Consider the following 72,089-nt stretch of genomic DNA (forward strand, 5'->3'; position numbering starts at 1 on the left):
AAAGCAACTGACAAGGGATTAATCTCCAAAATAAACAATAGTTCATACAGCTCAATATCAAAAAACAAACAATTCAATTGAAAAATGGGCAGAAGACCTAAATAGACATTTCTCCAAAGAAGAAATACAGGTAGCCAATAGGCACACAAAAAGGTGCTCAACATCACTAATTATTAAAGAAATGCAAATCAAAACTACTTTGAGGCACCACCTCATACTAGTCAGAATAGCCATCATTAAAAACAAATAACAAATGCTGGAGAGGGTGTGGAGAAAATGGAACCCTCTTACATTGATGGTGGGAATGTAAGTTGGTGTAGCCACTGTGGAAAACAGCTTGGAGTTTCCTCAGAAAACTAAAAATAGAATTACCATATGATTTAGCAATCCCATTCTTGGGCAAATATCCAAACAAAACTATTATTTAAAAATATACACGCACTCCTATGTTCATAGCAGTGCTATTCACAATAGACATGTCACAAGACATGGAAACATCCTAAATGTCTGTCAACAGATGAATGGATAAAGATGTGGTACATACATACAATGGAATGCTACTCAGTCATTAAAAAGAAGAAAATATAAGATAATTAAAAATACAAAATACAAAAAGAATGAAATAATGCCATTTGTAGCAACATGGATGGGTCCAGAGATCATCAAACTACATGAAGTAAACCATACAGAAATACAAATACCATATGATATCACTCATATGTGGAATATAAAATATGACACAAATGTACCTATCTATGAAACAGAGACAATCATGGCATAGAGAAGAGACTGGCGGTGGCAGGAGGAAGGGGTTTTGGGGAGGGATGGAGTGGGAGATAGCAGATGTAAGCTTTTATATACAGAATGGATAAACAACAGGTCCTACTGTATAACACAGAGAACTATACTCAATATCCTATGATAAACCATAATAGAAAAGAATACTTTAAAAAAGAATGTGTATGTGTGTGTATATATATATATGTGTGTGTGTGTGTGTGTATAATTGAACCACTTTGTTATACAGCAGTAATTAACATAACACTGTAAATCAGCTATATTTGAATTAAAGAAAAAGAATGATTTGGCCTCAAATGTCAATAGTGCCAGGTTGAGAAACCCTGATATTGATGCAACTCAGAAGTGTGTGTATGTGTGTTAATGTTCTAGGGGCAGCCCAATAGGTAAAAACCAGGCTCCCTGTCCTCTGGTTAGATAACTCTGAGGTGTGTTCTATATAGTTTCTTGTAGGGTCCCCAGAAGGATTCAACCTCAGTTGCCCACAAAGGCAAATTGCCCACTATGGCATCCTTCACTGGCTTTTACAAGAGTCTTTCCATCTCATTCTCCCCACTCCCTTGTTCCTGTTCCTAAGGATTGCTTCTTAGGTTTCTCTACCTTGAGTGCATCCACCCCCTTTGTAATAGCTTTGTATTTAATATCAGTCTCCTTCACAGGCTGTGAACTCTGTATGCATGGGTTCTATGCGTGTTTCATGTATTTTCATGGCTTAGTGCAGTTTGAGGTGCGTGGTAGATGCTCAAAAATATTTGCTGTTAGGCTGAAGGAATACATGAGTGAATTTAGGCTTTCTTCCTTTGGACTAGGAGCCTCTTTCATATGTTATTTTCTCCTTACTTTGAATGACTTAATGAGACAGCTGTGAAAACCTCCAGGAAGGGTGGGAGGTCAGGCTGTGGGTCACTTGATGGCAATATTTCTAAGGTTAATATGGAGCTATTTTGTCTGATTCTTCAGACCTGGGATTAGGATCTTAAACAGTATGAGAATATTCTCAATAGTTTTAATAAATCAAAAACTCATGGTCTACAAAGTAATAAAGAGGATTATCTCAAGACTTGCAGAAAATAAACAAGTTGGAAATGATGGGAGAGTTAATCACAGGAAAAGAAAAAAATACCATTGGTGCATCACCTACTACGTGCTCTATTTCCACTAGCTCACTTAATTTTGCAGATGAAGAAATTAAAATTCCAAGAGGGAAATGACAGAGCCCAAATTTGAACCTCAACTGGCCGCTTTCCAAAGTATTACTATTTCCTGTTACAGCACAAGGGGCGGAGGGTGTGGGTCCAGAGACTGCATAGATACGGAGCAAGTGTGGTGGTGGGGCAGCCGTTGGGCAGAGTTTGGACATGACGCCCTTTTGGGTTCCTTACAGCATTAGGAATGTCTTACTGCAGTGATTGCTGGCTCTCCATCTGGCCGTCTTTGTTTGCTGATCAGTTTCATCTCAGTGATAGTAGGCATTTCCCCATTATTTCCTTTCTTCTCGTTACTTCTCATTAGCTAAGGCTCCACTGAGTAGATATTGAGTCCTTGACATTTACTATATTTCATCTAATAAGCTACTGGTTGGATGACAGACACATGGTTATCTTACATACTCAAGAAAGGAAAAGCCCTGCTAATAAACATCATTATAAGATGCCATAAATTTTAACAAGTGCCAATTTAGAGATGTTAAAATGTGAAAGAAGTGCATCTTAGAATCCATGAACTCAAATTCCCAAGAACACAGACTCAGTTATCCTCAAAACAGGAGCAATCTTCCTAGCTTTCCCCTCTATGATCATTAACACACACTTAGTGAGTATCTGCTAGGGAGAAGGCTTCGGGTCAGGTGGTTTGAAGGAAATACAAGATATCTGGAACCAGAGCCCCCAGTTATAATCACAGTGAGGCAGTTTTAAAGTACGACCTGAAATGTTGTGACAGTCCTCCCATGCAGAGACAGAGGTCCATGCCTCCTTCCCCTGATCTGTACGAGGTTGTGACTGCTTCAGCCAGTAGCACAGCAGGAGTGAGGCTATGTGACTTCCAAAGTTAGGTAATAAAAGGCCATGCAGCTTCTGTCCTTTTCCCTGGATTACCTGCTCTTGGAACCCTGAACCTCCAGGTTAAGAAGCCAACTAACCTGACGCTATCATCCTGTGGAGGCTACATGTAGATATTCTGGTTGACAGTCCCAGCTAAGCCAGCCTTCCAGCCATCCCTGACAAAGGGCATCCAAGTGGGTCCCTTGGCCCCAGATGGTCCAACTTCTAGAACGAGGGCAATTATTTCTATTAAGAATCAAACAATCCTAAGTTATGTGTCACGAACATGTCTACATTTCTGTAGCTTTACATAGTAAATATTTCTCTCTCACTCATGTCATAATCTGGTGTGCATCTGGTGATCCTTTTTCATCCTATAGCGATGACATCTAGGACCAGTGGCTTCTAAGGTTGCTATGGAGGAGGAAGAAACCTTCCTCGATGGCATAAGATGTTTTAAAGGGCGAGGCCTGGAATGGCTCACAGCAGTGCTTCTCAAACTATCCAAGGACCAAGTTTTTAAAAAAAGTTTAAGCCATCATGGACCAATACTTTCACAAAAATGAATGACTAGAAAAAGGAAATGCTGCTTGGATGCAGGGGCAATATCAAATTGCTGTCAAAGTCCCTAATTGCTTACTTTTAAATTTCTGTTTTCACACACTGCAAACTGGTAACATACAGTTTGCAAATGGGCACTGCTGCATGGACCACCATTTGAGGAGCACTGATTTATAGTAATTGGGCCCACATCCTACTGGCCAGAACGTGGCTGCATGACCCCAGTGCAACTGTGAGCAAGCCTGGACAATATCATGCGCTGTGTGCCAGGAAGAGGAGACACTGGCTGAACTCACAGCATTGCCTCTGTGACCTGCTTTAAGTTAGAGTTTTACTCTCTTTCCCTCTAGGAGGATCCAAATGTTTACAAATTTATTGTCTCATTTATGTTTATGGTTCTCATTTTAAAAGCAAAAGCTTTGCAGGGCAGGAGGGGAAGGAGCTAGGAAATTGTCCTGCATAGTATGTGGTATCACTGTGATTCTCCCCAGTTTTACAGATCCTGACCACGGGTAAAATTCGAGCTGGGTAAAAATTGTGTTCAAGGGCACACAGGCAGCAATGATGTTTCTGTAACATTCCAGGTCTCTGGTACACATGCCAGGTGGCTATTGTTTCTGCTTCAGACTCTAGAGGAGGACCGTCCCCCCTCTACTATATGTCACCAAAGGGACATACAGAGTTACCTCATTTTTTAAAAAAAGCCAGCTTATAGGGGTTTTGTATGACAATGCAGGAAAATGTTAAGTCTAAATACTTCTGTAAACTGCCAAAACCCTGCAAAAATAGTCAATTTCAACACTCATTAGAAAATGACTAACAAGAAACAGAAGTGCTCAACATTGCAATCATATAACTTTATAAGATTGTTCCAAATAAAATTAGGCTTTTTAGAGACAAGATGCCAATGTAGTTCAGAACAACTTTGATGAGGCCTATGCTTCATAATGGGGCTTCCTTCATAGCTCAGTTGGTAAAGAATCTGCCTGCAGTACAGGAAACCCAGGTTCGATCCCTGGGTTGGGAAGATCCCCTGGAGAAGGAAATGGCAACCTACTCCAGTATTCTTGCCTGGAGAATCCCATAGACAGAGGAGCCTGGCAGGCTGCAGTCCATGGGGTTGAGAGAGTCGGACATGACTTAGCTACTAAACCACCACAAACCGTGTTCCATAATGGAGTGCCGGGTTGGGGCAGATAATAACCAAGCTCAGCCCAGACGCCCTCTGGTCCTCTTTCCCAATTTGTTACCTGCTCTTGGCTTCAGTGGGCATTTGCTTCCATCATCCTAGCTCTGTTTTGGAGGCCTGCCCTAGGGCATCTGAAGCAGCTGGTGAGGAGAGCCAGGGGCTTCCCCGATGGCTCAGTGGTAAGAATTTGCCTGCAATTCAGGGGACATAGGAGACATGAGTTCGATCCCTGGTTTGGGAAGATCCCCTGGAGAAGGACGTGGCAACCCACTCCAGTATTCTTGCCTGAAGAATCCCATGGACAGAGGAGCCTGGTGTGCTACAGTCCATGGAGTCGCAAGGAGTGGGACATGACTGAGCACACACACACACACACACACACACACACAAGGAGAGCCAGAGTCCCTGGGAATTTGTGTGTCCGGGCAGCCCTTCCCCAATGATGGACAGGTACAAGAATATGACAGCCCCACTCCTTCTCCCGGATTAGAGCAAAGCTTTATGGTGAAACTTATACTCCAGACCCCCCTGAAGGATCAGACAGAAGACACCTTCTGTGGGGCTTGAGATCGCTCCTCTGTTCCCCAGTTTTCCTGGGAACACTTTTTCTTTTTTAAAGATTTTTTTTAATGTGGACAATTTTTAGTCTTTATTGAATTTGTTCTAATACTCTTCCTGTTTCTATGTTTCAGTCTTTTGGCCATGAGGCATATGGGATCTTAGCTCCCTGATTAGGGATGGAACCCGTGCCATTGCATTGGGCAGCAAAGTCTTAACCACCAGACTGCCAGGGAAGTCCTGAAACACTTAGTCAATAAATCACTTGTACACAAACCCTGATTTCAAGATCTGCTTCTGGGGGAAGACCAACGGGAGATGTGTGTTCTTTAGTACAGTCACCATGTTGATGGATGGCTATCTCTGAGGCAGTGAGGTTTCCAAACCCAACTGGACCCTGCGCACTGCTAAGCAGTACTTTCAGCTTTTTGTTCATTACACCTGGCTTCTATCCTCTGTAAGACCTTTGGAAAGTTGAGGCTGTTAGCAGGTGGCCTCGCTTCTCTCCATTCCTCCTCCTCCAAGTGCACAGACCCTCTTACAAACTTCTCAGGCTCAGCCTTCCCCTTTAGTGCCTCCTCAGTGGGAAGAACATCTGCTCCCACCTCTAGAGGCAAGATTTCATCCTTTTGCTTGTCAATGACCTCCTCTTGACCTTTGTCAACCTCTGCACCTTGGCTTCTAAACATGTTTAAATATTGCTCAGACTGAAATAAGATACAGCTGAAAAAATTCTCTCCATATTGGAAATCTCCAAACTCAGCCACTCTTCTTTTTCTCCGTTCTTCCTCAAGGGTCTAGAAGAGATGAGTCCACTTGCTGCCTCAACCCTTCATGCTACAACCTGCAGTGATCTGGTTTTTGAAGCAGCCCCCTCAATCTGTTGAAGCACTTCTCTCTGAGGCAAGAATGGCTTTCAATTCTTCATGCCCCATCTTAAGAGCTTGCTATGTGCCAGGCCCTGTGTCGAGCTCTTTAGATGTGGACCTCATTATTGAGGCCACTACCTCCACTCGTCACCCACTGACCACATTCCTTCACACCTCATGATCCAAGTCTGAAACCTGGATTCCTCTTCTCCATTCTCCCACATCCAATCCATAAGCAAGGACACATTTGACTCTACTACTAAAATACACTTTGAACCTCTCTGCTTGTCTTTATCTCCATCACCAACACCTTTGCGCAGGCCACCATCATCTCTAGCCTTTTAAATATTCTCCCCTCTTCCTTGCTTATTCTATTACAGTTTATTTTCCACATAGCAGTGATATGAGCTCATCAAAGCTCAAACCAAACAACTCCACTGCTTAAAACCTTCCAGTGGGGCTTCCCTTGCCGTCCAGTGGTTAAGAATCCCCCTTCCAGTGCAGGGGATGTGGATTTGATTCTTGGTTGGGGAACTAAGGGCCCACATGCCGCAGGGCAACTAAGCCTGCACACCATAATTTGAGAGCCCGTGCAACGCAATAAGAAAAACCAGCATACTGCAATGAAGACCCAGTGCAGCCAAAACAAAAACAAAAACAAAAACAACCTTCCAAGGATTCCTACTACACTAAGAAAAGCAGCACCTCTTGCCAAAATGGCCTACAAAGGCCTTGCCGGCCTCTGCCTCTTTCTCACCTCATGTCATGCCACCTTCTCCATGTTTAGGCGGCATTGTTTTACTGCGAGTTCTGGAAACATACTTTCCCACCTCAGGGCCTTTGCACCTTCAGTTCCTCTGCCTAAAGTGTTCTTTTCTCACCCTATCAATCTCAGTTCTTATTACAGAGATGCCACTCACCCTCTGCCCCAGTTTCTCTTCTTCAGTCTTCTGTTTGTTTTCATATTACTTAACGGGGGTTATCTTGTTGACTCAGCTTTGTCCACCACCCACTCCCTCTTGTAAGCTCTGCGGGCAGGAACATATGCATATTCAGTTTTCTCCCCAGGGGTGGTGGGGATAGGACAGGGCTGGTGTTTAGCAGAAGCATAGGACATCCAGCACAAACATTCCTCGTCTGTTATTTCTGAGGCCCACCCTCACCTCATGCCTTTCCCACATGCCGTGGTGCAACTAAGCGTGAGCACCAAGGAAGCACTTTGCACTTCCTGTCACAATATGAAGCTTTCCCAGTGAACCCCCTTGTCTTGGTTTGGGTTGCCTCAAATGTAGACGTGGAGACAAAGACTTGGACTTGTCTATTTGGTGGTCTGTTTGGGTGGTGATCCCAGAGAACCTAAGTGAGGGATTGAAGTGAGACGGGGAAAGGAAAAAGCCAATAAGAGCAAAATAATGAGCGAGTCACTTGCTGCTGAGGGCAACGGGGGCTCAGTCCTGCTGGGGACCTCTGGAAACTAGACCACATTTCACCATCATTCCACCAGAGGATGGGGAGGTGGGGCATTTATCACCGACTGGCGTCTCCATTGGCTGAGGTTAGTCCCTAGCGGTGTCTGCTCCCCGGCAATTCTGGGTCACGGCTGTAGCACACCCAGGCACCCTGCTGTGGAGATGGAGAGAGCTCCAATGCAGAGAAGCAGGGAGATTCCGGCTTTTGAGGTGTGAAGCTGACAGTGTACTGAGGAATGTCTACAGCCGCAGAGCTCATGTGGGTAGAGCAATACTGAGAAAGATATCAACGGTGTCTGCCACGCCTCCTCATGGCTTAAACTAGTTCACTTTGCGTTTCTGTCACTTCTGAGTAAAGAAGCCCTGATTATGCAGCTTACCTCAGTTCTTTCCACAGAGGCAGCCGCGTCCGTGTTGGGTCAGCCTTGCGTACAAGGCACTGCTGCCAGGAGCACTTTCCTTCACATAAACAACAGGAGGAGCTCCTGAAGGGTCACTGGGGGCAAAATTTATGGGATGACTGCAGGGCAAGGTGTCAAAAATGGCTCGTTGTTGTTCATTCATGGAGTGATGCCACCTAGTGTCTGGGGAAGAGCTCTGAACACAGAGGAACATCCAAACATCTGGGAAATATTAAGGTGCCTACCCTAATCTTAGGAAGTATGAGCTTCCCTGAAAGCTCAGTTGGTAAAGAATCCGCCGGCAATGCAGGATACCCCAGTTTGATTCCTGGGTCAGGAAGATCCCCTGGAGAAGGGATAGGCTACCCATTCTAGGATTCTTGGGCTTCCCTTGTGGCTCACCTGGTAAAGAATCAGCCTGCAATGTGAGAGACCTGGGTTTGACCCCTGGGATGGGAAGAACCCCTGGAGAAAGGAAATGCTACCCACTCCAGTATTCTGGCCTGGAGAATTCCAGGGACTATATAGTCTATGGGGTCACAAAGAGTTGGACATGACTGACTGACTTTCACTTTCACCCTAATCTCTTTCCCACTGTATAAAGAATTCATTTTTGGTGCCACAAAACCTCAAAATACGATGTCTAAACTGACTTTTGAAGACACAGTTCTTTTAAACAGCACATGAATAGAAGTTAATTGGTGAGCCCCAAACTGAGGTGCTCCACAATGACCTGCTGACTTCCTTAGCTACTGGAAAGTTGATTTTCTCTTTGCTGACCTGAAATCAAGTATTGGGAATACATTCAGCTGCAGGGAACAGACGTGCAACTTTAGGGGCTCATACAGACTGGAGCTTCTTCATCTTATGTAACGAGAGGACAGGTAGTAGATGGCTGCGGGTTGACTGCTGTCATGGACTCAGACATCCCTCACTTATAACTGGATGGATGATAAGTGAGTCCACTGTTTAATCCTTCTACTGAAGGGGAGTTCTGTATAAAGGTAATTTTATTTTTTATTATTATGTTTAAAAATTTTTGGCTGCACCCTGTGGCCTGTGGGACCTTAGTTTTCTAACCAGGGATTGAACTCGCTCCCCCTGCATTGGAAGGTGGAGTCTTAACCACTGGACTGCCAGAGAAGTTCCAGGGTAATTTTAGAGACTAGAGAAGTAAACAAAGAAAAGAAAAGTAGTGCTAAAAATAATGAACATATTTTGTAGGATTTGGCAGTGTTCTCTTTAAAGAGTGTTTTGTCTGACACCTGATCCTGGCCTTTGTCATACGTAAAATAGATATTTTCTCTTTTGTTCTGTTGCCTCACATGTTGTAGGGCTACAGTCATTGCCAGGAGTAGAGGCAGCTGAGCAGAGAGAGACTCGGCCTTGGAAGCACACGAGTTGGTCAATCTGTGACCATTTTTGACCTACAAAAAGGACGATGTTTTATAGTTCATTGTAATCAGACTGAGAGCTGATTTGGAAGTAACTTTCTCAGCTCCTCGGTGACCAAGTGAGGACTCAAACACTGCTTGGCGCTTGTGCTGCCTCTCTCCAATTTTTTGTTCAACACGCTCGGTCTTCTGGCCTCTGGGTAATCAAGCTAAAGATAGAAACTTTTCCTACTTTTCAAACTTGCCTGTGCCCCCTCAGAATTTGTGAGAAAACGCAGCCAGCATCTTCTGGAAGATGAGGAGGGCAGTAAGATTCCAGAGCCACCTTCCGGCTGACATTTGAGCCCTGCTTTCAGCACGGTCAAGCCTTTTGGAGGCAGCGTATGGCTTGTATCAAACTCTATATTTAGGAAGAACAACTGTGAACTATGACAGGAATTCTCTTTAACACTTATCCTTAAACTGAGTTCCCCTCCAGCCCCGAGCCGGGAGCAGCTCTCAGTACCGGGTGAAGCACAGATCGCTTGAGCTATTTCAGCCACATGAAAAGCATCGGAACCGAGATCACAGCTCAGAGGACACCCGGCGTCCCTTCCACTCACTGAGGAGCCTTGTATCCTTGTACCTGGCTGCCTGGGACTTTCCTCAGGCAGGAAGCAAGTACATAAAGCAGGTAAGCAGGAGGACTCACCTTGGGCAACTGGGTTTTCTGAAAGAAATTCCCTGGCTACCTAACTTGAAGTGGCTACTTCTAACTTTGTAGGCTTGTAACTAGAGAGTGTAGCTTCCTTGTAAATTCACTCTTCATTGGTTATGTTGCTGCTTCTGTTTTCTAAATTGTTCGGAGGGTGGGGAGGTTGAAAGAATATTGAACTAAAAGTAGTTTTCATTGATAGTGACTTGAAAATTTCCACAGTCCAGCTAAGATGACTCTGACCCCGAACATTATGTCATTTTGATTCTTATGGCCAGGGTTGCAGTTGATCAGCTGCAGACCTGACTCAAGCTATAAGCCTAGAAATAATTAGGAGAACTGAGGGCAGAGAAAAGCTATGATGCTAGCTCTTTGGTTTACCTGAACACAAATCATTGCCAGAGCTGTTAACACATTACAAGTTTAAAACGCTTTTCTCTTCTCCCTAAGTGCCAGGCTTGACCTCAGTGATAAAGTTGTATCAACTTATAGAACTGTTAATACTCCAGACCTGTCTTTTCGAAAGCCCCCCTCTTCGATCACAGTGTTCTCCAGACCCAGCAGAGGAGAGGGCGGCAACCCTGTCTCCCTGTGTGGGCACCAGAGGCTGATGCGTGGCACGCGGACTGCCTCTTCCCTCTCGGCACATCTCATGCAGAGTTGAATAAAGAGTTAGTTTGGACAGCTGAACATCTTTCTGCACCCTTCTTGGGAATTATTTTTAGCTGCAGGACAGAAGATAATTCCCTGTGAAACTGAGCTGTAGCCACTTAATTGATCTTTAAAAAGAACAAACAAAGCCCCCTCTCTCTGTATATTGATTTATTTTCCTCTGACTCCCTTCTTCTTAAATTAGTGCTATTAATGTTGACAAAATGTTTAGTACGTGAAAGAGTCTTATTTAGAAGTCAGATATAGATGCTGTCCAATCAAATACCAGCTGAGGAATATTGTTCATGACTCAGCGTATAGACCATTAAAGATCCCCACAGACTTGCACAAGTGCCAGGAAAATTCAACCGTGCGAAACTGGCAAGCATTTCCATTATAATAGGCTTTGTAAAAGTCCATACACTCCTGGTCAAACTAACTGTCTTCTCCAACTGAAGCCAGAACTAGGAGACGCAGTAATAGAGGTACTCTAAAGAGTATCTCCTTGGATGCAAAGCTGTGGTCCCGATGTGAGTGGAGTTAGTACATCTAAGGCATAGCTTTCTTTTTGGGGGCCCAGGATGAAGCAGGCAGAAACAGAAGGAAGGTGTATTCTACACCCTGCATCCCTAATGGAGGTGAATGCAGGGTCATGAAAGAGCCAGGGAACACTGTCTATTTTTATTCACCAGTGTGCTTTGCCCTGATTTCTCTGAGAATAATGAGGACAGCAGGATGGGCTGCAGAACTGATGAACACGAACGTCATCTAGCCTGTTTGCAAGGAATGAGAGCTGGGATCTGACCAACTTTCTAGAGATGTCTCTCTCACAGACTGACATATATGTTGAGAAGGAATCTGTATGCAAATAAGGTTATACCAAAGCTATATTGGAGACAAGGCCCGAGGAATATCCATCCGTTAGGCTGAGGGGTCCACGACATACCACGAATCCAGTTTAGCAAAAAACAAAATCAGTCTAATTAAAAAAAAAAAATCCATGCAGTACAAATGCAATCATTCATTGCCTTATTTTTTTCACATTTTAACTTGCTATTGTAACAACATAAATAAATTCTTAATCCCCACATTTCAAATTGACTTACATTTTTTAAAGTTGTGAAGTGTTAATAGTTAAACTTTAATTGTACACCTATGGAGAATGCTATAGGATGAGATAGTTAAAGTCCTGTGAGAATTATTGCTTTGCATGTCTCCTAATAGCTTTTGAGGAATAGAAACATTAAATATTAAACTACGAAGATTTTCTTTTTGAAATTGAGCTTTGTGTCCTAGATCCAAAGATTTAAAATCCTTCATTGACTTTTTTACACTGCAGAAAAGACAGCAATCTATCTGAAACATATCACAGAGCAAAATGCATTCCTGATTGTTCGACTTGTGAGAGCTTTTTAATTTTTTTAACCATATTGAAAATAATTCTACCTAGACCCTTATGCATGGTGGCTATATCTGTATATTACCAAAACATTCAGGTAGAATTTAAAAAAAAAACCCATTGTTTTCAGGTATGTGATTCCAAAGACCATATAGTTACATGTACTATTTATGAGAGTTTAAAAAATTATGTAATGATTTAACTTCATATAATAGAGCCTAACACTTTGAAGACTTTCAGAGTTCTCAGATCTTTTATTTCTAAAGTGTTGTGGGGCATCACTATCACAATTCTTACTCTGTATTAAAACTGTATAGCAGTAAAGAACTAAAAGTCTCCAGCTAAAAGCAATGGCAATAAAACAATAAATACTTGCATCATGCTTTATATACTTCACAAGGCATTTTCAGGGCCCTTATGTCATTTTGATTCTTACCACAACCTGTGAAGCAGGTAAAATTTAAAGAAGAGGAAATGGGCCTCGAGATGTTGACTGACATAGTCCAGGTGACATTGGACTTGTGGCAAATGCAGACCCTGCTGTGTTCAATTACTCACCAGTAACCCACACGCTTACATCAGTCGATAGAGGAAACACTAATCAACCCAGTTTACAGTTTGGGGATTAAAAAGCAGCATGTTTTTAATTCACTGAATTTCAAACTTTACCACTTCACCCTGTCATATTTAATTGACCAAGCTAAAACAACACATGTACAGAGCTGGGCTGTTCCCTGCTCCCTGAGCCCCAGTAGACCACGACCACTAGTCACTGGGCTCGAAGTCAGGTCTTCAACTGAAAGAAAGCAAAGGTCCTTTCAGAAGGAAGCACTGCTACACCTTGGGGATCTGACACTGTCACGTAAGTCCTGTGTGCTTCCAGAGAGTGTTTCATTAAAAGCAAAGAAGACAGAGGTGAAGCTTGCTTGGGAGCTGCCGGGTTTACAGAGTCCAGGCTTTGGACACACAGAGCAGGGAGATGCGCCCCCCAGGTCTCTGGTTGGAACAGACGTGTGCCCAGCGAGCAGAGAGCATCACAGTAAGAGGAAGGAAGTACGGGCCATTTCTCCTTGGGTGTTTGACGGAGGGGAGGCGCTCCCCATGGACTGATTGCACAGCCCTGGCAACAACTCAGTTCAGATCAAAAGTTCAGTTTCAAGCAGAAAGCTTCCGAGGCCCCAAACAAAGGTGTTTTATTCCCACAACCTCTTTGCTTTGCCGTTCTGGGCAGGAGGGCAGGAGGGCAGGGAAGGAGATGATAGCGCCTTTCGAGTTTCTGATTGCCTATCAGGAGCATCGGGGCGAGGCATCTCAGCATTTCTCCTCCTGAATGATTTATCCAGTGCTCTAGTGTTCCCTGTCCCTGAGGCCTGAGGAAGGAGAGTCTCTAAGTAACCGGAAACTGAGACTGAAAGAATATATGGCCAGTGAAAGGGGTGATCGCCCAGTTGAATCATGAGTTAAATTCAAATTTATCACTCCTGAGAATCTGAATGCCACCACCTCTAACAGTTTCTTACTTGTTTTTTTAGGGATAAGACTGCGTCAATATGTCGAAACAGCCAGTTTCCAATGTCAGAGCCATCCAGGTGAGTAGACACGTTTGTGTCTTCGCATCAGCAACTTCCAGCCTGTTTGCTTAATAAATCAGACTTTCTGTGATCGTTCACCCACCTGATGATTAACTTCACAGAGAGAAGAAAGACTTGTATAAGGTACAATTCAGGAAGAAAAAAGGCTGGTAATGTACAGCCGAGAAGGGAGAAGCTGTTTCTGTGTAAATATGCATAATTGTAAGGGACTCAAAGTTTATGAATGAGAATTAAATGGCCTTCTACAAAAATGTAGTGCACATGTTTTTGATATGTTTTTTGATGTGAAAGTTTTTGATATGTTTTTTGATGTGAAAGTTTTTGATATGCTCATTGATAGAAATTTAAAAATTCCATTTTCATTTTTAGATCCAATTGAGTTTGTCAACTCATCTGTTTAGAATACATGGTTCTTGAAAAACGTCCTTTTCTTGTCAAATGTTCTTCCCAAGGCTTGGGTGTTTATCTTTTAAAGTCTATATTCTATTATGTCTCCTCATGCCCTCCCAGCAAACAAATTCTTTGGTTCTTTCAACAGACTTAAGTGTTACCTACAATAAGGGGAAGGGGAAGCAGGCATTTTGGAGCCCAAACACAGTTACAGAGAAAGCTTTTAGTATTTGTTTTGACTCAATACTAAATTTGTTATTTCTCTTAAGAGCTCAGTGTTTAACTCTCAAATGGCTCCCACCCTGAGATGCTGGGCACAATGCTTTATTGTAAAATTCCATCTTTCTTTTCCATCAAAATGGAGTTATCTGTACTTTCTCTAATGGAACTTTTAAACTTTTTTTTTTTTCCGGGACTTTCATGAATACTGCAGAACATATGGGAGCTCCTGAATACTTGGGGCCTGATGCACAATCACACATACACCTATTCATAAGCAACACACTGTATGACCACATGTATGTGGTCAGGCTGGGAGGTGAAGGATCCTAGCACACACAGGTGGTAGAAGTGGGTGGAGGGATGTCTATTTACCTGTCATGATAATGCATAGCCTCAAGTGGAGGGGTTCCTTCAGTGGCAAGATGCATAATAACCTCAGAAAACCTGTCACAGAACAAACCACCTCGGAAGGGCCTATCGGCCAGGAATCAACTTTGTGTCGGCCCGTTTGCCCTCTGGTGCGCCCCTGATGAGTCTCTGGGGTATCCGACACTGGCAGTGGACCTCATTTTGCCTCCCAGGCCTATAGGCATCCTTGAGCCTTTGAGCCGTCTCTGTTGCCCAGTGTGTATAGCGGTTGGTGGTCCAGGCTGTGAAGCCAGAGATTACCGGAGCTTGACTCCTTAATCCGTTTTGTACTGTTTCCACATCTGTAAAAAGGCGACAGCACTCACCTTCTAGGGCTGCACACAGAAGATGCTTGAAACAGTACAGTAAGCCCTCCTTAAGGGTCAAACTGTTATTATAATAATCATTCAGGAATGCTCTATGCTCTGTATTAAAGTGACAAAAAATAATACCATTTAATCACTGCACTTGAAGCTCTTGAAGTGCTACACAGAAAATTTCCTTTTTATTTTGCAGAACAGAAAAACATAGTCTCTCAGTCTGCCTTTTCTTTTCTTCCTTTTACAGCTGAAAATGTGTTGATTTTTCTTCCTTAGTGCTTCCTGGCCTCCCTCAAATCTACAATGAAAACTCATCAGTATTCTATTAATTTTGACCTTGATATGTTTTTAGGTCTGTCATATTTTAAAAAACCTCTCATTGACTGTTCATAATAGCTGTTATACTGCATTTAAAAAAAATCCATCTAGGATACATGTATATGTATGGCTGAGTCCCTTCACTGTTTACCTGAAACTATCACAACACTGTTAATCAGCTATACTCCAATACAAAATGTTCTTTGTGTTAAAAAAATAAAAATTAAAAATTAAAAAAATCCATCTACTCTACCAACAAAGGCAATACAGTACTTCCTTATAGATGTGGTATCACCTCTTTCAATGTATTTTATGCCAGACAGAAAGCCTAATTTAATGCCCCTTCAAATAAAATTTTATTTCTTGTGGTTAAATAGGATCTGCACTATCTGATATTTTCCTATCATCTCACATTAACCTAAAGTAGGGTCTATTAAATAAAATATGAAAATGGTTACACAGTACAAAATGCTTTATTGTAGGAACATTATCTAGGGTATGGTCTTATGCAGAACAAATAGAAACCTCAACTGATGAGGGAGTGCCCTCGTTGTATAAATACTAAAGATCTTAAATATTCTATTCAACACACTCTAGCCACTTCTCTTTATTAGGATCTTATCTCTAACCCAGTTCAGCTGTCATATTCTGGGCGCATGCTTTGTTCCAGTCACCATACTAAGTGTCAGCTATGCAAAGATGAATTGAAACCTGATCCTGGAGTTTGAGGACTATGTGACTGGGCAACTTATTTCATCCTTTTTGTGCCTCGGTTTCCTCATCTGTCAAGTGGGGAATTCATCACATGTGAGCTCATAGGGTTGTTGTGAGGGTTAAATGAATCCATATGTGTAAATGCCTAGGTCAATCCATGGCTTATTGCAACTGCTCAATAAATATTAGCCATTATTATCAATCATCATCATTGTAATCATGTGGTTCCCAAAGTGTGTCTCTTGGAAGAGTTGTTTTATGGGATGCTGTTAATTAAAGAGTTCCATGAAAAAGTGTTTGGAAACACTGCATTAAGCAAAGTTGAATAGGATCCTTACTGCAGGATTTCTCAGAGTCCATAACTTGCTAGTAACTTCATAACTTCCAAGAAGGCAGTGGTATATGCAATACTTTTTTAACATATTGGACCTTTGAAATGAGCATCTTGTAGGATAGTATTTTTCAGTGCAAACTTCTAGAAGTAAAGGCTAGATCTCTATTTTGTCTGGATTGAGCAAATTGAAGCCACTGTCAACCATACTTCTAGCAGCCAGGCATAGGTAATTGAATTACTGTACCTATGTGCTTTAGACAACATGAAGCCAAATGGTTACAGATCTCCACCTGGCCATTCACTCACTCTGTGACCTTAGTTTATCCTTCTGTAAAATAAGGACAATCATACTGCTGAACGGGATTGTTATAATGAATACACAAAATAATGTACGGCAAGTGCCTGGTTTACTGCACACAAAGTCCTTAAGAGACGGTTCTTCTAATTATCCAAGTAATGCATGGAATGGCTTTGCTTTCTCTTCAGCTGCTTCCATCTCCTCCCTGCCCCAGAGTAAGAGGAAGGCCAGAATGAGACCCACCCTTAGAGGACATGGACAGTTGTCTTTCACATTCACATTGAAGAAGAGACTGCATTTGAATTATAAGAAGATTCTATCTAAGTCCACATTTCTTTCAATTGTATTAATGAAATCTCATTTATGCCAGGGGCATAAAAATATCCTGAATAAATCAGTTAATCCTTCCATAGCCTGGAGAGGGCCTTAGTCTTCCAAGCAGCTGATAAGGTTCTGGACTGGATGTAAAGGACCAAATAGTGAATACTTCAAGATTTACAGATCACTGGGTCTCTGTAGCACTACTCAACTCTACTGTGACAGCACGAAAGCAGCAATATACAAGTGAATGGGGGTGGCTATGTGTCAGCGAAATTTTCTTTGCAAAAACAGGTGGCAGGATGGATTTGGCCCATGGGCTGTCGTTGGCTGACCCTGGTTCTGTACTCTGTAGTCTGCTTCTTAAATCCCACTGTTGATAGGAATGGAGTTGCAACCAAGGTAACCTCAGCACACTAGGCAAAGTGGATATGATACTTTCAGATGAAAGAATCTGACGTGACAGGTGGTGGGGCAAGCTAGAGCTGCCGGGAAATCTGACCCCATCAGCGATCTGTTCACTAAGTCTAATGAGACCAAGTGACAATGACCACTGGCAGCACCTGCCTGTCCCTCCCCTGCCTCCTGAACACACCCCTTTTGGAAGGTATCATGGGGCCTCCTCGGAGCCTCAGCCCACTGAGAGCCAATGTTCTCCGGGTCATCAATGGCCCTTTTTCTCCATTGATGATCAAAGTGAGTGGAGTATTATTGTCCTTTCCCACGAGATCTGAGAGTTTCATGGTTGAACGGAAAAGAGTCCTGTATCCTAGTCATAGCTGTGCTCTGTGACTTCACGCCCCCGTGGGCCTTGTGAGCTGTAAAGGGCATGGGAGCTGGTGGGAGTGATGCTGCATTAAATGACCTGTAAGCCTCTGTCCAGCCTCCAACAGTCTACGAACTTTTTACTTTGGTCGAATATACTTATTTCCCTTTGTTGTATGCCAGTCTGCCTTAAATCAGTTTGGAAGTCACACTTACAGGTTACTCATTACTACATAAAAACACTGAAAAACCTATTAGCTTAAAATAGTAATAACTATTACCTTTCACAATTTGATCTTGACCATTACAGACACCATAAAGGACAACATTACAGATATTTCAACATTACAGATAGTTATTAAAAGGACAGTATGGAGGTTCCTCAAAAAACTAAAAATAGAACTACCATATGATCTATCAACTTCTTGAGACTAATTTCTAAGGTTTATTATTAGGATGATAATAATAGTCACAGTTTCTTCTGGGTTTACTATGTACTTGGCACAATGCAATGGGATTTCCATAGATTATAATGAAAGGTTTGGAGAAGCAAAAGCACTCACTCAGGATCACACATCATGTGAGTAGAAGAGTCAGGAGCTGAACCCAGCTTGCTTGATCGCAAAGCCCATGTGAGGAACCACCCTACAAAACTGTCCAGTCTCATTGCTTACCATCTCCACCTCGGCACACAGAGTAAGGATGGAGGAGTGGGAGCATCTGCAGGGTAATCATACTGACAAGGCTACTTGAGAGAGAATTACCATTTTATAGATGCTGAATCCTCCCTTTTAAAGCCCTCAACCTGACATGCAGAACAGCTATCAGCATTTCAGCAGAAGCAGCTAACAGTTTACACTGATTAAAGTCACCTTACGTGTAAGTCGGCTAGGAGTGAAAAGTACAAAGTACAGTGACTCAGTGACAAACGTGCTCTTGAAATACAAATGCCCGTGGCCACTGCATCCCACCGCTCTGCTTAACTGATTTAATCAAGCTGCTTGTGAAACTAGATCTAACTTCTTTATCATACATTTTAGAGGAATGATGATATGAGCCTTGCATCATTAGTTAGGGTGTGGCCTCTTACCATGGGACGTTTCCATTGTCGCCCAATCCATGTGTAGAACAGAATATCCTGATGCCCCTGGTTTTAGTACTTCTTTTCTTTCCCCATCCATTACCATTGCTCTTCCACTCACCATCGCCCAGGGCACAAGGGCCCCATGGAAGAAGAAAGCCCGACAAAAATAATTACAGACAGGTGTTAGGGCCTCTAATCCCATTTACAATTTTCAGTTTAAAAAAAAAGATTTCAGGTATATGACAGTCCTTGGTACAAAGGAAGAGACTATCACCACCCATGGTTTGTCAGTTAATCAAATACATTTATGAAAGCTAAACATAATAATGATGATACATACCTTTCTTTACTATTTTATTTAAATTTGTAAAAGAGAAAAAAAACTGAACTTTCATTTACCACGTTTTTCTTTTGACCTTGGATCTACTGTTCCTTTCTTAGGTAAACCACTGTAATCCATTGTTTATGATTTCCAATGCTGGTTTCTTTGAAGTGCAGCCAGGACTTAAAATGGAGCAATTTGACTCTAGAGCTACTTCCAGCTGGTGATCTTTGCTGCTCTGCCCAGGGCTCCATATTGGTGACATGAGGCAAACAGCCATATACTGACTAAAAGATGTCATTTTTTGAGGCTGACATTCACAAGCACATCAGAAACATAACCTACCTCCAACCAATTGTACACATTATCTTAATAGCTGTACAGTACATTCTTGAAATCTGCTTTTCCCTGGATGACAAGACTATGGTTGAGTCACTCAGGAAATTATTGAAGAGAACAAAAAGTGTTGAGAACAGACAGGGGAAAAAAACCTTTCAATATAAAACATCATGAGTGAAGAACTGGGGCTGAGTGGGAGTTTCTCAAAATGGTGTTGAGTGGGAAAGTTTTGTGTATTCTGAATCCATTTCACATTTCAAGAATCTCTACAGACAAAGAAGTTATGCATTCCAGTGATATAGAATTTTATTTTAAAACAGGTTGAATATATTTTAGATGGTGTATGTATGTGTATGTGTGTGTGTGTGTGTGTGTCTGTCTGTCTGTCTGTCTTCCTAATTTGGGCTAATATATTAAATAAGAAATCTTAGTTTTTAGTTAGATATAGGTAAAACACATCTCTTTCTGAAAATCTTCTGTGAAGATGCTAGAAATCTCAAAATGTCATACCCTGCTCCATTCAGAGAAGGACTAGGATGTAAGAATAGGAAAGGGCAGGAAGAAATACTGCGAAATGCAACCCTGTAGGGGTTCTTCTACATGCAGGACAGGAGAAAGGCATGGGGGATGCTATAGATTCTGGCAGGAGCTGCTGGAAACTTCTGAAAATGAAAGATAGAACCCAAAGGGAGTCATCTAAAACAAATATGCAATGGGAGGAAACTCTCAAAGCCTGAACACTAAAAAGAGAGATGGAGTGGGGACCAAGAGGAGGGGGAGATCAGAGGACAATGGCTCTGGAAAGTAAAGTGGAGTGGGATTGTCAGTACTCAGTGGCTGGCAGCGATCAGAACCCAACCCAGTAGGTAAAGATGTCATTGCATTGTAAATCACACAGGAGTAGCTTTGGAGGGAATATTGTTTCCAGAATTCTCGGGCTCAAAGCCCAGAGCCAAGCAGGAGAACAATACAAATAATTAAGGGACTGGTGGAATTACCTTACAGGGAATTCTTTCAGCTTTTCTTCACCTGGTGAGATCAAGTGTAGTATTCATTTCACATCAGATAGGTCTATTATCAGGGAACTGTATCCTGTTCTGGCAAAAGATGATCTGGTAGATTTTTTCCATTCCCAACTTTGAGGATGTAACAAATTATGTATAACTTGGGAAAGTGATGCAGTGGGTCTGCTGTGTCAGAGGCATATTTAAAAATATCTAAGATGAATGCATCTCAAGGATGGAAAAAATGCTAGAGAATGTGTTACAAAAGAAAAATAAAGCCCACTTCCTTTACCTTTATGCAGAATCTATATAAAGAAGGAAGTCCAACCTTATATCAACCCAAGGACATTGATTTCTGTGTTTATTTACTCTTTCATAAAAATGTAGCTCATATTCCAAACCCATTTTGAGTAGTGAATATGATGCTCAATTTGCAGATGGAAAAATCAAGTCATTGAGAAGGTATTTTATTTGTGTTCAAACAGAGCAGGACACGGAAAGAAACAAGAACATGACAATTCTCCCACCGATGGAATAAAAACAGAGCGCTATAGGTCTATACATTTCTATGAGATTCAAATGATAAGGAATTTGCCTATGGCTCTAATTTAGTCTATAATTTGTCACTCAGATATCACCACCCTACAATTATATTAGTGAATCATCTCTAATCATTTACAAAGCACTCTGCCGACATTCCCTTGGTGTGTATATTAATGACTGGATACTTGACATGTTCATAGGCTGCTGTGGATCCTGTCAAAAAACCCATTTAGGTTCCTGGTTTTTTGAGTGATGCCTTAAAGATGAAAAAGCATCAAGCCAGTTAATTAATGGCTCATTTTTCAGTGTTCCTTTGACGCCTATTCTAGAATTATCCATTTGTGTGCCCCTTTTCCGGGGCCATTCTCAAGGTGTGAGTTTGCAGTTTTAGAGCCGGTTTAGAGAATGTGAGAGTGGTTAGAGTTAACTTTGGTCCAGTGAAAAGAGCTCTTTGGAGAGGAGTTTGATAGAGTCTGTCCCTAAGGTCAGGGAATGTGGATCTGGAATCTTGGCTTTTTCTTGAACTGTTTGTGTGACTTTGAGTATGTCATCTAACCTCTGTGAGGCTCAGTTTCTTTGTGAATAAAATGAAGATGATGGCCTGAACCTCATAAGTTTGTGGTAAGGATGAAAGTGGCAACAACCTAGGGTGAATCTTGGGGTTTGGGGTGAACATAGCAGTTGGTTGGGGGGAGAGGCAGTCACTGTTCCACAATACCACCACGAGGTTGAGGTGAAAGTTAGTCCCAACCCAACTTTGCCACTTTGTTAACACACATTTGTTAGCAAACAAGCAGAAACCATCTGCACAGTCTGTCTGTGAGCTGGATGAAGCCTCACCTCTTGCCCCTTTAAGTGCTCTGAGCGACTGCCAGTTTGCATAAAAGATTCCCGTGGGGATTCTGTTGCCCCAGGCTGGCAGCTGTAAGCTGGAATTCCTCATTATCAATGGCTGGAGACAGGCCCATTTAGGGATCACTCTTCTGAGCTTTGAATCTAAAGATGCAAGCTATAGGCATCAGATTCTGACACTCTGTTCAGCAGTGTGGGAAAGTTCTCTCAAATATTTTAACCACTCTACATATCTTAACCTCCTCCACCTTCACCGAGAGAAGCCATTTCAAACACTCATTTCATTATCTCACCTATTTTTGACATTTCTACAAACATTAAAGTCTCAGGCATTGGTGGAGATGAGGCTAACAGAAAACACTTGAAGCAGCAGTCTGGAGAATGCAGTCTTAGTGATATTTTATTACCTAACCACCCCAGGAAGATGAACTGCCAGTTAGAGCAATGGAGTTCCCTACAACTGCAGTTTAAACCAATCTGTGTACATAAAATATCACAGTCTATGCTAAAGTGGTTAAAAGTAATTACAGACATCTTAATCATGGGCAGAGTGAACATTTTAAATGTACATCAATACTCATCCACTTAGGGATGATCCCTTTCAATGGCTGTCAGATTGGGCCCCAAGTTCCTTGGAACAGCTCATGGCCCAGGGCTTGGGGGAAGGAGGTGGGATCTGTGCGCCCCATCACCTTGGCCAGAGCAGGTCCATCTCCACTGAGCCTGCATTTTAGATAGTCTCACCATGCTTTACTTAAAAGAAGGGTTCCATGGACAAGAGGTTTGAAAACCACTAATGAAGCCTAATATTCATATTAAACAAATGGGGAAGATGTGAGTCAGAGCAGTCGTCACTTTTCCAAGCAGAGAGTAGCTGTAGCCACTCCTAGCAGTGGGCTCTTTTTTACTACCATAGGCCACCCATGGACCACAGAGAGGCCACATGCATTGCTAAAATCAATCTTTGAGCAAGAAAAGGTGGTATTTCCTGACCATGTGCTTTACTAAATACATTGTCCTGATGATTTTTACATGTTCCATTACTGAAAACCACAACCTACCATAGAGCATACACACTTGATTAAATGGGTTAGCTTACTAATCTTATATTTCAGAAACAATGATGCTAACTTGAACTTCCTATTAGGAAGATACCCTCTGTAAATGTGTAATAAATGGGTAAGGATGGTGGTGATCTAATTAAACTTTTAGCCAGTTAACTTTTTTCCAAATAATCCCTATATCAACTTTTCCCCTCTTTCACCGAAACTGTAGTAATGGAAAGTTCAATATATATCATCCTCAGTGAGTCTTGTTTACATTGTTTTGATCTTATTTCAGAACCCTAATGATATTTCAACCAATCAAAGACACTGCCTATTGTAAAACACCAGTATTTTATGTCTTGCTAAGAAATAAAACCAATGCACCTATTAAAAATTAAGATACCATTGCCTGTAAGGCACTCTGATTTCAGAGATATTAAAAGAGGTGCATTTTGGAATTCATGAAGTATGCTACAGTATTTGCCACCATATAAGACATACTTTCCCCCTTGTCTTATGCTCCCTCTCCTCCCTCTTAAGGTCGCCTGATGCTTCCACTAAGCAGAGAAATAGCATAGAAGGCTCAGCCTTAGTATTTGCAAAATGCTTCCCTCTAAAATTGTGTTGTGATTATATTTGAACATATCTGATACATACTGACCCCAAATACTTCTTGGCATGTTTTTGCCCTAGGAAAGGTGATGGACCTCCCTGGATACGTACCACAAACACTTTTAATCTGTTTCTTTTCTGTGGGATCAGCCTTATTCTAGTAGGGAAGAAAGTTTTAAAGCCTCTATGTGGAAAAAGTCACACAGAACAGGACATAGATCCTCCATGCTGCATGAACATGGACACTGGATACTTTTTGTGTCTTGAGTTAAACATTCCCCTGGCAACAGAACTCATATCAGGCAGTTTCAAATACCACACCTCCTAATGATCCCGTTTGCTGTGGTACCAAAATTGTCTAAATTGAGTCATAAGGTAACAAAATATTTTGCTCCCTTTGCTCAGGCATCATTTTCATTCATAACATCAAAGTGCAACCTCAATTTTTCAAGCCCACATATCCAATTACTCATAAGGCAACACTTTTATCTCAAGTGGAAAAAATACATTCTGCCTTAAAGAAAAGTCTTAATGCTTGTTTTATATGAGTGATACTCCTGGGTGAAGATGTTTTTGGTCTGCATTAAACATTCTTGCCTTTTGATAACAGATGAAATACGCACAAAATTCAAATTTACATATTCTCTTTCCCAAGTCTGAATTACTGTGTCATTTATTTTCCTTACATAATTTAATGTTTAGCATATTTAGTGTGTTCTAGAAGGTATTTTATTTTTACTAATGGATGGAAATTAGTATGTCATCTTGAAGGAGAAGAATCCATGAACTGTGATACCAATGCACTTGACTTTCCAGCACTTTCCTCATGCACTGATCCACACAGTGGTGTGTCAGGGAGAAGGTAAAAGAGTGTCAATTACAGAGACCTAAGGAAAATCGCACCCCACTCCAGTACTCTTGCTTGGAGAATCCCACGGAGGGAGGAGCCTGGTAGGCTACATTCCATGGGGTCGCAAAGAGTCGGACACGACTGAGCGACTTCACTTTCAGTTCCACTTAAGGAAGTGTGAGAATAGCCATAGAACATTATGGGAAGGAAGAGGTGGTTTAGGAGGTATCATTGCCCTTCTCCTGTGGTAAATCTGTAGGCAGCTGAAAGAGGACTAAGGTGTGGGATGGTTTGTGCAAATGCCATTGCCTCCTCTCCTAGAATTATGTGTTCCTTCTACATCCCAGAGAGCAGAAAATATTAAGCACCACAGGAGGGCAACAGCCAGAACAAACTGTCTTCCAATTCTTTCAGCCAGTAGGGAGCTGTGAAATCACTGCACAGACCTAAGGATGAGTACCACAAATGTGGAATAAATGGAAGTCAAATTATCCTTTGCATATTTTTGTACTGTCATTATAGCAATTTTCTTGAGGTGAAAAGCTTCAAAGATGTACTTTTCAGATTTGTTTTGCCTGACAATGATTACCGTCTCAGAATGTTATTGCCGTTTCTTACTTCTCTTAAGCTAAATCTTCCCTGCTTTCTGTTTTAGGCAAATATCAATATCCCAATGGGAGCCTTTCGGCCAGGAGCTGGGCAACCCCCCAGAAGAAAAGGATGTACTCCGGAGACGGAGGAGGTGAGGAAAACTGAGCTGGCAGAACTCAGCTCCATCTTTCTCCTCCAATATCCTGACTAGACAGGGCCCAGAGGCAAGGCGAGGGCCAGCTTTCCAGGACGAGGAGGCCACAGGTGGATGTGGGTCAAGGAGTCATCACACAGAACACACATTTCTTTGGCTTTCTTGCTCAGTCAGCCATTGAAACACACTGCCCCCCACTTCCCTTCAGCTGACTCCAAGTGCCCGGCCCAGGTACTTGAAGATGCTGAGTTTGGCATCTAGTTTATTTATTCATTGTGTATGTCAGCTTGTGTGTCTGCTTGTGTGTGTGTGTGTTTGTGTCTGTGTATGTGTATATGTAGGGGGAAGTGGAACCTCTCAGATGCTCTTCGTTTAGTGTAGTCACGAGCTTGGTAAGTTTTCACTCCAAAGCTTTTATTGAATTGAGCAGGATACACTTAGTACAGCTTCTGATGAGCAATGAACCCTGGTGGGAACGCAGGTAATAAGCACATTAAATTACTTGCGGATTCAAACAGAAAGCCCCAATCCCTGGATATTTCCTTTGAAAAGAGAAACTTGCAAGGGAGTCTATCAATTTCTGGATTTTCCCCCTCCCTCTAATTCTTTACCTTTCCTCCAAATTCAAATACCCAGTCTTCTAAAATGGGAGCTAAAATTCATCATGGGTACAAAAAAAAAGAGAATAGTTCCCCATCCAAATGTTTATATTTTTTCTCAATTGTGAATTTACTGATGAAACTTGGAAGGTCCGAGTCTGAAAAAAAGTTTAAGGTCTTGGAACAAAAAATAAAGTCACAGGGCACTGCAAACTGTATTTTGTTTTTGTTTTTTAAAAGGTGAAAAGATTTCTTTAAACTTTGTAGGTGACTTTTTTGGTATTTGGTCCAAAAGAATCAGCATTTCAAAATTTCCTAATAAAACTTTGATTGTCCTGCATCTAACCTTTTCCTTTCTCATAAATAATTACTGATGTGGTCCTAAGTTAGTGGTTCCAGCCCTCTATAAAGAGAAAGGTAATTTTTGAAAGGAGATAGAATCTTTGAGTGACATCACCAAGTTCTGGAATTTCAGTCACCCTTGATGAGTAACATTGTGAACATAAAAGCTGAAAAGATCCAGCCCCACTCTGATTTAACGGTAGATAATTTCAAGTTCTGCTGCTGCTAATCTGGCCACCAGTTAGCTCATGATCATGAACTCTCCTTTTGAACCTCTGTTTGCAAAATACGATCCCCCTCATTTCTCCAAGGGTCTCTGTAAGGAAAAAGTCAGTGATATAATGGACATGGCATAACCTAGCAGGTATTGAATAAATGACTGCTCACTGACTGACTGAATTATCCAATTTTTATGAAGGACTCCTGGGCCTATTATTTTGCATGTTGTAAGAAAATAGCCCAGGGAAGTGGAAGGGAGGGCAGAAAGGCATTTTTCCCACATCTCCATTCATCTGTTTTTCTTAATTTCTTTATTAATTCTGTTTTCTTCCTGTGCTTCCTCCTAAGCTGTGTCTGTCGCTGTGTCTGGCAAACAGTTGCAAGGTAGCTTGACTCTCTTTTCTCACTAAACTGACTGATATGATGGTTGTTTTGGAGGCTTGCCCCTCATCTTCCTCTGTGGTAGACATGGCCCTCACTTCTTTATAGCTGGTACTCTCTCCACACGAGTGTCCCAGTTAGGAAATCTGCTTTTTCTCTTGCCTTGTTTCCAGTCTGATGGTTCCAGCACATTCCAAAATGGCTAAACCCTGATAACAGCCTGGGTTGTGAAAACCTATTTCATGACCAACCACATAAACAAATGGCCAGTCAACATGCTTTGTGGGATAGAGGGAGCAAGGTATCCACAGAGATCCGGAGACCCCAGGAATGTTTCCTGAGTTGAGCTACATCTTTTTCGTGGGGCTCATGGATCCAGAGGCTGGTGAAGGGTGGTATCCCTTATTGTAAGAGCTTGTGGGATCTTCTGGAGGGGTGGTATCTGGGCTGAACGTTGGAGTAAGGTTCTCATGAAAACAGTATTGCAGGCGAACAGTTAGGTGCATGGCTTGGCTGCAAGGCCCGAGCCACCTCTTGTCACATAGTTTGAATGGGATAATGGAATCTGAATTCAACTAACCTGTACAGCGCTGCTTTTCTATTACTATCCAGTTTCAGTTCAGTTCAGTTCAGTTCAGTCCCTCAGTTGTGTCCGACTCTTTGCGACCCCATGAATTGCAGCACGCCAGGCCTCCCTGTCCATCACCAACTCCCGGAGTTCACTCAGACTCGTGTCCATCGAGTCAGTGATGCCATCCAGCCATCTCATCCTTGGTTGTCCCCTTCTCCTGCCCCCAATCCCTCCCAGCATCAGAGTCTTTTCCAATGAGTCAACTCTTCGCATGAGGTGGCCAAAGTACTGGAGTTTCAGCTTTAGTATCATTCCTTCCAAAGAAATCCCGGGGTTGATCTCCTTCAGAATGGACTGGTTGGATCTCCTTGCAGTCCAAGGGACTCTCAAGAGTCTTCTCCAACACCACAGTTCAAATGCATCAATTCTTCGGCGCTCAGCCTTCTTCACAGTCCAACTCTCACATCCATACATGACCACAGGAAAAACCATAGCCTTGACTAGACGGACTTTAGTCGACAAAGTAATGTCTCTGCTTTTGAATATGCTATCTAGGTTGGTCATAACTTTTCTTCCAAGGAGTAAGCGTCTTTTAATTTCATGGCTGCAATCACCATCTGCAGTGATTTTGGAGCCCCCCAAAATAAAGTCTGACACTGTTTCCACTGTTTCCCCATCTATTTCCCATGAAGTGATGGGACTGGATGGCCATGATCTTCGTTTTCTGAATGTTGAGCTTTAAGCCAACTTTTTCGCTTTCCTCTTTCACTTTCATCAAGAGGCTTTTTAGTTCCTCTTCACTTTCTGCCATAAGGGTGGTGTCATCTGCATATCTGAGGTTATTGATATTTCTCCTGGCAGTCTTGATTCCAGCTTGTGTTTCTTCCAGTCCAGCATTTCTCATGATGTACTCTGCATAGAAGTTAAATAAGCAGGGTGACAATATACAGCCTTGATGTACTCCTTTTCCTATTTGGAACCAGTCTGTTGTTCCATGTCCAGTTCTAACTGTTGCTTCCTGGCCTGCATACAGATTTCTCAAGAGGCAGGTTAGGTGGTCTGGTATTCCTTGGAATTGCTCACTTTCTTAGATTTGGGATTCATTGCCTAGCTTTGCATTAAGATAACTACTGTCTAAAGTCGAGGACATAATATACTATCCCTGAACAGAACAGGCCACCTCTGTCACAGCCAGGAACTCCCCCATCTCAATCCTGCCACCACCTCAGATGTGAAGAAGAGGAGGGACCCTAGCAGGAAGCCAGGATGGCCTCCCATCCACCTACGGTCTCTGTGAGCCCTTGCTCTGCTCGCAGAGCTGGAGGGCGCTCTCCATCTGCTTGGCCCAGCCAGAACTTGGCATGTGCCCAACACAGAAGCCTTACAACCAGATCTTGAGAAGCTGGGCTGGTCTTTTGCCTAAGACAATGCAGCTGCTTGATTAAAGTGATTTGAAGGATACTGACAAGCCCCTACTCTGTCTCCCAAATCTTACTTTTGACACAAATTCCATCATTATCAAGCCACAAAATAGCACATTGGGATTTTCTGTTCATTATTTCCCCCTCCGGCTGGTCCCTTTACACGATGCAAACACACTGTTGAATTCTGGTCTCACTACTTCCTAGCTGTGAGGCCATGGGCAAGTTTCTTACCCCTCCCCCCAGTCCTGTGCCTCAGTTTACTCAACTGCAGAGCAGGGATAACAATGGTTGTTGATTGAAGATTGCTGTGAGGATTGAATGTGTTAGCAGTGTGCTTGCTGTTATTATTCAGTCTTCAGTGATTGAGCATAAAGAGCACATCAGGCTGTACTATTGTACAGAAGAGAATTTAGGGGGAAACTCAGGGTACCTGGCAGTAAAGAGGAAGAGGAAGGTGAGATAGCTGGGAGATGGTTCATCATTTTGCTTGATGTTACAAATACTCTGTCACCCCCAAAAGGGACATTTCTGTTTGACAATAGCCATTCCTGAAACTGGGACTGGCATGGGGATTGATAAGCTGTCTCTCAAGTTTTATCTAAAACCAAAGAATGTCTTCCATGTTCTTTCTCAATTCAAATATCTACTTACAAAAGAAAAGAAAGTATGCTCAGCCAAATGGCGCCATCTGGACCCTGCCTGTTCATGCCTTAATGTATTATAATTCTTATGATAACAAATTCATAGAAAAAAATGGAATCTGATTCACATTATTTTTTAAAAGATGAGAGAAGATTCAACTAAGAGCATGTACCACCACTAACCCCTTCCTGAGTCAATGTCTTAAAACCTACTTCTTAAATATATCCACTTATAACTTTCCATTATTTGTGACCCTACCAAATCAAGAGCTAAAAGTTTTACCTTGATAAATAAAAATCACAGTGCACTGAGGTTTTAATAAATTTCCAGGAAAATGCCTAATGTCCAATATTTTCATCTTTTAACTGTGTATGTTCACACAATAAATCTTTGCACACAGACACATAACTGCACACATGGGCTTTAGGTGTTAATTGTGGTAATAGAGCACATTTTGAAATTAGAAAGTGACTGTGACTCATCTAGGAACTTAACAGAAGGAATTAGAAATATTTTTCTCCTTCATGCTTCTGTATTAAGCTCTATCCACCTAACAACCATGGGAATGTTTATAAGTGAGGAAACATTTTTCATCTCACCACTACTCATATATTTTCTAAAAAGAACACCTTACAGCCTTGTTAAAAATTTCTTTTCAAAAGCCTAATGAAGAAGGTTTTGGAATACCTTGTCCTCCAGGTGGAGCTTTAACAGGTTTATCTACTGCTTCTAAATCTGCATTTAGAAATGATGAATGTGCACAAAGGATGCAAAGAAGCTGAGCCTATGGCTCTGTACAGTGACTCAGGGAAACAACACTCTGCGGGTATTTACAAAGGTAGAGTTGACACTGCAGGACTATCATTTCGTGTGGGTGACATGTTAGCTATTTCATTAGCACTGCGCCAGAATCTAAGAAAATGACAAGAGGAAAAACCACTAGCCTCTAGGAGAAGACAAGCACCTTACTATTTTATATTTCTACTCAGCCCTTGAAATAAACAACTTAAAAGCATTCCTGTACATGCATCAGAAGTCTGGGAAGCTTTCTTCCCTTTCCCTTTAGGGTTCAGACAATTCGAGAACTAGATGTAGGAGCTCGATGGGGGCTAAAGCACAGCATGGGCTTTACTACCCGAGTTACAGGACCGGCTGGCACACCTACGGCACAGGGCTTGACCCTGAGATAAGCGTGCGCTTTCTTATTCTTTTTCCCATAACTGAACCGGTTCACTCAGTTGCTGGCCCAGCAGGTGGAGCTCTGCCAGTCTCACGGAGAGCCTATGTTAGTCCGGGCCTCCAAGAAGCAGACCCAAAGAGGAGATTCGACGGGCAAAGTATTTACTGGGAAAACACTTGTCAGGAAACATGAGACGGTGATGCAGATGAAGGATCATGGGGCTGAAGTGACCTAGACAACAGTGCTGTTCTCAGGAAAATTCTCGAGTCCTTCCCGGAGGAGGCCCAGGTCTCCCAGAAGCAAGCCCGCCTTCGGATCCTATGACGCTCAGCCATTGGCTACGAGCAGCCGTGGGAAGTGTGACCTCAGCATGGTGATGGGCGGGTCTCAGGGCAAAGCAGCTGGGGCTGTCATTCAGTTATCCTCCCTGCAGGAAACTGATCCGAGAGGCGTGCTCCTGTGGCTGCCACAGAGATCAAATGTTCCTCCAACACCTCCAGTCCAGGGCCCTGGAGACTGGGCACCTCACCACTAGCAAATAGGAGGAAGGAGCTAACCAGCAACCATCTTCACTACTTAGTTGGGGTTCCAGGAGCCACAAACAGCAATGGATCTTACTGTTTTACAGCCCTTGTTAATCTGTGTGTTTGGTGTATGCACATAGAGGCATAGATTTGTCACTATGGGACATTTTCAGGATTAATCAGCTAAACAGCTATCCACAAGTGTGCCTGTGCGCTTCTGTACCAGTAACTGGTGAAAGTGAAAGTCGCTCTGTCGTGTCCGACTCTTCGGGATCCCATGGACTATACAGTCCATGGAATTCTCTAGGCCAGAATACTGGAGTGGGTAGCCTTTCCCTTCTCCAGGGGATTTCCCAACCCAGGGATAGAACCTAGGTCTCCCACACTGCAGGCTGATTCTTTACCAGCTGAGCCACAAGGGAAGCCCAAGAATACTGGAGTGGGTAGCCTATCCCTTCTCCAGCGGATCTTCCCGACCCAGGAATCGAACCGGGGTCTCCTGCGTTGCTGGCGGATTCTTTACTAACTGAGCTATCAAGGAAGCCCCTACCAATAGCTGGTGGAGCCACCAAAACAAGTATAGAATGTGCTCCAGCTCTAAAGCCACAACAGAAAAACAGAAAACGTAAAATGCTTTCCAAAGTAGGAGGGGAGAGCCCTCCTCTGCCGCTGCATCCTCTCCCACCCAGATTTAAAGAGGTTTTGCTTATGTCAGTTTCAGTTTGTTTCTGTACCCCAGAAACATCATTGGAACAAAGGCTGGCAGCCAATATGCCCCAAACGAAAAAACAGAAAACTCCTGGACCAAGTCATTGTTAGAGGAGGCTGTGTGCTAACGGTCTACAAACTCTGCCTTTAAGGCATCTTATGATATTATGATGTATGTGTGTGTATGTGTGTGTGTGTGTGCACGTGCGCCTGCATGCTCAGTGGCTCAGTTGTATCTGCCTCTTTGAGACCCTATGGACTGTAGCCCACCAGGATCCTCTATCCATGAGATTCTTCAGGCAAGAATACTGGATTGGGTTGCCATTTTCTACTCCAGGGGATCTTCCTGACCCAGCGATTGAACCTGAGTCTATTGTGCCTCCTGCATTGGCAGGTGGATTCTTTGTTGTTCAGTTGCTCCGTCATGTCTGACTCTTCGCGACCCCATGGACTGCAGCACACCCGGCTTCCCTGTCCCTCAGCATCTCCCAAAGTTTGCCCAAGTTCATGCACATTGAATTGGTGATGCCATCCAACCATCTCATCCTCTGTCACCCTCTTCTCTTTCTGCCTTCAGTTTTTCCCAGCAAGGTTTCTTTCCCACTAGATTAAATTTGGTTTTGTAAGATGCTTCTCTTGGAAACATAAATCCTTTTCACTGGTGCTAATTTTTATGAGTTATCAGATACTGTATCAGACACAGTACTCTTGTGTTTTCTAAGTCATGGGGAAATTACTTGTGTTTTTCTTCCAGCTTTATTCCTCCATAAATTACATGAGATCTTGAAACTTTGAGTGGATCACAACAGCACAAGAAAAAGTCAGTCTGCTAGAATTACACTGATGTTATTTTTGCTTTAATTTTTTTCGGCTTCATGTCCATGACCCAGAGAGACCATATGTCTTTTTCAGTGAGCTAAATCTTTCTATTTTTTCTTTAGGGTGCTCCTCCCACTTCGGACGAGGAGAAGAAGCCAATTCCAGGAGCTAAGAAACTTCCAGCGGTCAACCTATCGGAGATCCAGAACATTAAAAGTGAACTGAAGTATGTCCCCAAAGCCGAACAGTAGTTGGAAGAAAAAAGGTGAGTGAAAAACTATTTCCTTTATCTCAAAAAGACCACTATAAAAATGGTTTATGAAACCCTTCCACAGAAGAAGTCTGGAATTCCAGAAGTGTTTACTAAGTATTGGCACTCTCACGTTAGACCAGAGCTTCTGGCACAAAGGTTTTCTGGTATGTAAACCAAGCTTTGAGGCCTGCCTTATTCCCGGAGCAGTCAGATGGCCACTGGGGATGTTGGGCTGCCTTCCCCTTCCTAGTCCCCTTCTTAGTGAGACAGCCCCACACAGGACGATGGTTGTGCTATGTGTATCACGCTGATGCGGACTTACCACGGCATTTACAGGTAACTTCTGCTGATAAGCTTCCTTTATAGTGGAGAGAGGAGCTGTTTCAAGTCAAAAGGACAGAACAGTATCCAGTGTTTTCAGTATAGTTATATGAAAGAATAAAGGAGTCAGAACAAAACACAGTAGATTCTATGACCATAGAGTGAGTCCAGGAACCTGGATGAGGAGAAAGTGACATAGCAGGAAGTGATCTGAAGCCATACACACTTGGTATTCATTACGACAGGGAGAAATGAACTGATGACTCTGTGTCATTTTACTCAGTACTGCTTGCGTTGCCAAGCTCAGATGAAATATTCCAATATGTCTGGGATGAGGCAACAGAAGTTTCTTGTGAGAAAGCCCCCAGAACTGAAACGAACTTTTGGTAATATTTATTATCATCACCCAACTAAGGCTGTTCAGTTAGACACATGAATTTTTAATGCAAACTTTAAAGGGATTTTTGCTTTTATGAAATTCTTGTTGACCTAAATTTAACCCCAGTTCCAGTTGCAGAAGAATTTAGTTTTAAAGATTCAAAGGAATGTGTTTTAAAATTAGTTCAGAGAGGATCCTGTGGTGTTATTCAGCAGTGAGATTGATTCTGTAGACTTGAATCTGTGGTTATGGTAATAGAGAACAATAGCAACTCAATAAAATATCAAAATGGTACCACAATAGCCAGAATATATTATTTGTTACTTCATTATCTCAGAGAAGACTTGAATGATTCTTCCCTCCTGAACAAATTCTAATAATGCAAAGTCACTCAGAGAAGCCCATTTGTCCTTATTCTACAGGAATATAAAAACTTAAATTGTCCAGCTGGTTGATCTGAATTCCTGATGAAGACAGTCACTGTTTTGAGCCTAGGAGTGATCTTTATTTTTGTAGGAGAGGTAGTAAGCTGTTTTGATTTTGATGCATCAATGCTTCTTCTGCAAATCTGTCGGATTTGGAGACCTCCATGGTCATGGTTTATGGTCACGGAGGGAGAGGATTTCTTAACATTGACTGATTAGCTGGAATCATAAGCAGTAAATACCCTGGACCAGCTATCATCTAGCTCCTCACTGGTTGGATTTGATTTCCTCCCTTTTGGGCAACCCCTTCATCACCTACCCTCACTGTGTATTATTGTTCAGTGATTTTTTAAAATTTAAATTTATTTATTTTAATTGGAGGCTAATTACTTTAGAATATTGTATTGGTTTTGCCATACATCAACAAGAATCCACCACGAGTGTACACATGTTCCCAATCCTGAACCCCCTCCCACCTTGTTCAGTGATTTAATCGAACAGGTCATTGTCTGAAAACTGAGTAAGTCCACAGTACCAAACTAGGAGGGCTTCCCAGGTGGCTCAGTGGTAAAGAATCTGCCTACCACTGCAGGAGATAAGGGTTTGTTCCTTGGGTCTGGAAGATCCCCTGGAGAAGGAAACGGCAGCCCACACTAGTAGTCTTGCCCCGGAAATCCCATGGACAGAGGAGCCTGGTGTGCTACAGTCCATGGGGTCGTAAAGAGTTGGACATGACTGAGTGACTAAAACAACAACACCCAAGCTATGAAAACCACAAGATTCAAAGTCTAGGGTATAACAATTATAATACTCTAGACATAAGACAGAGGAGCACCTCCTTCTAGCTAAGATTAGCACTTCTTTTAAGTGAGATTTCAAACTCTTTCCATGTCCTGTGTTATGGCTAGAATTATTCAGGAATATCAATAAAAAACACTTTGGATAAGAATCATAAAGGCCAGTGACTAGCCATTTAGAGATCTAATCACAGCTTATGGCAAAGGACTTAGGGCCTAAACCTCCTCAGAAACCAGAACCAGGCAACAAAGGGACAGCACATACTGACTCAAGACCAAGAAAGACAGGAGAATCCCCAGTGGGGCCCTAACCCACGCTGGGGCAGGGGAAGGCAGGTATTCATTCCCGACCTCTCAGGAGTCTCCTGGCTGCTATTCAAGGTGGCCAGAGGGTGATTTAAGCAAGCCTGGGGGTTAGATGAAGAGAAAGGAGCAGCAGCAATGCCTGAAAACCAAGGGCCCTCTCATGCTCACATACCTACTTGTTTGTTGCATGATCAGGAATCTCCAACCCCATGTCCACTGTCAAAAGCCACTGTCAGCCTGTCTGTAGCTGAAGCAGAGGCCACCTCAGACTTCACGAATAGGGGTCTGGGAACCTGGAGGATTGCTAAGGGCTGTTGTCCAATAGACTCTGTCCACTTCTGCTCCCTCCCAACCCTCAGATCAGACCACAGGAGCCCAGTAAAGAACCTCTGTAACTAGCTTCTGTACTGTGGGCACTTCATTCTGCTCTACAAGATTAATAGATGTCAAACTTGGTCAGTGCTCTCAGGATACTTTTATCTTAATGGAAACATAAATACAAAATACTTCAAAAGATAGGTAACAATTCAAGAATTAGATAGCCTCTCAGTGATTCAACATATCCCGTGGCTTTATGACCCCCTATGATTAGTAGTCAGTAGAATAAAGCAAGGTTATGACCTACTAGAGGGGGAGACTCACAATGATTTGGCATCAGGGACAACTGCAAGGAGGTGGTAGGAATGGAATGATTTAAACAGAGGCTCAGAGATAATTTCTGAGTGTAGGGGTTGTCCAGCGCATCATTAGTGGACCAGCCTGCTGAGACCAAAGAGTTCTTCTAGGGCAATACTTCTTAGACTTTCAGGGCAGAGCAAAACAAGATCCTACAGCCCACCCCCATCATCTCTTCTCTTTTTCCAGCAATTAAAGAAATCAGTGATAACAAAGAATTAGAGAGGAACAAAATAAGTATCAAAGTAGTGGCAATGTAGCAATTAGGAGAAGAATGATTAACAAAGATAAACCCTAAGAAGAGTTCTACAATTATGTTAATGAACATGAAGATAGCAGCAATTGAAAGCCCTGGGAGCCATGAAGCACTAGAAAGAAATTGTCCTTCTGAAGTGGCAGGAACTCCTCTTTTCTGTGTTGGACATTGCAGCACGGCCATGTGCTGTGTGACAGCCAGATTTGATGACAGCAGACAAAACCAGGGTTTTAGAAAAATGCAAAATTTTAGTGATTCTTAATAACCCGCTTAGCTTTTGGCCATGTATATAGAAAGTCTATGAAATGAATCTCCATTTTCCTGTAAGAACTGAGGGGAAGAAAGAAAGAAAGTGAAGTCACTCAGTCATATCCAACTCTTTGCGACCCCATGGACTGTAGCCTGCTAGGCTCCTCCATCCAGGGGATTCTCCAGGCAAGAATATTGGAGTGGGTTGCCATGCCCTTCTCCAGGGCATCTTCCTGACCCAGGGATTGAACCCTGGTCTCCCACACTGGAGGCAGACTCTTTACCATCTGAGCTACCAAGGAAGTTGGCCTGAACTGAGGGAAGCACTTGCATTTGGGAATCAGAGTCTTTTAAAGTCACCCAGTGGGCATTGGACCATACTTTAAGAAACATTGCTGTAGGGCAGTAAGTGAGAGTGAATTGGAATGATCTGTAACTCCTGCACACCCATATGCAGCCCCCTGGTGTCAAGTTAGTCTCTATCCTGTACCCAACATTAACCAACCAGCCTTGATTCTAGAGTTTGCAGTTTTGAAAAGAGCCATTATCATGTCCTGTTGGGGAGGCATGCCTTCTCCATCAAGCACTTTGTGGCAACTCTGGCATCACCTGTTTATGCTGTCACAATCATTATCAAACTATTCATTTTATTTTTTAAAATCTCCTTATCATGCTAGGATATAGCTTTTCAAAGGCCGGGGAACACTGGGTACATCTTGAGCACACATGCCTCATTACTGGTGCCCTGACCACAGCAAGTCTGTAGAAATGTGTTCTTACAGACTTTCCAGGTTCGTGCACTCTCTGGGAGATTACTACCTAAAAGCAATCTTGAGCACACATGCCTCATTATTGGTGCCCTAACCACAGCAAGTCTGTAGAAATGTGTTCTTACAGACTTTCCAGGTTCGTGCACTCTCTGGGAGATTACTACCTAAAAGCAAGACTAACTTTTCTGTCAAGGACTGAAGGTAACATTGTTGGCCACAATCAGTAAAGGTCTCAGAAATTTGACTTTAATTTATTGATTATAATTTTATTCCTCTGGGAAACTGAAAACAATTGGGAAAAATGTAAAGATTGGCTCATTTTCCTCAAAGGGGGAGAAAAATATGTAAATCCAGAAGAAAATCATTTAATTTTCAAGAGTTCTTTGGATTTATTTTTCAAAGAACATCTATGTCCAGATAAGACATATTCACCAACCAGTCATCCGGAAAGATGCCATCTCTGCTCGAGAACATAAGGCGTTCATTACTCCTAAATGTTAAGCATTACATATCACAGTTATTCTTGCTGATTCAAAGGCTCATTCTGAGAGTGTTGGCAGAAGGGCAAATTGATGTACTCAGACACTTGGTGAAGTGTGTTTAGTACCTGACAACAGACCCACAAAATACGTGTAACAAAAACTAACAGAATTGAAGGGAGAAATAGACAACTGAACAATAACAGCAGGCAACTTCAGTACTCCACTTTCAACAATGGATAGAACAATTAGACAGAAGATCAACAAGAAAATTGTCTCAGTTTGTTTGGGCTGGTATATAAGAAGACCATAGACTGGGTGCTTTATAAACAATAGAGATTCATTTCTCACAGTTCTAGAGAGTGGGAAGTCCAAGATCAAGGCACTAGCAGATTTGGTATCTGGTGAGAACTTGCTTCCTGTTTCATAGACGGCCATCTCCCTGTGTTCTCACACAGCTGAAGGGGCAAGGAAGCTTTCTGCGGTTTCCTTCATAAGGGCACTAATTCCATTCATGAGGGCTCCACCCTCATGACTTTTTCACCTCCCAAAGTCCCCACCTCCTAATATCATACAGTGGATTACGCTTCAAAATATGAGTTTGGGGCAAGAGGACACAGACATTCAGTCTATAGCAGAAACAGAAAATGTGAGTAATGCTATAAGCTAACTAGTGGAACACTCCCCTCAACAACATCGGAGTACATATTCTTTTTAGGCACACATATGGCATAATGTCCAAGGCTTGTTTCATGTTAGGCTGTAAAACAACTCTTAATTTGAAAGGACTGAGATCATGGGAAATATGTTCTCAGACTACAGTGGAATGAAATTAGAAGTCAATAACAGAAGGAAATTTGGGACATTCACAAGGTGTGCAACTTAAACAACACACTCTTAAATAACCAATGAGTCAAAGAAGACATCACAAGAGAAATTAGAAAACACTTTGAGACAATTGAAAATGAAAATAATAGACACCGGACTGTGGCATGCAGCAAAAGCAGTGTTTAGAGGAAACTAATAGCTGTTCAAATCAGTTCAGTCGCTCAGTCGTGTCTGACTCTTTGTGACCCCATGGACTGCAGCACGCCAGGCCTCCCTGTCCATCACCAACTCCTGGAGTATACCCAAACTCATGTCCATTGAGTCGGTGATGCTATCTAACCATCTCATCCTCTGTCGTCCCCTTCTCCTCTTGCCTTCAATCTTTCCCAACATCAGGGTCTTTTCAAATGAGTCAGCTCTTCGCATCAGAGCTATTACATTTAATAGCTGTAAATATCTATATTAAAAAAAGAACAAAGATCTCAAATTAATTACCAGCCAGTCAAATCAATACCAGTAGCTCCATATTTGGGAACCATACCCCATATCTACATAAATGGCAGATGATTCAACTGATGTCTGAATGGAAATATCAGCCATTTCAAATGATAAAATGTAATACGTTTAAAAAATCTATTTGTATAAACACTGTCACAACATAATAGAAGCTTGGAAATAAAAAGTACTAACCTATAAAATTATCATTCAGCATAGTACTCATGTTGATATCTTCCCTTCCAGTTTTCCCCCTGGGTTTACATAGGAGATACACTATAACTAAAGCTGCTAACAATAAGGGATTTGCAGTAACTACCTTCTACCTTTGGAACTTTGAGCTCTGTGTCTCTATTTCCTGGTTTCATAAAAAGCAGAAAATGGTATCTTTCTCATAGGGTTTAGGATTAGGGAGACGTGAAGGATTTTAGGAAGATGTATTTTTAAAAAGCATATCCAGGCACAGCAACTGGGATGGGGTAATTATACACAAATGGGAACTAGTTTTCCTTCATTTTTTTTTCTCAAATAGCATCATTCATAGCACATGTATGGTTTTGAATCTTTTTCCACTTCACATTTTCTCATAAGAATGTTTTTCCAGTTTTACTGAGAAAAAATCGACATACATCACTGGCCAAGTTTAAGGCATACAGCTTGATGGTTTGATTTACATATATTGCGAAATGACTATAGAAATAGGCTCAGCTCACATTATCTCATACAGATATAATGAGAAGAAAGAAGACAAGAAAAAACACATTTTTTCTCCTTGTGATGAGACCTCACAGTTTACTCTCTTAATAACTGTTAATTATTGTCATCAGGTTGTTCGTTATATCTCTAGTATTTATTGGGTTGTCTGGGTTTTTTCATAGGATGTTACAGAAAAATCCGAACGAAAATTTTGGCCAGCCCAAATTGATCTTATAGCTGATAATTTGTACCTTTGGCCACCTTCCTCTTATTATTCCTCCCACCTTTTGCCTCTGGTAACAACATGTCTGACCTATTTTTCTATGAGAGTGTATGTTTTAGGTTCTACATATAAGTGAGATTGTATAGTATCTGTCTTTCTCTATCATAAAAATGTTTTATGCTGCTTGTAGCTTTTGGAATTAAGATGATTTATTTTTCATAGTCTGACTTAATCATGGTTTCATAACCTTTTCCCTCTGCCAGAAGACAGAGGACTGATTTATTGTTTTACATAGAATGAAACTTAAAAACAAAAACAAACCTAACAACTTCTCTAAATGTCTTCTCTGTGGTTTGCTGGGAATTTTTTGTCCTCAATTTTGAAATGTTCCCTGCTTTGACCCAATTATAGATGCTCTATTCACTTTGTTTGAAGGAAATGGTTTTATGCTGAGATTTTTCACTCTCTAGTAGAGCCACATTTCTTTTGATTTGTGATGCTCTTTTTTTTTCCCTGTTCCCCAATTGCTTAGGATAAAGATGAGTTTGCAATGGTTCTGAACTGCAAGGTTTTATTCATTTGTTAACCTGCCTGGTGAAGCTTTTGTTCTAGGCCCTGGTTACAGCCTGTGTGGGTGTAAAGTACTCTTGAAGGTGAATGTGAGGAGTCTTTGAGCTGATGGTGACAGTTGCTTTAAGAGGCTCTCTACAGCAAACACACAGAAGCTACCTGGATGGTTTCTATTAAAACAGAGATCTGGAAGGCCTAATGTGTGGATTCTCAGGAGGGATTTGGAACTGGTGAAAGCAGATCTGAGCCCCGAGAAGGGCACATCTGCTCTGGCCAGCTCGCTAGAAGGCAGAGGTGACTCAGGACCCAATTTTGTAGACCCTTGTAATCTGGCATGTAGATTTCCTTGGGCTAAAGGGCAGTTACCACTGGCACTTGCCCTGTTCTCAGTGCAATGGAACTCATTACTCTATCTCCAGTGGTTCTGAGGATAGAGGGCAGCATCTAGAGATAGTCTGATTGGTCACAAATTCAGAGGGGTATGGGGTGCCACTGTCATCTAGTGGGGACATGCCAGGGATGTTGGTCAATGTCCCACAATGCTCAGGACAGTCCCGCTCCCCAACAAAGTATTATCCAATCTTCAACGTTAGTTGCGCTGAGTGTAAGTAACCCTGATTGATCTACTTCGAAGACTGACGTTAGGACCATCTTGCAAACATTCTTTCCCAAGCAGTCAATGCAATGCATTTTACAGAAATGAAAACATTAATAAAAAGAGAATAGTAATTAATGGCCCAATATTTATAATCAACTCACATTAATCAGAGACTTAGGAATCGAGCACTCTTAAATATGATTCTTTTGTTAACTGATAAACTAAGCATATTTATGGTATACATGGCATACCTGAATTACAGTATTTGGCCTTAAACATGACCATTTTTGACAGGTTACTTTTCCCTCTCAGATGTATCAGAAAGCAGTAGGCTATCTCAGCAGCTCATCAAGTCTTTTAAAATATGAATGTTAGGCATTAAGCATTAACATCCATGTTAATGGATCAGCACTAACATCCATGCCATCATTTTTACTGTCATCATTACATTTACTATATACTCGTGATATGCCTGACGTGTGTACTTCACATACGTGATTTCATTTACTCCTTGTGCTGACTATGCAGACTATATGCTGTGATGCCCGTTTCATTTATGTTGGGGGAAGAAGGCTGTGATAGTTTGTGTAACTTGACTAAAGTCATACAGCTTGTAAGTCACAGAGGTCAGATATCACACTCCATAGCCAGTTCTTTTAATCACTAGCACCCACTGCATTCTTTAAAAATGTTCTTTTAGTTATAGTCTTCTGGGTTTTGCCAATATTTCACTGTGTTAGGTTGCAGGAAAAACCAGCAAAGGCTTAAAAAGGCTGCAGAAACTGTCATCTACACAAAGAGGTGACATCACAACTTTGACATGTTGGTTTATTTATTCATTCATTTGTTTGCTTGTTCATCCATCCATTCATGCATGAATTCACTCAGTCAACAAGCATTTATTGAGCATAAAGCCTGCACCAGGCGCTGAGGATACCAGCTTTGGGGATTCAAATACGGATCAGGGAGTCTAGCCGGGGTCAGGTGAATGGGCAGAATATTGCCTGGAAGCATGAATCATTTGCTCTCTTTAAGGGTCATGGAAAACAGGAAGGGTTCCTTACTGTCTGTAAATATCAGAGCAAGAATGAGAGAAAGGCCAAGGAGGTGAAAGGAAAGGAAGGAAGGAGGGGAGGAGGACGGAGAGGGGCAGTAGGGGCCGTGCCTGGGAGGCCGTGGCCCTGGCCTGCTGCTGACAAAGCTGCGGCCGGTCCGAGGAAGGCCAGGCCTCTGCAGGGCCCGCCTTTGCTCCTGGGCTGAGCGAGGGCTTCGCAGGCATCTGTGTGTCATCAAGAGGCAGTCTCCTACCCATGAGGCCTTTTCTCTCTCATTCCTTCTCACGCTGTGTGCAGCCCACGCAGAAAACTGGGGAAGTGAATTCCGGGCTGTCTCATCAGGCTTGGCTGCATCGTGACAACGTTGCTCGCTTTAACTCCCCCGACACATCGTGGCATTTGAGAAGGAGAAGGAGTCACGACGAGACCCGCACATTTAACTTGTACTTAGCGCCACCTCTCCCTGCCCGGGGACCGATCAGTCCACACCCTCCGGTTTAGGGCTTTATGTGTAGGGCGAGGTGGTGGCTGCTTTAATCCCAGGCAGGGCAGTCAATTGGCTTCTCACCGAGGGACATTTCTATTAAGCTGCAGACAGGCTGGAGTCGCTTTTGACCAGGCAGGTGGCACAAAGGCAGCTCAGAACAATTTCATCTTGACTGCTGGGAAAACAGCAGAAAGCAAGCCTGTCTTATCACCCAGAAGTCACTGGAAGCCTCTAGAAAGGACAGTGGCACTTCTTTCCACCCCAGAAGACCTGCCCTGAAGTGTCAGAGGCACAACTGAATTCCTGAACACATAATATACATTTTTCTGCCTTGCTTTTGCCTGACCCCTGATTTTAGATACAAATGATAGGAATCATGGCTGCCCTTTCGTTCCGGAGGCAACAGATCCTGAAACCTTACCAAACAGGGTTATTCAATTCTGCATGTTCAAACATCCATTTATTCAGAGTAGACTGAGGTTGATTTTCATTTCTGAATCATCTATATATGGGCTACCTGGAATTTACTTTAGCCAAATTAACCTTTTTCTTCATAAAGCAAGTTAATACCATGAGCTGGATTTGAATGGGAGGGAAGGATTAAAGAACTGGAATGAATTCACTCCTTTAGTAAGTGAACATCCGGGCATCTACTATATGCCAGGCACTATGACACTAATGGTAGGTGATACAAGACAATGTCCCCTGAGGGACTCCCAGTCTAGTTGGGTACAATGTAAAAGTGGACTTTAGCACATAATGGCTGCAGCAGGAAGAAAGAAACAAGTTGTGGCTTTTGAATACAAGTGACAGATTCCAGACAGGATGTTAGAAAACAGATATTCTATTGAAAGAGGGTTGAAGAGCAGATGCTTTAGAGGTGCTGCAGGCACAGGTTCATGCCCTGGCTTTGCTATTCTCTTGGTCTGTGATTTGGCTCATCACGGTTTCTTTTTCTGAAAAATGAGAGTAATACCTATCTCATGGGGGCAAGTTTTCTCACCACCCTAAAGGTCACTGAGCAATGTTTGGAGACTTTTTTGGATGTCACAATACAGGGTGGGTACCATTGCCATCTAGTGGGTGGGGACCAGGGATGCCACCAAACATCCCCCCACAAGAAACTTCAGGAGTGTCGAGGCTGAGAGACACCAAGTTACACATATAGTGTGTACACAGTAGCAGCTATTATTATGATAGTGTGCTACCACGAGAAGGAATTTAAGACATTGAGCACTGGACGTGCTAGATAGAGTGGGACACATTTGCGCTTCACTTCCCGCTGTGTCACGTAGTAAGTCTGTGACCTTGGGCAAGTTCCTGACCATTCCGAGCCATGTCTATAAATAGGAATGATTATCTCAATCATGAGAGGCAAATAGAAAGAGAGTGAGTTGACTCAGATGGGGCACCCGGCACAAATCAGCATCCAGAAAGCGTCATTCCCTTTTTAGTCCCCACAAATTGCCCATGCCCTTTGCTCCCCCTCCCTTTCTTCCAAGGCCAAGTGTCAGTTGGTTGGTTTTTACATGAAATACTCTCTAAAGAGGAGTTCTGCATATTTTACCAGGGAATATGAAAAGGCTCACTGAAAAAGAAACCCCAGTAATTGTGACTAATCTGAGCTCGCCGAGGCCCTTGTAAGCCCCTGGGAGGACTTGTGTCTCTGACCTCCTGAGATGATCTCTAATCTGCAAGTACCATGTTTCTCCAGAAGGAGGCACTGCAGTCCCATTTTTCAAAACCTGCAGCAGCTGCTGTTTCCAAAGCCAGTAAAATTACACACATTTCACTTGAGCACTTTCATTTGATCTTTGGAGACTTCAAGGGATTTCCACACCTTCCTTGGCCACTTTTAACTACTAAATATGTCCAGTTTGCATTTCCGATCTTTCTCTGAAGAAAATCAGTTTAAGAAATATTTAGAGTCAAGCTGCCATTCTCTTACTATCAAGGGAAAGGGAAACAATGCATTTCAGACACCATTTTACTGAGCATTTTGAATGGGCTTAATGGCTAAAAACAGAGGCATCTCATCTTTTTAGTAATCTTTTGTACACAGACTGTATACTATTGAAGTCTGGTCCAGAAACTAAAACAAGATCCATGTTGATCTAAACATCCAGAAGCGGCCCTGTGTCTTCCCTAGGACATTCTCTCCTGGCTTATGCCCCATTCACATCCAGTCCCCTCCTCTTAGTATTCTCCAGGGGCGTTTTCTCCCTCTTTCTGATGATACTAAATTTGACAACTGAATCATTTCTGCTTTGCAACAAGAGTGAAACAGGCAGGCAGTCAGTACCAAATACAACTGCCACATAACATGGCAGTTTGGAGACTCTATGAAATGGCTACTTTAGGGGGTGTCAAGAACCAGGCAATGAGGAAATAAAGGCTCATTTGGAGTTTTATGGCAAGTTTTAAATCCCATCTTTTAACTGGAAGCTACTTGCAGTAGTAATATTAACAGGTTTTTGCACTTGATTTTAAAAAGTCCAGCCTACTTCTGTGTTTACTCTCTTCTGAGGCTCACAACAGTTCCATGAGACAGGCAGGGCAGGAGTTGAATTTGCAGTTCACTCTTACGTGACTTCCAGCTTCACTCAGGGTAGAAGACTGTGGGATGTGTATCATCAAGAGAGTTTGTTTTAAGACTAATTTTTGATTAAGTATAGTTAAGTCCATCTGTATCAATAGATATAAGTGGGTAACTTAATCCTAGCTCTCTTTCTCTGTCAGTGAGAAAAGCTCTGGGTATAGGCAGAACCATCATCTGTCCTGATCTGGTCCATTGCATAGGTTGAGACAGTACTTTTCATTTCAAATGTATCAAAAAGGTAGGACCACCATTCAGGGTGCAGCAGGTGCTGAGGGTGGGTGGGGTTAGTTACAACCCATGCAATGGGCCAGAACAGGACAGATGATGGCTCTGCCTATACCCAGAGGGACTTTTCTCACAGAGAAAGAGAGCTAGGATTAAGTTACCCACTTATATCTATAGATATATTTCAAAGGAAAAGTACTATCTCAATTTCCATTTTTGCTCACTGTTTTCTTGCTGCCTAATTCAAAAAAATACTGCATCATTTCCATATATATATATACACACACACACACAATGCACACACATGTATTTGATTCTGGAATTTGAAAATCAGGTTGGGATGTCTTAATTTAAGAAAGACCAGGTGGCAGATAAATGGACCCGGGGAAAACTTCTCTTTAAGATACACCCAGATCATCACCCTGAAGGTCAACTCTTCTGGAAAGCTCTCCATTGTCAGCAACAGCCAAGAAATGGCCTCCCAGATTCCTTACAGGATTATATACAACATTCACTGCTGGTTATCTGTCAGGGGACAGACAGCCTGGGAGTCATTCTGAGCCAAATCCAATCCAATTAAGGGCCAATTATAGACCTGCTTCCATTGCCAGGACTAGGCTCCACCACCAGCTGAGCTGGTCTTAGAGCCCCTGGTTGGCAGGGAATCCCAGTGCATGGGAAGAGCACATGGCCTGGATAAGACAAAACAGCTGATAATGCCCAGAGAACACAACAGATGGCATATGCAGCTGCATCAGAATGACCCCTGAACCACCTCACCATCTCACTGCAACTCCTTCATAACTAGCTGCAGACTCTGTTTTCTCCTGGGTGGTACCCTTCCTCACTAGGTGATGAAATCATAAAATGCCAAGAGGCGATGGGCAAGGCTTCAGTCCTGTACTCAGGGGCAACCTGCTGCAATCGTGCAATTTTGGCCACGGTGCTAACTAGAAATACAGTGCCTGGACACCCACATCACTGCGGACAACCTCACTGAACATGCAGGAGTTCAAATGCCAAGAAACTTGAGTTAGAAATTTGTGTTAGGTAAAAATAAAACTCTACTAAAAATCAAAACAACTGCGAATTTTGGTTGGCACCTCCAACTGACTGAGACCATTTCAGGTCCACATTCCAGCATCCACTAGTGTAGTTGTTTCTCCAGGCTGACGTTGTGTGTCTGATCTGCCAATCTGAGAAGCAAGCTCGTCCCTATGTTTAACTGAGATCTTGAGGAGAGTGGGGACCAGGCAGCACCAAGGACAGCATCCTGTGGGCTATGGCAACAGAAACTCTTCAGACCGGCCTAGAGCAGCGGTTCTCAAACTTTCTCAAACAGCAGCACCATCCGGAGGGCTTCCTGAAACTTAGAATGCTGGGCCCCACCTCCAGACTTTCTGATTCTATAGGTCTGGGGTGGGCCCGAGAATTTGTATTTCTAACACGTTCCCATGGGCTGCTGCTGCTGGTGGTCTGGGGGCCACACTTTGAGAACCACTGACCTAGAGCCCTCAGTCTAGATTGTTTAGGTCTGGACATTCCAAATCCCCTAACTATTCCATTATCTGGCCCACAGTTTTATAGCTAGTATCCAAAGGTATAGAAAGCAACTTGGCCACATTTCCTTGCTGAAATTCAGACAACATGATGCTTTGATGAAGCAACAGTCAGTAGTCCTTACAATAGTGCTTCCAAGGGTCAGGCACTGTCCCAAGTATTCTACCTCGTAATTCTTAAATGAGTTACTATACATAAGAGCTGCATTTTACAGGTGAGAAAACTTGAGGCACAGAGAAGCTACATAACTTGCCCAAGGTGGCACAGCATGTGCTGTGTAAAGTATGAGAGATAATCATAATATAACGCATGAAGAATTCTGCCAGTGCATCAACTTACCTACCAGTCACTTAATCTCACAGTTACAATATTCATTTCTGTAACTGTTAAGTTCTAGCCTTGCTATAGTCCAAGGGTTGGCAAACCAGGGTGCAGGGAACAAATAAAGCCCATTATCTGATTTTCAATTTAAACTTTTAATTGAGATAATTTTAGACTTGCATGCAGTTGTAACAAATAGTATAGAGATCTCTGGATGCGGTGATTGGCAAGAAATAAGAGGAGTCACTTTTCCAATCTCTATAGAAATATTTCTAAGGAAGGTTTTGCCAAATTTCAAGTATATGCAGAGACCAAAAAGCCAGGTAGGATCGTCTTCATTCAAGCATACTGTTATGGATGTCCAGGCAGCGGGAATAAAACACAGAAGATGTTCTAAATTTGAACATCTTTCAAGTCCAATAAAAAACAGGCCCAGGATCCCAGCTACCTGGCTGATTGATGGGCAGTTGTATAGCTTTTCTCAAATATTATGACATAAGAACTGAAGCCAGTCTCTGAACAATTGACTTATTTTTATTCTAGTTCCTTTAGTTTTGGGGTCAGGCAGCAGCAAGTTTCTGGGTACGGTTAGACCATCCTCAGTGCTGACTTCACACTAGGATCACCTGGACTTGCCTAAGCCCCTCCCCAAACAATAAGGGAGGGGTATGCTTCACAAGACCCCCAGGTGAGTCCAATGTGCAACTTGCGTCAGAAGGACTGGGTTAGAGAATGTTTCTCAGATCCTCCATGGACAAACCAAACTGAAATATTTCTTGTTTGGAAAAGTATTTCTTTTGTTCAACATGAAGATGGTTGCAATGAAAGTCTCTTAAATGTGAAAAACAGCCACACATTCTTTGAAAGCCATGCAGCATCTATATCCATTTATTCAGAGGGTGATCCATGGTGAGCCACACCTCTGTTTGGGATAGGACATGGGGAAGAGACCCTGAAGTATCCAGACTACCACATGAGTTCAGAACAATAGCCATGTTGGGTTTAGAAGGGGCTGAAGATACGGTGGTTCCCGCCAGTGAGGGTGCTATATGCCTTATTAGTGCTGGGTGTCTATTCCAAGATACACAGAGTCATATCCTCACAGGTAAGGGCGCCATCAATGTCTCTTAGTCTAACCAAGGTCCAGGCCAATGCAAAGGGCCTGCTTTCCAGATATGTCCCACGCCCTGGAGAGTCACTTGAGTTTAACCATTTACTCAGCAACTTTGAACCCCTCTCCCAATTCATCTCAGACTGAAAACTGCTAGGGGTGCTGTTTCCTCCAGTTGCACCCTTTGGAATGACTCATTAAGAGCAGAGCCCAAGTAAGTCCCCATTCCACTGAAGTTTGCTTTAACAAGTTCAGTGTCTAGATGTAAACACAATGTAAGTGGGGTATGTTTTTTGTATGATATGCTAAGGACTAATTGCTGCTTGCTGAACTATGGCACTGTAAGCTTTGGTTCAAGGCCAGCTGGCTGTGTTGGCCTCCTTCCACAAAGGGAAATCCTTGAGTTCATAGGATGGCAAGTCTCTAGAGACTGGCTCCTCACCTTTTTAGAAATGCCCAAAGCAATATGGTCTTATCCTGCAGCTAGGATCTGGTTTTTGAGATAAACAAAATGTCAACTTTGAGACTCCCATTAATAACCACTACTCACTGACATATAAAATAGAAGAGCTGGACTTGGCCCAAGGCAACTGTATTAGTTATATATTGCTGTATAACATGGAGAAGGAAATGGCAACCCACTCCAGTATTCTTGCCTAGAGAATCCTGTGGATGGAGGAGCCTGGTGGGCTGCTGTCCTTAGGGTCGCAAAGAGTCGGACACGACTGAAGAGACTTAGCATGCATGCATGCATTGGAGAAGGAAATGGCAACCCACTCCAGTATTCTTGCCTGGAGAATCCCAGGGACAGAGAAGCCTGGTGGGCTGCCATCTATGGGGTCGCACAGAGTCGGACACGACTGAAGTGACTTAGCAACAGCAGCAGCAGCAGCAGCTGTATAACAAATTACCCCAAACCCAGCAGCTTAAAGCAATAATACTATCTCAGAGTTTCTGCGGGTCAGGAGTTCACAAGTGGCTGAGCTGTGTGGTTCTGGCATCTCTGATGATGTTGCAGTCAAGATATTGGCTGGGACTGTAGTCATCTAAACCCTTGACTAAGATTAGAAGATCCTCTTTTAAGATGGTGTACTTCACCACTGGCTGATTGATGATGACAGTTATCAAGAGGTCTTGGTACACTGGGCTGCTTGAGTGCCTTCACAACATGGCAGCTGGCTTCCCTCAGACCCAGTGATCCAAAAGAGAGCAAGGTGGAAGCTGCAGTGATTTTTAAGACCCGGTCTTGGAAATCACACCCTGTCATTTCTGTAATATGCTACTGATTACACAAGTCAGCCCTACTCAGTGTTGGGCAAGGGTATATGAATACCAGGTGGCAAGACTCACTGGGGGTCACCTGGGAGGATGCCTATCCCAGCAACCTAACCCCTACCCCTCTTTTCTTTTTTTTGTCACATTTGACAGAACTGAGGTCTGGAGAAGTGAGTTTTTGCCCAGCGTCACATAGCTTTAACATCTCAGTGTTTGCTTTTCTTTCAACCCTACTGATCCCCATCATTCACAATTTCTTATATTTATTTAAAACACCAAATGTTGTTTATCTTTGGGGAGATTAGAAAGATTACTTCCAAATGTGAAGCCAGTTTCCCTGATGTTTTTAACAGCAGACACTTTCATAAACCAGACAACATACAAGCAAAGCACAAACTCTGAGCACTGGGGAAAGGTCATTAGGCAGGAGGCGCTCCAAATGGAGGGAGGAGAAAGCAGAAACTCTTAGGGAGGGCAAATTCAGAAGTAAGCTAAAAAGTCAAGGTTGAAGGGATAAATCAGCTTGTGTACTGCTCCCTCTCCTTGGTTTGTTCTCATATTGTGATCGTGTTCCTATTCTCTTTCGATTTGGGAGGGTGAAGACAAAAACAGGACAAAAGCAGAGAGTAACAGCAGAAATCAGACCGATGGAAGCGTGATCCTCCTTAGGAGCTACTGTCTCATTAATCCAAGATGAAAGGCAGTGATCAACCAGAGAAGACTCCCTAGAAGAAACACAGAATTTTTCTTCTGTAAAAATCAGTTTCTGAAAACACACACACACACACACACATTTTTAAGCACAAAACTCAGAATTGTGATAAATACTATCAGCTCCTTTGTTTTCAGGATCCTCTTTGAAACAGCCATCTTCTAAAAAGGACAGCAACCAGAAAGAAACTGCTTCTATAATCTCTCTCCCTTTTTGAACAGTTAAAAAACAACAAGGCCTGTCATCTCTGATCAACATAACTAGTCAGGAAACAGGACGACTTTCTCTCTGCCTGACCTGTTTTGTCTAATGGGGTCCACTCTTTCACCCTCTGACAAGCCACCTTTTCTTCTGTGGTGGCTTGTCATTTATAGCAGGGCTGTATTAATGGTTAAATCATTAGGAACAGGTCCGTTTCCCTCCCAAGGCTTATTTCCTGTTGAATAAATTAAGCCATGAGATCGGAAGACTGTCCATTTTTGCCTTATTGAAGCTCAGATTCTTCCTAGCCCGCAAACTACTGGGGATTGACAGGTGGGAGCCTGCCGGCAGTCTGGTCATTTGTGATTTGTCTCATATTTTGTTCTCTGAGTAAAGTGGGAGGCCCTTGGGAACCTTCCTAAGCCCCTGCTGGAGTCTGAGACTGGAGCGGAGATGCTTCAGTGGGTAGCCCTTGGGCCTTCGCTGGGCCACCTTTCTAAATCCTCAGGCAAGAGTCCTTGGGCAAGTGCTGTGAGTTTCTTAGATGTCTGACCCTTGTTGTTACCTTGAAAGGTTTGCGAACTCCATTTACCCACCATGCTTGTTGCCGCCATGCACGTGACCTCTCTGAGCAATCAGAGCATTAGTGGCCCACAGGTCTCAGAGTGACCTGTGCCTTTCATTCCCTAAAGCCTTTTCTCCCTGGTTTTTCATCACCAGAGCCCTGCAGCAAACAGCATTTTTTTAAAAAGTAAAAACACAAAAGTGATAAACAGGCCGTCCTGACAAACAGCCCTTAGTGGCTCCTCACCGCTCCCAGGGCCTGCACTAACTGACTCAGGCTCACCAGGTTCTCCCAACAGGCATTTCTGCCGCTCCCCCGCCCAGGGCATCCCTTGCTCCAAGCCAGCTCATGGAGGTGCCATGCTGAGTCTAGGCTTTTATATGTGCTCAGAGTATTATTTTCCAATTTCTCTCTCTTTCCCTTCGCATGAGCAGGCTAACTCTTACCCATCACTCAGGTCTCAGTTTAAATACGATTTGGGAAAAGCCTTTCCATTTTTGGGAAAAGCCTTTCCATAGCCCCTTAAACTGATAAAGCATCCACAGTTTTCTGTGTTGGTCCCGTCATGGCTGCACCCGTCACCATGGAGGAATGGATCGCCATCACTTACTTTATTGTCTGATTTTCCCTCTGGATGATCAGTGCCACGAAGGGGTATAACCCACCCATTGGTGTGTCCACAGTGCCAACCTAATACATTTTCTGGCATATAATGTAACCAAAATGAAACCAGGCATCTGGTTTCCAACTCTAAGACCGTTTAAGTACAGTCTCCTCCAAAAGAAACATCAATTGATCACAGAAAGTGGTCTCAAAAAGGAATGCAAACCTTCACCTAAGATTAACATTGTAAAGTGACCTAAAAATTCTTGACCCATTATTAGTCTATGATTCCTTCTCATTTATTCTTTCCTTAGAGTCCAGTTATCCACTGATTGCCCCGGTCCTTCTTTTTTCTGTAATTTCAACTCAGTTCACTGCTTCCAATACTCCTCTCCAACCATTTAGTCCCCCAGGGGCAAAATGCCATCCCTTTCACTGAGAACTACTGCTTAAGACCTTTGATTTTCAAAGTGTGCTCCATGGACCAACAGCAACAGCATCCCCTGTGAGGTTGCTAGAAATGGACAGCCCTTGGCCCCCACCCCAGGTTTCCTGAGTCAGAATCTGCAGCTTAACAGGATCCTCAAGTGCTTCCTCTGGACATTAAAGTCTGAGAAGTGCTTCTAGGCCAGCGGTTCTCAACCTTGGCTGCACATCAGAGGCCCAGGAGATCCCACCCCCAGAGATGCTGGTGTCATAGTTGTGGGGCAGCCTGGACCTCGGAATTTTTAATAACTCCCCAGGTGATTCCAATGTGCAGCCAAATTTGAGCTCCTGTTCTGGGGGATTTAAAGAAACTCACCCCTCCCCAACTTTGGGAGTGATTTACCAAAGCTTCTAAATAAGACCCTATATCTCCATGCTTTTCTTTTCATGAACATCCTTCTTTTTTTGACCTCTTGTCACTTTTAAGGTGATAAAATTAAGGACTTTTGATAATGGCTTCAAAAGGTAGGATTTGGCTATAACTTTAATGGTTGGAATGATTCAGGGTGGGGGAGGGAATGAAGGCATTAATTTAAGCTTGCTCGGAAAGCTTTTTAAAGAAGAGTCACCAAAACATCCCTCAAAGTCTTGCTAATTATTTTATTATTTATTATTATTTAAAAAAAAGTCTTGCTAATTAAAAAACAATTCTGTACTTGAAAAAGAAAACCCAAATAAATGGCAAACGCTATCAAGAAAACTGTTTCCCATGAAATGTACAATTGTATAAAGAGCCCATGCAAATTGGGAAGCAAAATATTAATACCTTAATAGATAAATAAAGGAACTGAACTCACAATTCACAAAAGCAGATGCAGAATTAATAGAGAAGCCATGAGAAAATGAGAACCTCATTAGTAATTAAAGGGATATTCAATGAAAAAAGTTACTTGTAATATTCACAAAAAGTAATGGGAAAATGACCATGAAACAGGGGCTTGTTCATTCCCTCAACAGATAGTCTTCTGTAGAGCAAGTGCTATGCCAGCCTAGATGATGAGGGTGTGGGCCTCAGTAAATGAAGAAAAGTTCCAGCCATTGTGGATTATTATGTCCTCCAACCCAATTAGACCCTGATGGAAGCCATCCTAAAGAGAATATGTGGCAAAAGTTTTGTTTACTTATGACAGCAAACTTCATTAAGAACCTAAGTGTCCAATAATAGGATTATGGTTAAGTCAGCTCTTGTATACCCACCTGATGGAATAGTATACATACTATCTGTGATGTGAAAGTGTCAGTCGCTCAGTCGTGTCAGACTCTTTGCGACCCCATGGACTGTAGCCTGCCAGGCTCCTCTCTCCATGGGATTCTCCAGGCAAGAATATTGGAATGGGGTGCCATTCCCTTCTCCAGGGGATCTTCCCAACCCAGGGATCAAACCTGCGTTTCCTGCATTGCAGGCAGATTCTTTAGTGTCTAAGCCACAGGGAAGCCACCATCTGTGATACAATGAATGATAAATAAAAAAAGAATACAAACAGTAGAAAACTGGACAAATGATTCAGTAATCAAATTCTGAAATGCTACATGATCTCTTCATACCCAATATACACAATATATATTTGTACATTTAAAGCTCCAAGGTGCCCTAACACTAAGAAAATGGTTTATCTGTGTTTGATCCAGTAATCTCAATTTTTCTGACCATGGAAAGTTTTTTCTCCCTTCCTTCCCTTTCTTTCAAAGGTGAAACTTGCTTTATTGTCTCTTGGAACTAATATTTCCCAAACAAATGAACAAAACCTTAATGATATACTAGCATATATGGTAGTATTTAAGAGCTATACAAAAATAAAAGCCATACATGGGCATATACATATGGAAAAAATTCATTAAGTTGTTCACTTGAGATTTGTGCATTTTACTCGATGAAAATATTAACACTACTAAATTCAGAGAAGGCAAAAATATTTTTAAAAATGAATATTAGGTATTCATTAGGACAAGTACTAGAATGTTCAGTCAAATTATTTTTACACCACAGGTACACTTATATATATCAGCTATTCATTTGTGGTGCCTCTAATACCATCAACATGTACAGACTGATTGTAGGGGCTAGGAGCTCCGGACAGCATTTAATCTGGGACCAGCCATTAACTAGCTATGTGACCTTGGACAAGTGATTCAAGCCCTCTGGAGTTTAATTTCCTAATTTCTAAAATGAGGAGGAATAAGAAAACTCAAGTTTCATCCATCTTTGAAAATAGGTTTACTATTTTGAAAGACTGCAAAGCTTTATAGCTATACCTTTGCTTGATGGTGTACCAATATCCAGGTTTTTAAATTTAATACTCAGACTATGGACCACTCACTACGATCGTTACTATAAAAACAAACAAAACAAACAAAATGTCAGTGAGCTCTAAGGGGATCTCCATGACAGTGTGCTTCCCAGGATGCTTTACTGGAGAGAGTGAGGGAGGCGTACATTTATTTCATATGTTCTGTTAACTTTATGTCAAGAAATTGCTTTTCCATTTGGATGTCCCAGGACCTCTGCCTGCCAGAGACCATGCCAGACAGTTCAAAGAGGATATTGGGTATTTCTGATGAAAGTGCCACTGTCCCTAGGTCTCAAATGGTCAGGCCTAAACAACATAGAAGGTTTTGCCATCTTTGGAAACTTGAGAACCTCTTAAGACAGCAATCTACTCGACTTTTTCATCACTTTGTCTTCCTCTGTGCATTACTGATCCCTGCTTTACTTGGAAGTCTTGGGCCAGTGTTTTTCCAGTAAAATCTGTGGCCCCTTTAGAAACAGGGAGGTCTGTGCTTTGACACATGGAGACACTGACCGCAAAGCCAGGAGCTACCAGTGGTAACTAGTCTTGGATTATGCCCCTGATTCCACAAAGATCTCTACCAACAAGTTCAATATCATCTCAGCTGCCAGTTCCTGACTTGATATCGAAGCCAACAAACTCTCAGTACAATAGGATTAAACAAACAAACAAACCTTTTTGAACTTATTTTTAATGAATTTGACCTGGACATGTAATTTGCCTTCTTAGCATCACTCAAATTCTTCACACCCAGCATGTAACACTGCTTGACTGGATTTTAGGTGTAGAATCATAACCCCCAAATCCCCAAATGTCCTGCTCTTTGTGTCTTTCTCATCCCCCCCCCCCGCTTTTTTTTTTACTAGTAATTAGTAGAAACATTTTAGTTTTTACTTTAGCCACCAAAGGCTTCATGATGTACCAAAGCCAATTGGCGTGGCTATTTTGCAGTTTAAGGAAAAAGTTTTTACCTAGAGTTTTGTTTCTTTTACTTTATGAATGGCTGGTGGAGATAAAGTTCTGGGTTTGGAGTGACCCTGGCGCAGTTTCACACAGTGTGCTTCCTTTGCCCCTGACCTTGGTGTGGAGCTGCACTAAGAGTTGTGTTTGTAGCTGGCACCACTTCATCTCTGTGTGGTCATGATGGTCACGTGGGGCAACGCACATGATGTGCTTTGTAAACTCTAGAGGACTCCACCAATGCCCTCTAACAAACTCCAAAGCTCCAACCAGCGTGCTCTGGGAGCCTGGTCGGCCACTCCATACGGAACTGGATGGAACACGAGGCATGGCCTCTCTCTCGATGACATTTGAGTGTCGCTGTGTTTATGGCTCTATGATTTAGCACCACGCAGGAGGAAGTTATCATTGCACCGCCCCCAGGTGTCTGGGTAAAGGACCAAATGCAGAGTAGTGTTGAGTGGACTCCATTTCCTAAATGATGTATGTGGGGCCGTGGCAAGTATGAGTAACACAGCTATAAATGGGTCATGGCAAGGCGTAAACATCACATGCCCTCAGCCTGGACTTAGGCTGACACATGGGAGCTGTCTGGGGTATCACCCCTGCCACAACCAAGGTGTGCCTTTTTCAGTGTGAACTTTTTTTGCTTAGGGTAGAAAAGGGATGCCGGGTAGCTGGAGAGTGACATTTCCCACAGGGTGCCTTGCATTCCCCATTGTTCTCACCCATGTCCCTGACAGGAGAACGGGACACAGGAGAATAGCTGACAGCTGTTGTCTAGGCGGCAAAGCAGTGTGGCCTGGGATACCGCCCAACACCCTTGCATTCCAGCACCCCGACAAACAAGTGTGCTTTACAGGAGGGGCAATTTTAGCTCTGGATCCCTTCCCATTGTTCTCAATTTTAAATGTGAGCCCTGACCCAGGTCTCTGAATTCTTGGATTCTGGTCACATAAAGGCATTCTGAGAACACTCAGAGTCTCACCAGGCCAAGGATGGAGACACTGGTCCTCTGGGGGCCCTGCACTCCTGGAAGGACCGTTGTGACCTTGGCCATCAGCAGTGTCCTGTGTCCAGGGCCGCTGGGCCCTCTCAGATTCTACTGGGGCCAGGGAAGGAGAGCAGAAGCTGAGGGAGGGCAGGGTGGTCTGCAGAATAACTCCGGTGACTCTTCTGCTCCATCCGCTGCCTCCTGCCAGCTCCTTCTACAGGGAAGATCCGGGCTCACTTTGTAGATGAGATGAGGTGACTGTCAAGTCAGTGATTCCTGCATCCCCTTATGAAGCAGTTTGCTTTTCTTAAATCTCAGTGGCCACGGTGGTCTGGGCAAACTGCGTCAAGGTTTCCTTATGTTTCCAAAACTGTCTTAAAGTCAGAGATGTCCACAAGCTGAACCCAGTCATGAGGGGCATCTTAGGGCTTTTAAGACAACAGGTGCTGAAGGGTCGCTGCAAATGGCTCATCCTCTATTTCTCAGGATAGCTATAATTCTAACCCCGTGAGACAGATGTGTGGGGGTCAAAGTCCATCTTAAGCCTGTCACAGAAATGGCTGCAGATGAGGCTTTATAGTCTGGACACTTGTTGGAGAGAAATGTCACCTCATAGAACAAGCTTCAGCGACAATTTGCTATGAATCATCACCCTTTCCATGCTGCTCAGAGAAGCTCGAGGGATGAATGCCTTGGTTTCAAGGGCAGCTTGTGATGGGCCTCTCCCTTGGCCAGAGAGACTGGCCATATGTCACCGAGCACAGTGGCCGCAGCAGCAACGTGGCTTGGGCACACACTGGCCCTGATGGAGCTGTGACTGGGGCCCAGGACAGATGTGCCAGCACAGTGGGGGCACAGTGCAGCCCGTCGGCACTGCTGGCGTCCTGCCTCTGCGGCCCCTCGCCCACTCCTGTGGCCTCACAAGCATTCCAATGCCACTTCTCCTGCTCCCAGCCCTCCAGCGCGCCAACTTGCTGGTCCCTAGGCTTCTGCTTTGTGTCAGGTGCCAGGAAAGGCAGGGGTGTGGAAAGACTTGTCCTTCAGAAGGTCACAGCCTACAGGACGGCTATGGCGGGAATGAGACGAGGGGAGAGAGAGGATGTATAGGCAGCTCATTGCAATGCAGCCTATGACGTGGAGAGCCATTCGGGAGTGGGGGGACTTCAGTTAAGAGTTATTAGCCACTTAACTTCAGTTAAGAGGGAGAGGCCTGAAGGCTTGAATCATGTTATGTGAGCAATAAGTGGCAACAAACCCATGCAGGGTGTGCAAGGGAGACCCAGACTGGCATGGGGGACCCCAGGTGACCCTGGGAAGCTGCTGGTCAACAAAGTGCATTTCAGCCAGGAAATCATGGACTGGGAAAGAGGAAGCATTTTGCTTTTTCCTGGTGAGTGACCTACACTGAAAACTGAGTTTATATGAAAAGGAAATAAATGCTATAATAAAAAATACAGGAGACAGTGGGAGTACCATTTTCAGTTCTGTAGTCAATGACGTGTTCTTACCTTCCCCTCCAGTTCAAGAACCATCCAAACCTTCCCTTTAAGGGAGTGAAAGGGGCCCAGAGCCAGGACACTGGAATTCAAATCCCAGCTTTTCTCTTTAACAGCTATGAGACTTTGAGCTACTCATTTGGCGCTTTGAACTTCTAGGTGTTTCATCCCAACAATGAGTATAATACAACCTGCATCACGGCCACACTACATAAATGTTAAAATGATGCCACGGGCTGTGTCATCTCTACAGAAATACACAGGAAAGCAAAGCTTTCTAAAAGACCTCTGCTGCAGAATTCTCCTTGGGGTTCACTGGCCACAGCTGGGTGCCACAGCTGCCCCAAGCTATAAGAGAGACCGAGAAAGGGAGTATTTGGCCACCAGTCTTTGTAACAGGGAAAAGCAAAGGAGAAGGGGATTGTGAATGGACAAGGAGAGAGCCAAGCCATAGTGACTGCCACAGCAGGTGTAGTAGGGGCGGGGTGACCCTCCTACAGCCACTGGCAAAAAAAAAAAAAAAAAAAAACTAGAATAAAACTATATTCTATTTCTTAGAAAAGATTCAGCCTATCCATGTAAGTGAAACATGCAAGAAATGGCAGCAAAGAATAATGGAAAACAAAGGGGTGAATAATGTTCAACCATCCTGGCACTGCAAGTGCCTTTAAGAGAAAGGGCATTGTTTCAGTTAGCTATGGCTGCATCACCAACCATCTCTGAATCTAATGGCTTAAACCAGAGGTCCCCCACCTTTCTGGCACCACGGACCAGTTTCGTGGAAGAGAGTTTTTCCACAGATCAGGGGTGCGGAGAAGGTTTGGGGATGATTCACGTGCATTACATTGATTGTGCACTTTATTTCAATTATTATTGCATCAGCTCCACCTCAGGCTCATCAGGCATTAAATCCTGGGGGTTGGGGACCCCTGGCCTAAAACAAAAGCATTTATTACTCTGGCTCATGTGTCTGTGGCTCAGCTGACCTAGGCTGGGTATCGGAGTGAGCTGAGGGCTGTGCTCATGTTGCCCATCTTTCACTAGGGACCAGCAGGGGGCCTGGGCACACCCTCCTGGTGGCAATGGCAGATGTGCAAGAGAGCAAATCAAAACATGTGATCCCTCTCAAGAAGCAGGCTCAGAACCAGCACACTTCTGTGTCATTCTCTTGACTGAAGCAAGTCACGTGGCCAAGCTCAGGCATGAGGAATCCCATCCTTCTCACGATGATAGGAAACTAAAAAGTTACAGGACAATGAGGATGGATCTAATGTCGACTTTATACTCTAGAGCTTCAGAAGGAAGTCATCTTCATTTAGTTTGGAATCACTCAGATCCCTAGAGCCAGAACTGATGGTCACCGCTTCTATTCATAGTTCACTTTACCTTCATGGACTCAAGAGGTAAAGTTTTCAAGCGAAAATGAGGTTTTCAATTTTGACCTGTCCCTATCATATTGATTTACAAGCTGTCCCTAAAAATATCTCATGGGCACTAATAGGTCCTTTGCTTTTTCCTTTGCAGGCTTGATGTGAAGAATTGAGTAAGAGAATGGATTCAAACAAAAATGGCTCACTAAAAAGTTTTATATATTTGTATGAAGATTCTGTACCTCCTGAATGCCTAAGACTCTAGCAGAAATGTCCTGTTTGTACATATATATCTCTTCCTTCTAGTCGGCTGCACTACTTACTTTATTTTCACGTTTGGCAACTTGCAGAGCAAATCAGCTCCAGAATTCACCACTTGGAGGGTGTGGTTTTGAGAAGGGATATGATTTTATGGAGAAGGATACAGTGATATGCATAACACTGATTTTGATGGAAAGTTCTCTAAGCTACTTCCCACACTATTTTGGTCAATATTTGGAATGTATTTGAGTTCTTCACCTTCTAAATTATGTCAATAAACTTTTTATGAGTTCAAATAAATATTTGAGTAAATGTAACATGTGACTCTAGACTACATTAATTTTCCTATGTTCAGATAGCTACATATTCCCCAACATGGAGAGAAACCAGATGTGAGCACCAATCAAATCCCACACCGCCTAAATGGGAGCTTCTTATTCTGAATTACTGGGTACCACAGGTAAAACTATGGCTGACTGATCATTGCAAAAGAAGTTAAATATTGCCTGAGGAACTGGGCATCGCTGACATTCCTGCTTCAAGGACAACTTTTATGGTGAGTGTATTTTACCTCCATAGAAGATAAGAAATTCTCTTTGCCCAGATGGAGTAGAGTCCATTATAAGGCACAATAAAGTAAAGCTGAGAGATGAGAATGAAAGCGAGAGCCTGCTCATAACTTAGCTGTCCAAAGAAGATGAAATGAGTCTCCTGCTGCTAAGATGGAGTCTCTATGAAACAATCACAAACCAAGAAGAATCAGTCACGCCCTGCTAGCATCTGCTGAGCTTCTCAGCTATCCCTGTAACTTCACAGTACAAATGAGGACCACAGGGACCACGTCCTTGAGCTCACACTGTTTCAGAGATAAGTATGTCATCTACTCGGTATGCAGACACCCCAACACCATGACATTTTTCCTCGCTTCACTTCCTGCTCTTTAAAAAATGTTGGATGTCTTTTTAAACATTCCAACCATAAATTGGTCCTTAGCTTTTCTGTCTCATCAAGATTGGTTTCCAAAAGCAGGACTACCATTGCACCCACGTGACTGGCTGCAGATTAAGGCGGTGCATGATGAGTTTAGGTTTTCCTGAAGGGGTGCCCATCTATCTGGTCGTAGGTCCCAGATATCTCACTGGCCTGTGGCTTAGTCTGATGATCTAAATTTACTGTAGTCATACAGGGCGGGGAATATCAAGCAGAACAAAATACACCAGCTCATCATCTGCAGAACATTTCACACCTTCCTAATCAGGATAGTTGGGTAGAGTTACAAACTGTATCTCAGTTTTCCCTTTGTTTATCAGTTAGTTCAATCGCTCAGTCATGTCTGACTTTTTGCAACCCCATGGGCTGCAGCACACTAGGCTTCCCTGTCCATCACCAACTCCCGGAGCCTGCTCAAATTCGTGTCCATCGAGTCGGTGATGTCATCCAACCATCTCATCCTCTGTTGTCCCCTTCTCCTCCTGCCTTCAATCTTTCCCAGCATCAGGGTCTTTTCCAATGAGTCAGTTCTTCTCATCAGGTGGCTGAAGTATTGAAGTTTCAGCTTCAGCATCAGTCCTTCCAATGAATATTCAGGACTGATTTCCTTTAGGATGGACTGGTTGGATCTCCTTGCAGTCCAAGGGACTATCAATAGTCTTCTCCAACACCACAGTTCAAAAGCATCAATTCTTCGGTGCTCAGCTTACTTTATAGTCCAACTCTCACATCCATACATGACTATTGGAAAAACCATAGCTTTGACTAGACAGACCTTTGTTGGCAAAGTAATGTCTCTGCTTTTTAATATGTTGTCTAGGTTGGTCATAACTTTTCTTCCAAGGAGTAAGCGTCTTTTAATTTCATGGCTGCAGTCACCATCTGCAGTGATTTTGGAGCCCCCCAAAATAAAGTCTGTCACTGTTTCCATTGTTATCCCATCTATTTGCCATGAAGCGATGGGACCAGATGCCATGATCTTAATTTTTTGAATGTTGAGTTTTAAGCCCACTTTTTCACTCTCCTCTTTCACTTTCATCAAAAGGCTCTTTAGTTCTTCTTTGCTTTCTGCCATAAGGGTGGTGTCATCTGCATATCTGAGGTTATTGATAATTCTCCCAGCAATCTTGATTCCAGCTTATGCTTCATCCAGCCCAGCATTTCTCATGATGTACTCCGCATAGAAGTTAAATAAGCAGGGTGACAATATACAGCCTTGACATACTCCTTTCCCAATTTGGAACCAGTCTGCTGTTCCATGTTTGGTTTTAACTGTTGCTTTTTGACTTGCATGTAGATTTCTCAGGAGGCAGGTAAGGTGGTCTGGTATTCCCATCTCTTGCAGAATATTCCACGGTTTATTGTGATCCAAACAAAGACTTTGGCATACTCAGTAAAGCAGAAATAGATGTTTTTATGGAACTCTCTTGCTTTTTCTATGATCCAACAGATGTTGGCAATTTGATCTCTGGTTCCTCTGCCTTTTCTAAATCCAGCTTAAACATCTGGAAGTTTTCAGTTCACATACTGTTGAAGACTGGCTTGGAGAATTTTGAGCATTACTTTACTAGCGTGTGAGATGAGTACAATTGTGAGGAGTTTGAACATTCTTTGGCATTGCTTTTCTTTGGGATTGGAATGAAAACTGACCTTTTCCAGTCCTGTGGCCACTGCTGAGTTTTCCAAATTTGCTGGCATATTGAGTGCAGCATTTTCACAACATCATCTTTTAGGATTTGAAATAGTTTGTTTACATATATGAATAAATGATCCATGTTCAGTTTCAAAATTAAATTCAGGTTTAATGTGATAAAAGCCATCTTCATATTTTAATGAGGTTTCCCAACTCAAATCTGCAGCATAACACAGACTGGAGTCATTAGGCATATTCAATGTATTTGTTTAGTTTTTCACTTAATGGGTATTTTATTTTGTTAAGACTCAAATTCACTCTATGGGATCTAGCAAGTTCCACAGTCTATCAGTCATTGGACAGTACATATAATCTAGGGAAAGACAGATTTTATTTTCAGTGAAGTTATAATTTAAAAAAACTCACATGTATCATGCTAAATGGCTCTTTAAAAACTCATACATCACATTGAAACAGTGTGATTATTTATCTTACAGGTTCGTAAACAACTGCTTATTATGCAACTTATCCACGGGGGTGGAACAAGGTATTGATACAAGCAGTTGAAGAGTTATTAGAAGAGAGAGAAACAATACTGTTTCGAGGAATTAAAAGCAAGCATAGGGGTTTCCCTGGTGGCTCAGAAGCTAAAAAAATCTGTCTGCCATGCAGGAGACCCAGGTTTAATTCCTGGGTCAGGAAGATCCCCAGGAGAAGGAAATGGCAACACACTCCACTGTTCTTGCCTGGAAAATTCCATGGACACAGGAGCCTGGCGGGTTACAGTCCATGGGGTTGCACAGAGTTGGACATGACTGAGTAACTGAACGTTCACTTTCTTTCGTAGGGACAATGGCGATTTTAGTGCCGGTGCTCTAAATGGTCCAACAGTGAGCGATTCTGTTGACAGGTGAGGATGTCTGAGGGGAAAATACAGTCCCTTCATCCATCTCAGCTGGCTGCCCACTGTGGGTGAGGTGGGGGGACACACATCTGCACCTAGAACATCCCCTTGCGTCTCCCCCCACTGCCCCTCCCCTCCCCAGTGGGATATCTGTGTTCTGTGCTCAAGGCTGAGTGAGAGAAGAAGGCCCCTGCAGGGTCTGGGACCACGTGGGATACCTGAAAAGCTCCTCTCTCTGGAGCGGAAGCCATCTGGATCAAGTGAGGCTCTCTGGAATCATCTGAAGCCCTCACTTTTTATGATTTCTACATTTTGAGAGAACAGATTGGAGGGTAATTAGCTTAGCTTCCAAGGTTACTTCCTGAGTAGCTGAACGACACAGCAGAATTTTTAAAGTGAGGTCCAGGGCATGGAGAAGGAAATGGCAACCCACTCCAGTGTTCTTGCCTGGAGAATCCCAGGGATGGCAGAGCCTGGTGGGCTGCCGTCTATGGGGTCGCACAGAGTCAGACATGACTGACGCGACTTAGCAGCAGCAGCAGCAGGGCATGGGGCATGATAATTACCCAAACAAATCCCTCATTTTGAACTAGAGTAGTTAGAGGATTTACACGAAGCCTCTTGTTAGGATTAGGTCCCTAGAAGGAGTGCCACTGCTGTGGCCTTGCCATCCTATGACATGCCCTCTCTTACATTCTTGGGCTGATGTAGAATTAGGTTCCCCACTGCAAGATAAGACGTGGAAAAGTTCAGGCAGAATGAGAACAGAGCTTAGTTGGTTTCAAGGACCACAGGTTGATCAATTAACACTAGTTTCCTTCGAAGGCATGTGGCATTATCCCACTGCTTCACAATCTTCAGCTTGAAAAAGAAACTTCATTTAACTTGGTAACTGATGCTCCCTTGGGATTTTAACCTGCTGCTGAATATATGCATCAGTGTGGCCCACTGCTAGTTCCTTGCCTCACACAACATCACTGAAATTGCTGTGCTCCTCCAAAGGAGATGATATATTGCCCCAATGTTTGGATGCGATTGTGTATTCAGTCAACAAGCTATGCATGGTGCGACCTACTCAGGGTAACACCAGTTGCCAGCACATTGCTGAACAAAGAAAACCTTTTGAGGTCATATACTGAGTTCATTTTTTTTCTCTAAGCAAATGACCAAACTTGTCAAAAAAATGTATGTGCTGATTACAAAAGATGGGATTCAGTTGCAAAATAAGATCACAGCCATAACAACACCTTCACCTAAAAGGTGTTTTTCAAAGAAAGAAAAACAACCTCGATTAACTAATCGTTTTCAGATTCTGGGCTGCACTTGGCCTCATATCCCTCAACCCTATGCCTCTTTATTGCAGGAGAAAAGAACTCCTGTAACATCTGACTTTGGTGCAAAATAATTCAGTGCCACACCAGATTAGGAGCGCGCACACTAGGAGATAACAGGGCTCTTTTTTTATGACCTGCTTTTCCCCTCGTTCAGTGAGGATACAGTCAAGAAGCAGATTCCAGGGGGAATGGGGACTCTCCCCTTGGGCTTCAGATGCCTGCAGCTGAGCTGCAAAGCAAAAGGTGGTCTGTGCTCTAAAAATGTCATTTTGAAAACCTGATCATGAGTTGGGCAGAGGGATGGGGAGAGGAGGCACAAGTGGAATTTCACCCCGGTGGGCAAGCTGCTCTCAACAAACAGAAGAAGCTCTAGGCTTCTCTGCAAACCTTTCCTGCTCCTTAATATTGCTTAGGACTCTATGATGCACTAGATGAGGAAGGGTCCTGGAGGAATTTCACATACGACATTCAATCCACCAGCCCACACAAGTCCCGCTGCCTCACAGCTGATGGCAGGCTTTAGGCAAAAACAAAACAAAACCCCACAAAAACAACCAAAAAAACAAAAACAGGGAAGGTTTTGAGGTTTATTTATAGCTTTGTTTTGCTCTGCTTTCTACTGTGTCTTCTGGCTCCAGCCACACACACACAAAGATCTTGGGGCTCAGCAGTTCTCACCCTTCTTGACCCACTTCTATGGGGCTGGACACCCACCAGGGACATTTCTGCTCGGTATTAGAAATTAGGCCTTTGCCTAGTGTTCTAAAATCATCTGGGGGAATCCAACTTTATTATAATTTCTTGAAAATGGTGTGTTGCATTTATTTAAACTTGCAGGCAAGGAAACAGGCATAGCTGTCTCTAGTGATTAGTAAAAATTGTGCATAGACTACGATTCTTTAAATCTCAAAACACTCCCCAAGCACCCCATCCCCAATCTAGTATTTTCCAAATCTCAAAGTCATTGCCAGGCAGGCATCATGGTTGATGATAATGGTTAAGGAGGGAGAGGCAAGGTGCTCCACTTGGAATCCAGGCAAACCACACCCACACCCACACCCACAGTGGGGAATTCGCAAGGAGGAAATAAGAGACGTCCCTAAATGACAGACCCAGTTCATACGTGGATACTTAGTCTCTCAGTTGTGTCTGATTTTTTGTAACCCCATAGACTGTAGCCCACCAGGCTCCTCTCTCTATGGGATTTCCAAGGCAAGGATCCTGGAGTGGGTTATTTCGTTTTCTAGGGGATCTTCCCGACCCAAGGATCAAACCTGCATCTCCTGCATTAGCAGGCAGATTCTTTACCTCTGAGCCACCTGGGAAGCCTGACAGACCCAGTGGTAGACTCCAAACTCTGTAGTTAGATCCAGGTGAACTTCCGGGACCACCAACCTACAGATTCAACATTGTGACTCTACTTCACTCCTTGCTTGTTTCCCTAGACTTCTCCCAACATATTTTCTTCACCAGTTTGGGAAAGGAACTCTCCCCTTTCTGTGGCTCTGGAATCTTCCCATCTGGATAACTGGACTCCAGCTGCAGATTCTAAACCAAAATGACTGTGGCATTAATTTCCTTGGAGAGCATGCTTCCACCAGAGGCTTTACAGTATCTGCCACCCTGGAGTCTTTCATTCCATTTAGCTCTGGATCTAAACAATAATGCCTATTGCTGGCTGGAAAATAAACCGTGGGAACTGGCATGTTTTTAATGAGAGGTCACTGGGCACAGCACTGGCAGTGGCCTGGTATCCCCCAGACCTTTCGTTTAGCGGCCGAGTGGAGGCGATGGTCTCTAATAGATGCACCATTAGGCCAGACCTACATCTGAAAGCTTTGTTGATTCAGACATTCAGTAATTAAGCTGTGGGCCAGCGAGCACATTATCTGCAATCAAACATGTCCCTGATCAGTGATTAGATGGGCGAACATGTGACCTCATTGTCTCCGCCAAAGGATGGTTATGTAACAGTCTCTCATCCTCGGAACCATGGTTATGTGCCAACTTTTCATCCCAGTCAATAAGCAGAAATCACTAGCTGTGGTTCTGGGATTCAGATTTTCAGAATGACTGCCTTCTCTTTTGGAAGCTTGATTGCCTTTGACCTGATTGTTGATGTACTAGGAACTCAACAGAGACCCAGACCCAAGGTCAGTGGGTCCAAGAAAGGTGGGAGCTGGGAAGAATGACTGGGAGGCCGGGGGGCATGGCCCTGGTATCATGACCTCACTCAAACAAAGACAGAGCACCTCTGCTTTTAAACTTCAAACTTATCTTGCTGCATAAGAGGCAGTAAAGAGAAAGGTGTGTAGGAGGTAAAGGGGGAGAGAGAGAGAGAAAACATGAGAAAGGGAGAGAGGGGAAAGGAGGGGAGATTGAGTGTACTCGCTTTAGAGCCAAGGTCATGGAATAAGATTCCATGGCTTCTCTGTGGTCTGGCTGAGCAGCAGAAGCCGATCTCTTTCATGCACAATCGAACACTCATCATCTATTTTCTTCTGAAGGGTATTAAGGAGGATGTGTGAGACCTTCCAAGTGTATGTGGCAAAGCCAAGCAAGGACTAAAAGATAATCTGGCTTGAGGTGACCTGAGACATCTAAATGTCACATAGTCTCAAATGCACATGTGACCTGGAACTGCCCTGAGGTGACTCAGGCCCCAGTCCTTTCTTAATCCCTTATTTGCTCTCCTTACTCTAGCAAGATTAACTCAGCCCTAGCCCGCTGAGTGGCTCCCAAGCAGGCTTTTCTCCTGCTTTTAGCTTTCAGGGGCAAGTATCGAGGCTTTTGCACCGTTAAGAGCTTAGTCTCTGAACCCAGGCTGATTGGCATTTCAGTCCTGGATGCTCTATCAGAAAGAGAAACAGTCACTTAAAATGCTGCATATGTTTTCAAAATAAAACCTACAACCCAATTAATAAGCAACGAGCCTCCATCCAGTACAGGGCCAGGCCCTGTGGGAGGAAACAATACTGCAGTGTGGAGTCCCTTCCTTCACTCAGATGCTTCCACAGTTTTGATGAATATGGTTTAAGGATGACATTGACAAGGGCCATATTTGATGAGTATATGGAGAGAAAAAGTATAGGGAAAAAATTACCAATAATGACTTAAAATGAATCTACCTATCTAGTGATTTAAGTCATGCTTCATTTTGATTTAATTTAAATCCCCCACAATCCAGATTCCTCAAGGGCAATAAGCACAGAAAGAAACATATCTTTTTTGTTTGCTTCTGTGTGTGTGTGTGTGTGTGTGTGTGTTTTAACTTTCCCAGAAGCAGACTCTGGGACAAGGATTTAAGTAAAGGTAGCTTTTTTTGGTGGGCTTCCCTGATGGCTCAGTGGTAAAGAATCCACCTGCCAACACAAGAGATGCAGGTTCAATCCCTGAGTGGGGAAGATCCCCTGGAGAAGGAAATGGCAACCCACTCCAGTATTCTTGTCTGGGAAATCCCATAGACAGAGGAGCCTGAGGGGTTATGGTCCCTGGGGTCACAAAAGAGTTACATGCGACTAAATAACAACAACAACAAGCTCATTTGGGTAGGGAAGGAAATCAGCAGGGGCTGGGAAGATGAAATAAATAAGGCAGGAGAGGCAGCTGAAGAAGTGGTGAAGCTAGTCTAACGATGGGTAACTGGAGCTTACCCAGCGATGGGGAAGCTCTGGGAGTCTGAATAGAACACATGCTCCAGAGTGGTCTGAGCTCGAGTGAGAGAGCTGGGATATTTCTACGTCACTTCCCATCCATCACTGATGGAGAGCTGCCTGTTGGTGGTTGGATGGCATCATAGACACAAAGGATGTGAGTTAGAGCAAACTCCAGGTGATAGTGAAAGACAGGGAAACCTGGTGTACTGCAGCCCATGGGGTCATAAAGAGCTGGACATGACTTATGACTGAACAACAAAGAACAACTAACCACCATCTGGCAAAGTACTGTTTGCAGATGGGGGAAGCACTCTACCCACTAACAAGGAACGTGGTGACTGGCAGGCTGGAAGCTGGGTCATGTAGTGAAATGTGGGAGCCAGTAGGATACGGGTGAGGCACGGGTCCTGTTAGAGCTTCTATGTACAAAAGGACAAAAATGAAATTCTTACTGTAGACCACAAACATTTTCTATTGAAGATGTGACCAGCTAAATATACAACATTGATTCAGGAAGTGAATTATTCCTGGTATTTTCTCTTAACAAATGAAGGGGAAAACATCTTCTGGATAGGTAAGTTGCATCCTTGTTTCTTTTCCTACAAGGGTAACCATTTTGAAACATTACTGATGATGAAAATGAATTAAAAACTAGAAATTCTACAGGGCATCTTATATCAATTTCACAAATACCCCCACCCCCTTATATTTTTCAAACTACATTTTCATCATAATGTTACAGCCATAAAGCCAGGGAAGTATCTATCTATAGTGATATCAGTTCAGTCACTAAGTCGAGTCCAACTCTTTGTGACCCCATGAACCGCAGCACGCCAGGCCTCCCTGTCCATCACCAACTCCCGGAGTTCACCCAAACTCATGCCCATCGAGTCAGTGATGCCATCCAGCCATCTCATCCTCTGTCGTCCCCTTCTCCTCCTGCCCCCAATCCCTCCCAGCATCAGAGTCTTTTCCAATGAGTCAACTCTTTGCATGAGGTGGCCAAAGTATTGGAGTTTCAGCTTCAGCATCATTCCCTCCAAAGAACACCCGGGACTGATCTCCTTTAGAATGGACTGGTTGGATCTCCTTGCAGTCCAAGGGACTCTCAAGAGTCTTCTCTAACACCACAGTTCAAAAGCATCAATTCTTCGGCGCTCAGCTTTCTTTATAGTCCAACTCTCACACCCATACATGACTACTGGAAAAACCATAGCCTTGACTAGATGGACCTTTGTAGGCAAAGTAATGTCTCTGCTTTTGAATATGCTATCTAGGTTGGTCATAACTCTCCTTCCAAGGAGTGACCATCTTTTAATTTCATGGCTGCAATCACCATCTGCAGTGATTTTGGAGCCCCTCAAAATAAAGTCTTTCCCCATCTATTACCCATGAAGTGATGGGACCAGATGCCATGATCTTAGTTTTCTGAATGCTGAGCTTTAAGCCAACTTTTTCACTCTCCTCTTTCACTTTCATCAAGAGGCTGGCTTGGAGAATTTTGAGCATTACTTTCATCCAAGCCTGGCTTGGAGAACTTTGAGCATTACTTTACTAGCGTGTGAGACGAGTGCAATTATGAGGAGTTTGAACATTCTTTGGCATTGCCTTTCTTTGGGATTGGAATGAAGACTGACCTTTTCCAGTCCTGTGGCCACTGCTGAGTTTTCCTAATTTGCTGGCATATTGAGTGCAGCACTTTCACAGCATCATCTTTCAGGATTTGAAATAGCTCAACTGGAATTCCATCACCTCCACTAACTTTGTTCGTAGTGATGCTTTCTAAGGCCCACTTGACTTCCCATTCCAGGATGTCTGGCTCTAGGTGAGTGATCACACCATCATGATTATCCGGGTCATGAAGATCTTTCTTGTACAGTTCTTCTGTGTATTGTTGCCACCTCTTCTTAATATCTTCTGCTCCTATTAGGTCCAGACCATTTCTGTCCTTATTGAGCCCATCTTTGCATGAAATGTTCGCTTGGTATCTCTAATTCTCTTGAAGAGATCTCTAGTCTTTCCCACTCTATTGTTTTCTTCTATTTCTTTGCATTGATCGCTGAGGAAGGCTTTCTTATCTCTCCTTGCTATTCTTTGGAACTCTGCATTCAGATGCTTATATCTTTCCTTTTTTCCTTTGCTTTTCACTTCTCTTTTCACAGCTATTTGTAAGACCTCCCCAGACAGGCATTTTGCTTTTTTGCATTTCTTTTCCATGGGGATGGTCTTGATCCCTGTCTCTTGTACAATGTCACGAAACTCCATCCATAGTTCATCAGGCTCTCTATCAGATCTAGTCCCTTAAATCTATTTCTCACTTCCACTGTATAATCATAAGGGATTTGATTTAGGTCATACCTGAATGGTCTAGTGGTTTTCCCTACTTTCTTCAATTTAAGTCTGAATTTGGCAATAAGGAGTTCAGAGCCACAGTCAGCTCCCAGTCTTGTTTTTGCTGACTGTATAAGCTTCTCCATCTTTGGCTGCAAAGAATATAATCAATCTGACTTTGGTGTTGACCATCTGGTGATGTTCATGTGTAGAGTCTTCTCTTGTGTTGTTGGAAGACGGTGTTTGCTATGACCAGTGCGTTCTCTTGGCAAAACTCTGTTAGCCTTTGCCCTGCTTCATTCCATATTCCAGGGCCAAATTTGCCTGTTACCCCAGGTATTTCCTGACTTCCTACTTTTGCATTCCAGTCCCCTGTAATGAAAAGGACATCTTTTTTTGGGTGTTAGTTCTAAAAGGTCTTGTAGGTCTTCATAGAACTGTTCAACTTCAGCTTCTTCAGTGTTACTGGTTGGGGCATAGACTTGGATTACCGTGATATTGAATGGTTTGCCTTGGAAATGAACAGAGATCATTCTGTCATTTTTGAGATTGCATCCAAGTACTGCATTTCAGACTCTTTTGTTGACCATGATGGCTACTCCATTTCTTCTAAAGGATTCCTGCCCACAGTAGTACACATAATGGTCATCTGAGTTAAATTCACCCATTCCAGTCCATTTTAGTTCGCTGATTCCTAGAATGTCGACGTTCATTCTTGCCGTCTCCTGTTTGAAGGTGAAGGTGAATGTGAAGTCACTCAGTCGTGTCCGACTCTTTGCGACCCCATGGACTGTAACCTACTAGGCTTCTCCGTCCATGGGATTCTCCAGGAAAGAATACTGGAATGGATTGCCATTTCCTTCTCCAAGGGATCTTCCCGACCCAGGGATCGAACCCGGGTCTCCCGCACTGGAGGCAGACGCTTTAACCTCTGAGCCACCAGGGCCTTGATTCATGGACCTGCCATTCCAGGTTCCTATGCAATATTGCTCTTTAAAGCATTGGACCTTGCTTCCATCACCAGTCACATCCACAGCTGGGTATTGTTTTTGCTTTGGCTCCATCCCTTCATTCTTTCTGGAGTTATTTCTCCACTGATCTCCAGTAGCATATTGGGCACTTATCGACCTGGGGAGTTCCTCTTTCAGTATCCTATCATTTTTCCTTTTCATACTGTTCATGGGGTTCTCAAGGCAAGAATACTGAAGTGGTTTGCCATTCCCTTCCCCAGTGGACCACATTCTGTCAGACCTCTCCACCATGACCCGCCTGTCTTGGGTGGCCCCACACGGCATGGTTTAGTTTCATTGAGTTAGACAAGGCTGTGGTCCTAGTGTGATTAGATTGACTAGTTTTCTGTGATTATGGTTTCAGTGTGTCTGCACTCTGGTGCCCTCTCGCCACACCTACTGTTTTACTTGGGTTTCTCTTACCTTGGACGTGGGGTATCTCTTCAGGGCTGCTCCAGCAAAGCACAGCTGCTGCTCCTTACGTTGGACGAGGGGTATCTCCTCACAGCTGCCCCTCCTGACCTTGAACGTGGAGTAGCTCCTCTCGGCCCTCCTGTGCCCGTGCAGCCACCGCTCCTTGGATGTGGGGTTGCTCCTCTAGGCCGCCACCCCTGACCTTGGACATGTGGTAGCTCCTCTCAGCCACGCTTTTGCGTGGTCCATTGCAGCCGGACCTATTTATATAGTTCTATATAAATAAATATACCTATACAAATATAAATATTACATGATTAATGATACTTGCTCTCCATATACAATTAATATACAAGATAGCTATCACTATGAGGGCTTGTTTTTATTTCTAAAATAGATATGTCCCTAGAAAAAACTG

At 43.1% G+C, this 72,089-nt stretch overlaps 1 protein-coding gene across 3 annotated transcripts; it reads left to right on the forward strand.

The window, feature by feature from the left end:
- Positions 1-9,734: 9,734 nt before the first annotated feature.
- On the forward strand, positions 9,735-59,716 carry SMPX (small muscle protein, X-linked). 3 transcript variants are annotated; one of them, XM_005701002.3, is made up of 5 exons: positions 9,735-9,954; positions 13,558-13,614; positions 25,012-25,098; positions 32,633-32,775; positions 59,293-59,716. In XM_005701002.3, exons 2-4 carry the CDS (start codon positions 13,576-13,578, stop codon positions 32,759-32,761), a joined length of 255 nt encoding a protein of 84 aa, XP_005701059.1. In that variant the 5' UTR covers positions 9,735-9,954; positions 13,558-13,575; the 3' UTR covers positions 32,762-32,775; positions 59,293-59,716. The 3 variants fall into 3 exon arrangements, with proteins under 3 accessions (XP_005701059.1, XP_013832105.1, XP_017899512.1); XM_013976651.2 differs by lacking the exon at positions 59,293-59,716 and adding an exon at positions 50,059-50,578; XM_018044023.1 differs by lacking the exon at positions 59,293-59,716 and adding an exon at positions 50,066-50,578.
- The last annotated feature ends 12,373 nt before the right edge of the window (positions 59,717-72,089 follow it).

The sequence above is a fragment of the Capra hircus genome (genome assembly GCF_001704415.2).
Source record: "Capra hircus breed San Clemente chromosome X unlocalized genomic scaffold, ASM170441v1, whole genome shotgun sequence".
Classification (NCBI taxonomy): Eukaryota; Metazoa; Chordata; class Mammalia; order Artiodactyla; family Bovidae; genus Capra; species Capra hircus.

Excerpts from the sequence above, each read along its gene's own strand:
- SMPX (XM_005701002.3), top strand. The coding sequence starts at position 13,576 with ATGTCGAAACAGCCAGTTTCCAATGTCAGAGCCATCCAG. Across the intron at positions 13,615-25,011 it reads CCAATGTCAGAGCCATCCAG|GCAAATATCAATATCCCAAT; the intron begins GTGAGTAGACAC and ends TTTCTGTTTTAG. Across the intron at positions 25,099-32,632 it reads GTACTCCGGAGACGGAGGAG|GGTGCTCCTCCCACTTCGGA; the intron begins GTGAGGAAAACT and ends TTTTTTCTTTAG.